The sequence below is a fragment of the Salvelinus sp. IW2-2015 genome, unplaced genomic scaffold (genome assembly GCF_002910315.2).
Source record: "Salvelinus sp. IW2-2015 unplaced genomic scaffold, ASM291031v2 Un_scaffold998, whole genome shotgun sequence".
NCBI classification, from domain to species: domain Eukaryota; kingdom Metazoa; phylum Chordata; class Actinopteri; order Salmoniformes; family Salmonidae; genus Salvelinus; species Salvelinus sp. IW2-2015.
In genome coordinates, this window is record NW_019942680.1 from 33,448 (window position 1) to 105,536 (window position 72,089).

At 42.5% G+C, this 72,089-nt stretch overlaps 1 protein-coding gene, 1 long non-coding RNA gene and 1 pseudogene across 5 annotated transcripts in view; 1 reads left to right on the forward strand and 2 right to left on the reverse strand.

Annotated features, from left to right (window-relative positions):
• Window positions 1–18,560: 18,560 nt before the first annotated feature.
• LOC139024096 (uncharacterized) lies at window positions 18,561–19,676 on the forward strand. The gene is made up of 2 exons (XR_011475323.1): window positions 18,561–18,862; window positions 19,156–19,676. It is a non-coding gene; the product is annotated as an uncharacterized lncRNA (long non-coding RNA).
• Window positions 19,677–21,146: 1,470 nt separating this feature from the next.
• Window positions 21,147–36,592, reverse strand: LOC112067836 (ral guanine nucleotide dissociation stimulator-like 1; annotated as a pseudogene).
• A 17,488-nt stretch (window positions 36,593–54,080) lies between these two features.
• LOC112069390 (choline transporter-like protein 2) overlaps window positions 54,081–72,089 on the reverse strand; it is a 20,843-nt gene continuing 2,834 nt past the window's right edge. Inside the window, exons 1-22 of one of the 4 annotated variants that reach the window (XM_024136715.2) lie at window positions 63,563–63,696; window positions 61,606–61,654; window positions 61,423–61,496; window positions 61,155–61,239; window positions 60,921–61,005; window positions 60,700–60,810; window positions 60,420–60,480; window positions 60,094–60,217; window positions 59,919–60,002; window positions 59,228–59,340; window positions 58,934–59,065; window positions 58,574–58,673; window positions 58,320–58,412; window positions 58,101–58,185; window positions 57,680–57,942; window positions 57,447–57,541; window positions 57,173–57,276; window positions 56,920–56,993; window positions 56,751–56,821; window positions 56,511–56,599; window positions 56,291–56,375; window positions 54,081–54,380 (exon numbers count right to left, since the gene is read on the reverse strand). In XM_024136715.2, the coding sequence (XP_023992483.1) occupies window positions 54,274–54,380; window positions 56,291–56,375; window positions 56,511–56,599; window positions 56,751–56,821; window positions 56,920–56,993; window positions 57,173–57,276; window positions 57,447–57,541; window positions 57,680–57,942; window positions 58,101–58,185; window positions 58,320–58,412; window positions 58,574–58,673; window positions 58,934–59,065; window positions 59,228–59,340; window positions 59,919–60,002; window positions 60,094–60,217; window positions 60,420–60,480; window positions 60,700–60,810; window positions 60,921–61,005; window positions 61,155–61,239; window positions 61,423–61,496; window positions 61,606–61,654; window positions 63,563–63,596 (2,118 nt within the window). In that variant the 5' untranslated portion in view covers window positions 63,597–63,696 and the 3' untranslated portion in view covers window positions 54,081–54,273. Of the gene's footprint in view, window positions 54,381–54,927; window positions 55,657–56,290; window positions 56,376–56,510; window positions 56,600–56,750; window positions 56,822–56,919; window positions 56,994–57,172; window positions 57,277–57,446; window positions 57,542–57,679; window positions 57,943–58,100; window positions 58,186–58,319; window positions 58,413–58,573; window positions 58,674–58,933; window positions 59,066–59,227; window positions 59,341–59,918; window positions 60,003–60,093; window positions 60,218–60,419; window positions 60,481–60,699; window positions 60,811–60,920; window positions 61,006–61,154; window positions 61,240–61,422; window positions 61,497–61,605; window positions 61,655–63,562; window positions 63,697–72,089 lie in introns of those variants that run through there. The other 3 variants (XM_070438532.1, XM_070438533.1, XM_024136714.2) reach the window with 3 other exon arrangements.

The following is a 72,089-nucleotide window of genomic DNA, read 5'->3' on the forward strand; positions in this document are numbered from 1 at the left end:
CTTTTGGAGTGGGTCTGTGGACTTTTCCATGTGAATATTAAAGTCACCAAAAATTTGAATATTATCTGCTATGACTACAAGGTCCGATAGGAATTCAGGGAACTCAGTGAGGAACGCTGTATATGGCCCAGGAGGCCTGTAAACAGTAGCTATAAAAAGTGATTGGGTAGGCTGCATAGATTTCATGACTAGAAGCTCAAAAGACAAAAACGCAACACCTCCGCCTTTGCGGGATGCACGGGGGATATGGTCACTAGTGTAACCAGGAGGTGAGGCCTCATTTAACACAGTAAATTCATCAGGCTTAAGCCATGTTTCAGTCAGGCCAATCACATCAAGAKTWTGATCAGTGATTAGTTCATTGACTATAACTGCCTTTGAAGTGAGAGATCTAACATTAAGTAGCCCTATTTTGAGATGTGAGGTATCACGATCTCTTTCAAAAATGGCAGGAATGGAGGAGGTCTTTATTCTAGTGAGATTGCTAAGGCGAACACCGCCATGTTTAGTTTGCCCAACCTAGTTCAAGGCACAGACACAGTCTCAATGGGGATAGCTGAGCTGACTACACTGACTGTGCTAGTGGCAGACTCCACTAAGCTGGCAGGCTGGCTAACAGCCTGCTGCCTGGCCTGCACCCTATTTCATTGTGGAGCTAGGGGAGTTAGAGCCCTGTCTATGTTCGTAGATAAGATGAGAGCACCCCTCCAGCTAGGATGGAGTCCGTCACTCCTCAGCAGGCCAGGCTTGGTCCTGTTTGTGGGTGAGTCCCAGAAAGAAGGCCAATTATCTACAAATTCTATCTTTTGGGAGGGGCAGAAAACAGTTTTCAACCAGCGATTGAGTTGTGAGACTCTGCTGTAGAGCTCATCACTCCCCCTAACTGGGAGGGGGCCAGAGACAATTACTCGATGCCGACACATCTTTCTAGCTGATTTACACGCTGAAGCTATGTTGCGCTTGGCGACCTCTGACTGTTACATCCTAACATCGTTGGTGCCGACGTGGATAACAATATCTCTATACTCTCTACACTCGCCAGTTTTAGCTTTAGCCAGCACCATCTTCAGATTAGCCTTAACGTCGGTAGCCCTGCCCCCTGGTAAACAGTGTATGATCGCTGGATGATTCGTTTTAAGTCTAATACTGTGAGTGCAGGTGCAACCACCTGTGAGTGCAGGTGCAACGAACATCATGCTGATTGACATCTTGCAGGATATCTTATCCCATCCAGAGGCTGGCTCTCTGACCAACACAAAGGCCTGGGCTGGGGGCCTGAATTCCAGGGGAGCCTCCGTGTGGATCTGTGCTATTGTGCCACTGGCAGGCAGTCTCCGGGCATCACACAAAACTGTCTCTCAGCAGACAGTGTCCCTAGTCTCTCTCCTTCTCGCTGACCTACATTCCCTCTCACCAGCCACACAGTCATGCTATCTGCATTAGCTCTCCTCACAGCYTGCAGCCTGTGGTTACATGAAGGGAAAAACATTGAAGAAACACGCTCTGGAAATTAAAGGAGTTAATTACATAAATAACTTTTCTTTCAGTCTTCTTTGTCTTTAATGTGGTTGCCGGGAGCCATGCGTGGTAGCAGTGGAGGAAATGTAACTTGTTAAAGTTAACTATTTTTATTTCTCAATCTAGCCTACAGTCACAGACTACACACAGCAGCTCTATCTAGACTGAATCTAACCTTTGGATGAGACCTTCGATTATAAAAAATAAAAAATCCACATTATTTCTTTATGCTTGTGTAATSGGCATTATTGTATCAATCAGTCTCTTCATCTTATACCATACATATTTATGATAACTTAAATACTGTGTACTACTGTGGCTAATGAGGCATACTACTCAGTCTGTAATTGTTTGCAAGCAGCATTAGTTCAGCCATGCCGGTCTGTCCCTGTGCGTGTCCCTGGGTGTAGTGTAAGTGGAGCGGCTGGATGTTCACATGCCCATGTGAGTCAGAGAGGGAGTCCCCACAGTCCTCCAGAGTGTCAGCAGCACTAGGCCCACCTGCCAGGGGCACCCAAGAGACAATCCACTGACCTTTACCACTGAGCTCCTGCTCTCACCACCAATACTGCACTGGCTCCTCTATTACATACCTGCTCACACAACAAGGTAGGTAGGCTTGTGGTAGCTGCCAACCTYTGATTCATTAATGAGTAGCCCAGAGCCTTATCTTTGTTTGACAACAAAGTGGCGGGGTGAAATCAGTGCTCTTCTCATAAAGCCATACRTAGAGTGGCTTCTGGCATTAGGGCACGGAAGGTTTCGCACTGAGTGTGTGTTTCAATATGGGCCATGCCACGTGAATTAAGTAGGACAGACATTCAGGAGTGCCACTACAAAGTCACTGACTCCATTACCTCATACAGTAGATTAGTGTCAAYAGGTCCATTCATCTGTTTACAGACACGGATCAAATGACTGAAACGAGAGCACTGTTCTCCTGGACATCCTCCACAGAGTAAGACACACACAGAGTTGGGGTGGATTACATGACATTACTGGTTGTAGACTGGGACTGAACAGCCCCAGGACAAAAGGAGCTCTTTCTGTTTGGTTAGCTTACACAGAATGTCAAAGGGTGCAATGACACTAAAACATACGTGAGGTGCCTGTTGATCTGTTGACAGATCGTCAGTAGGACTCGGCAGCTGTCTCACCTTGCATTAAGAGAGACAGCAGCCCCAAGTGCAAACAGCCACTCTCATCGCTGGACAGAGAAGAAAAAGTGAACATTAACAAAAACAGAGCAATAAAGTGTGAGGACCTTTGAGTAGTGAGGGAGGAGGGGCCTATTAATGGACAAACGGACAGGAGAAGAGCCAGTTTACAGGCCAGCCCTCCTCCCTCTCCTCTGTTCTTCTCTTGCCTTACTCCACTAATCCAAACACCTGGAGGGCAGGGAGGAGGGAGGAGGGGGAAGAGACTGCCCCATGTGACTGGGAGCTCACATGCAGCGTTACGCAACGTGTTACTGTAACACCTTGACTGGAGCCAGGGAGGTTAAGTAAAGCAGGGCCTGCTCGGCACACTCTGCCAAGGGCACGGGAGGGGGCGGCGGGCCAGCTGGTGGGGTGACATCAAGTCAAAGAAGTCATGTATCAGCTGGTGTGTGCCACCATATTCGGTTGTAAGAATCAAACAACTTGCTTTGTGTTCTCAAAAATAGTAGTACTGTACATTAGCTGAACTTTGTAATAATTTTGTTAGTGACATTGCTGACTGATTGTGGAACTAGGAGTAGAAATTAGTTATACAGATCACCATCATAAGCTGCATCAATCATTAACTTGTAATATTCACAAATCATATTTACACAAATAAAATGCAAGACTAGGAAAACGTTACATTACTTAGGGGGATTCCATGGTAACAGAGTGATGGTGAGTCTCAAACTTTCACTTTAAAATGCATGTCAACCAAAAACCAGTAATTGTATACTTTTTTTGTGGAAATTGTTAAAAGTAGTCCTTTTGCATAGAGTTGTATGTTTTTAAAAAACTTTGCAATCATTGTTTTTTTGTTTGGCATACATTTTAAAGGAAAATAATCGGCGTCTCATCATCACTCTGTTACTGTGGAATTGTCTGTCGGTAGGCAAGAGTCCAAGGTAACTATAAATGAATAACTTATGTAGCATTCCTAAACAATGTTGTTTGGTAAGAAAATACTATGGTTTAGGCTTAAGTAGGAAGTACTGCATAACTGCCAGTCTTTACTATAGGGTAATAATTACATAGGGATATTTCACTGGTTGTTACTGTGGTACAACATAAGGCCAAGATATTGTGCGACTTTACAAGCCAATAAATAACCATAACAGATAAGGCAAAATAAGACCTTTGAAACCATTCAACTTCACCGGTTTCCAGAGCGTGAACATTTCTATTTTTAGAAAAGACTCTGTCCTACAGCTCCAGAGGCATGGGTTCAGTGAGGACAGGGGGAGGATCTGCGCTGGGTAAAGTTCACAATGGTGCACAGAAGGGCAGACAGTCAACAGCACAGGGCGAACACACAACACATTTCTGGGGGGCTTTCACAAGTCAGGGAGAGGGGTTAAGCAGGAGTTAAGGCAGAGAGTATGAGGTCCACCAAACCTGTAAACCCAGGTTCTTCAGATGATAATCTCAGTTCTTGTCAAAACACACTGCTTTTACTTGACCTTGTGAAGGTTCAGCCATGGGCAAATAAACACCAAGTAAGCAAAACTAGAGATTATTTGTAAAAGCTTGGGAGCGTATCAGGCCCATCTCTGTGGTGAGAGGATGTGTCCTCACCATTAGAGTGAAAGAGAAAAGTGAGCATGGCTTCTGAGGTTCAGGTTGACAACTAGGCTTTAACATGCTCTGTAGTAAACAGATCTGTGTTATGTAGCTGTGCTGCCGAGYTGCTATTGGATTGAGTTGAGTACACTCACTGCACTGTAGATGTATTTTAGACTCCAAGCCCGTCCTCATACTCATTCATTTCCAACGATAACTTGATATTCATCTTTCCACTAATAGGCCTATCTCATCTGGCTTATTCCTCTGAGACGTAGTTAATGCATCCTAATCCACACCATCATACTATCTTTTTAGTTCCATTATATTATCTTTACTGTTTCATTGAAATTGATTTAATCTTTATGGTATCTAAGCATTCTTACTGAAAATCTTGATGCAAAAAAGTAAGGAATTCCAAGTTAAAGTATCTCAACCACAAATATTTCCTCTGTACTGTAAATACTTCCAAAGTGTGTTTGTGAGAAAGATAAACAATGTGACAGAAAGAAGACAGAAGGGAACTTTAAAGTAATCCTGCTCTTTGTTCACTGTTGCAGCAAATATAGGTTATGAACTAATAAGTTACAGGGGGAAAAAGACTGCTCTTGTCCTCAAACCAACAGAGAGAAAGAAAAAGGGGCATATGGGTGGGTTGCTAGGGAGAAAATAAAGAGAGAGAGAGAAAGAGCTAAAGAGAGAGAGTGAGTGAGTAGGAGAGAAGGCCAGCACATGAAGTCAGATTGTGTGTTGTCTGGGAGCCATGTGCTTAGGCCAAGCCTTTAAGTAAGTGGAGCTGTGAACATCAGAGCATGAGTCATACTGGAGGAGCCACTGCACCTCCATTCACACACACACACAGTTAGAGAAGTCAGAGAATGGAAAACATTAACACACCGGGCCAAATGACAGAAAAATGATAGGAAACATTTCCATGTAACTCTTCAATGACAAAAACCGAGGAAAGGGAACATGCTCTATACTGGATTAGAGAAGGGGAATAGCCTGATTTGAAGCATTGTCACAGGAACAGCGAGACCTCCTTTAGGCCACTGGGGTAAAATTCACAACGGTGCACAGAAGGGCAAAATGTAGCATCGGGGTTGTACAACCAGTGGCAGCAGCAGAGGCTTGAATGGCAAAAGCTGCATTGGCTGAGAAAGGAACAGTGGGTGAGTTAACAGTCTGCAGTTACACCATGGTAAAGGAGGCACAGTCCTAATGGCAGCAAAACTGCTTTGGAAATACGGATGAGAATTCCCAACACTTATGACAACTGAGTGCCTCCCTTTGTCTTACCTTCTTTGCACCACTGAGGTGTAAAAGTGAATGTAAAAGGTACAGGTAGCTGCCAAAATAAAAGGAAACACTTGAGTAAATGAAAGATAAAGTTTATTGAAAGCAGGTGGTTCCACACAGGTGTGGTTCCTGAGTTAATTAAGCAATTAACATCCCATCATGCTTAGGGTCATGTTTAAAAATGCCCTGTTGCCCATTATTTTGGATGCTGAGGCTAGAAGAGATCTGTGACTTTGAAAGGGGTGTGTCAAAGGAGCATAGGTGGTTTAAAGGGTGTGTGTGTGCCAATGAGGGGATTCTATTAATGCCCAGGGCGTGAACCGGGTTAGCGTTAATTGCATTCAATTTGTAACCGGGTGTGAGCCAGATGCCCCATTCTGGCTGACGGCGAAGTCAGCTCAAAACAAAAGGGACGTAGGTTAGTCAGTTGGAGTAATGAGTAGGATTATGTGTTTTGTGTGTGTGTGTGTCAGTCACCAGATCTCAAACTAATTGAACACTTATGGGAGATTCTGGAGCAGCGCCTGATAGAGCATTTTCCACCCCCATCAACAAAACATCAAATTATCTAATTTCTCATGGAAGAATGGTGTCGCTCCAATAGAGTTCCAGACACTTGTAGAATCTATGTCAAGGTGTATTGAAGCTGTTCTGGCTCGTGGTGGCCCAAAGCCCTATTAAGACACTTCATGTTGGTGGTGTTTCCTTTATTTTGGCAGTTACCTGTATGTACACAACAAAAGGGTGAGGTTTTATGGAATTTACATTTACTAATGTGTGTGCAGTGCCAATATTGACAGTTCCCCTGTGTCTTCTCAGATGTGGCTCCTCATCAAAGCCCCCATACCTGCATCACTACAGAACTATTTATATTCTCCTCACTACTGTCAGTCTGAGCTCCATCACTGCCTCCACACCAGAGAGGCAGAGATAGAAAAGGAGGAGCTCAGTTGAGAAACATCATCATCGCTCACCTGGTAGTGGAGAAACAAGGAATAACTTAGTTGAGTGTGGAAGGCTGAACATTTGGCTAGTGTGTAACTATGTACACTATATGAATAGTATGTATTAATGTACATATGGATTCTAAATGTATCCATATGCAAAGCTTTATATGAGAGTTGCCAGAAGATACCGACCCTACCGTTATGTTTGTTTACACTGAGCTGCACTGAAGTTGGAACACAATCATGGTTGCATTAAGACACCGTGGAGATATGGGTCAGAAAACATACCTCAATGCAGGGATAGAATATGCCAATGTACTCCAAATTTGACCTTTATTCACACTGCTCCATCGAGAAGATTAAAATACTGCTTTAGTTTTCCCAGAAAAGCAGTAGCCACCTCAGCCATTTTGGAATAACACTTCATGTTGAACAACAAAGGAGCTGATTGGCTGACACTGCCATTCCAAAATGTCTGCAGTGGCTACTGATAGCTAGCATGAGGACAAAAGGGCAGTTTTCCAGGAAAACTAGCAACATTTAAATCTTCAATGGAACAGTGTTTTAATGTAACCATGATTGCGTTCCGACCTCAGTGCAGCTCAGTGTAAACAAGCGTAACGGTAGGGTCGGTATCTTCTGGCAATATATGAGGGGTGCATCTCAAAGTGGGGTTGCATGCACAGTGTAGTGCATATTGTGTGTAGTGTATGTTACACTCTTAGAAAAAAGGAAAACCTTTTTGGTTCCATGTAGAACCCTCTGTGGAAAGGGTTCTACATGGAACCGAAAAGGTTCTCCCTGGAACCAAAATGGGTTCTTCCAAGGGTTCTCCTATGTAGATAGCTGAAGAACACTTTTAGGTTCTAGATAACGTATTTTTTTCTAAGAGTGTAGGCTCATGTGTGCATGGTTGGGTCAGTGCATGTCTGGCTATTCTCTAAAACACCAAGCTTCCTCTTCTCAGAATGGGGAACCAGCCTCTGTTTATCAGAAGCATACAGAGCAGACAACACAGCTCTGGACTGGCTTTACTACAGGTTGCAAGGGCACTTGTACATGTATTTATGATGTTGAAAACAGTGACCCCAACACACACAGACTGTCCAGTGCGGTAGGTAGCAGATAAGAGCGTTGGGCCAGTAACTAAAAGATTGCTGGTTCAAATCCCTGAGGGCAGTGGTGGAAAAATGGTGGAAAAATCTGCTCCCGGGAAACGTGGATGTCGATTGAGGCAGCACCCCCACCTCTCTGATTCAGTGGGGTTGGGTTAAATGCAGAAGACACATTTCAGTTGAATGTGTGCAGTTGTGCAACTGACTAGGTATCCCCTTTCCTTTCCCAGTCTCCACACATGCCAACATTCCTCTGGTTCTATGCAGTAAACATTCTCTTCCATATAGAGAACCAGCCACACTATTATGAGAAGAGAAAGCTTGGGGTTTTAGAGAACAGCCAGACATGCACTGATCCAAGCATGCATACATAAGCCTAACAGTTGGCTGTAAACAAGTCAATGCTATGTAAGTCACAGAGAAGGTTTCTTTTCAGGGGCCAAGAGAAAGGTATAGGCACACTGCCACCCTCTCTGACAACTTCATGTCATGCTTGATTCTTGAAACTTAATCGTCCATGATTGTTTTGGATTGATTTTGAATTGGGCGTGTCTAATTTGGACTACAGTTTGCTGCCTATCAAATAATCAGCCCTCTGTGGCTCCTCAAAAACCCAGGTAAGGCCCATGACTTAACCTCTTAAGTCTACAGAGCCTGATTTTGGGCACAAAAATGTATGACAATATGTTTACACTACTTATGTTATTAATTTCACACAGTTGTATAAGTCAGAACACAAAAGAATAGACAGTTCTAGGATACTCAGGATTCTCTGTCGAATGAATGTGTCTCTGGCTTCATCTAGTGGTCGGCTAAATCTTTACAATGCATTTTGTCAGCTATTTTTCACGTCAAGTCAAAGGGGCGGCCCTGAGAAAAGCTGCTCTCCTGGTCGACACGCTAGCAAACGCGTGGCAGATCATCACTGGCGTACATAGTACATGAATGTGTATGAGCCGTATCGTGTTTCTCCTCCAGATCTGCTGACCAGAGCAGTTCATTTACCCTGCTGCTTCCTTCCGCTACTTAACACCCCATAGTATAAAGTAGAGCCCTCAAGCCCACCCCAGCACTGCACTGCGACGATTTAACAAATTAATCTACCCAATATCACTCTGCTGAGTTTGCGAGAGGACTCGATAACCATGGATTTTCCTTTTTTGTTTCCCTCAAACTAAATCCTTCACTAGACAGTAATCCTTAACTAGACAGTCACCTGACAAAGTTCACCAACTACATACGTACAGTATCAATGGAGTGTGTGTGCCAATGGGGGGATTATATTAATGCCCCAGGCAAACCCCGGGTGAACAGGATTAGCATGGATTGCATTCGATTTGGAACCGGGCTGCCTCCCGGGCGTGAGCGGAATCAAATCAAATGTTATTTGTCACATGCTCCGAATACAACTGGTGTAGACTTTACCGTGAAATGCATGCGTACGAGCCCTTCCCAACGATACAGAAAAATAATAACAAGAGGAATAAAATAGACAAGAATATACAGGGAGTCCCAGTACCAGATCAATATACAGGGAGTCCCAGTACCAGATCAATGTGCAGGGGTACAAGGTATTTGATGTAGATATGTACGTGCAGGGTAAAGTGACTAGACATCAGCATAGATAATAATGTAAGAGTAAAATAAAGAACTGAGTAGCCTCGCTCTGTCGGCTCAAAACACAAGTGATGTAGGTTCAGCATGTGGAATAATGAGTAGGATTCTGTTTTCACATGCAAAAATGATTGTTTTTTATAAAAACGCTTTATCTGCATTCCCAATGAAAACTGGTTTTAAAAATTTAAATATATATTTTATAGAAATTGTTGCATTGTTTACAATATGACTGAGTGGCGCAGATTACCATTTGATTTGAGCAGGGCTCGCCTCCCTCACCGGTTTTGCCTGGTCACGGGATGGGCCATAGCCCGGTTCAACCCAGGGCACCTTAATCGAATCCCCTCATTGACATGGCGAGTACTCACACATCCTATACAACAGAGAATGAGTCTCAGCGGCATCCTACTGCTTCCATGTAGTATATGGTTGTAAATTCACTTTTCCATTTGAATCAACAAGCTCCGGAGCATGCAATGAAGCACAAAGGTGTCTATTGCCATCTACTGGCCCCATTTAGCAATGGTTTGCCTATGCATGAACAAATAGAAAGAATCAAGTCTAGATTCACAATGGCTCAAACGACATGTTCAAAGGACTAATAAACACTTTTCTATCTTGTCAGGTTGTATTGTTTTTTCTAAAATAATAGAGTATTTATTATACATTCATTAATGATAGGCCACCTTCTCTCATACTAAAACTAACTGAAGCGAAGAGACAGAATTCAGTAACTCTTGGAGGACAGTGGAAGTTGATAAAGTGATTAGTTATTGTTAACAGTAAAACCAATGTGCTTATACCCTTTGTCAGGGTATATACCCTTTGTCCTGCTCCTTTTTACAGAGAAGAGTTTGCTCTTTTGTCAGTAGGGTTCAGTCCAATTGCACATGTACTGTAGGCCTACATACCTCACCCACAGAGCTCAAATAAACGTCATGCTTTGATCTACTGAATTGAAGTAGGCCTGTGGAGGGGAGGGGTCTGTAAATAAAAGTATTCCTGCGTTGTGGCATACATTTTTGTGTTGTCGATATGGTTGTCCTTGTTCGATAGAGCCATTGGCCGTCTTTCAGCCATGTTCCTATCAGCGGATTAATTGCTAACTATACAAGCTGACACATTTTTTCCAGTCTCTGAAAGAAAACTCATTTGGGGCGGTGTTTCGTGCTCTGGCCCCGTCCCTCCCCCAAGGCAGACTTATTTGAAAGGGAGGCGGACACTAACAAACAAAACAATTCTTTGGGCAAATGGCTTCAAGTAATTCCTATCATCAACTTGAATTCGAAGATGTAGCAATTTGTTTGCTACATGGTGACATTCAACCACACGTTTCATACTAAAAGTAGAAGAGGTTTTACAATCAGAGATCTATTGTATCTCGATTGTAAAACCTCTTTTCTTTAAAGTCGTAGATATGGCTACTAAACAGCAAGCTTTAACGTTACAGCCAGCCACCTAAAGCTAGGTTTACCAGCCAACGTTAGCATGACTGGAGTTGGTTAGCTAGTTAGCCTGGCACCGGCTAACTTGTCACTATGCACCAGGCCTCCCGTTTGTAACTTTTTAGCAAATGTGTAACATCAGCAACTGTACATAGTTTTACTAGCTAGCTATGTAACATAATTGACAAGGGTTGACATTGGTTATGATTATGAGCATGGATACATTTCAAAATCATAGGCATTTATTTTTTATATTTTGCCTTCATTTAACCAGGTATGCCAGTTGATAAGTTCTCATTTACAACTGCGACCTGGCCAAGATAAAATAAAGCAGTGCGACAAAAACAACAACTCAGAGTTACACATAAACAAACGTATAGTCAATATGTAGTGAGGGCCAGCCAACGAGAGCATACAGGTCGCAGTGGTGGGTAGTATATGGGGCTTTGGTGACAAAACAAATGGCACTGTGATAGACTACATCCAGTTTGCTGAGTAGAGGGTTGGAGGCTATTTTGTAAATGACATCGCCAAAGTCAAGGATCGGTAGGATAGTCAGTTTTACGAGGGTATGTTTGGCAGCATGAGTGAAGGAGGCTTTGTTGAGAAATAGGAAGCCGATTCTAGATTTAATTTTGGATTGGAGATGCTTAATCTGAGTCTGGAAGGAGAGTTTACAGTCTAACCAGACACCTCGGTATTTGTAGTTGTCCACACATTCTAAGTCAGAACCATCCAGAGTAGTGATGCTAGTCGGACGGGAGGGTGCGGGCAGCAATCAGTTGAAGAGCATGCACTTAGTTTTACTAGCATTTAAAAGCAGTTGGAGGCCACGGAAGGAGTGTTGTATGGTGTTGAAGCTCGTTCGGAGGTTTGTTAGCACTATGTCATGTCATTGCCCTCTTTGGACACCGCGAGCACCATCCCCCTACCTCGGCACCATCTCTCTCTGTCTCCTACAACCAGGCTGCTGTGGTCAGAGAGGTCGTAAATTCCTAGGGAAGATCCTGCCTCATGGCCAGACAGTATAGAGAGAGTGAGTGTCATAGAGAGAACAAAGGAATTTCTTACACCTCACAGAACTGGAGAACCGAACGACATTTATGTTCTGGAGAAGGTATAAAAGATCGGTGAAGAATCCAGCTACGAACTGGTCCGTTTGGTACAATTTTGGGAAACTCATGGGAGACAATACGGCCACATCACCATAACTGTCACGCCCTGACCTTAGTTCCTTTTTATGTCTCTATTTTGGTTTGGTCAGGGCGTGAGTTGGGGTGGGCATTCTATGTTTTTTTCCTATGCTTTCTATTTCTATGTGTTTGGCCTGGTATGGTTCCCAATCAGAGGCAGTTGTCTATTGTTTTCTCTGATTGAGAACCATACTTAGGTATGCCTTTTCCAACCTGGTGTTTGTGGGTAGCTGTTTTCTGTTTTGTGTTGTAGCACCTTTCAGGACTGTTTCGATTTTCGTTGTTTCATTTTGTTATTTTGTATTTCGTGTTGTTATAATAAATTAACATGGACACTTACTACGCTGCGTTTTGGTCCGATCTTTCCTGTTCAGATGAAGAAGATCGTTACAATAACGCTGTTTATACAATAGCCTCAGATATGAAGCTTACATCTAATTGTTTTATAAGATGAATGAGTGAGGATGATACTGTTTGTGAAATTGTGTAATGTGATTTTGGACTGTTTAATGAAGGAAACTCCAATTCCCTTTGGAGTTTAACTAAATCAGAGGACCGCCCATGAGCACAGCTATGGTCTTTCGTCCTGGGACAGGCCTGCTCTTCCGAATAAAACCCCCACCCGGGTTTTCTATCATCAGACCAAGCTTACCTCAATTACGAGATGGCTAAAGGTTGCAGACCAGCTTACCTCGATAACGAGAGGGCCAAGGTTTGAGACCAGACTGCTGAACTTTTAACCATCCCACCTGGTTAAACTCTTAGACTATCGATACCGACAGAATAAGAACAAGTCTTTGATATTAATTACTAGTCTGCAGCTAGGAATTTGGTATCATTGAACGCGAAGACCGACAACCGCCGAAACATCTATYCTATAACGACATGAATGAATGTCACTCTGAACTATCCATTCTAATCACGACAGAGAGAGAGAGGGCGGACAGACTCTCCAATAGAAACAAACTTTTCTACAGAGATCCCGACGACACACTGAGCGTAAATATATATATATTGATTGCAATTGTTCCCGAATGAGTGAGCGTTCATGTGCAAAGGATTAGCATTTCAATTGTTATAATTATCACTCTGTCTAACAAGCCGCCATACCGGTTTAGCCCACTAGGGCACACCCCCCTATCATTTCTTTGTAAACATATCTATTTTGTTTGTTTGTGTGATGCATTTCTGTGAATTACTTAGTAAATMAATTATTTTAAGGCAATTGATGTATGGATGACTCATAGTGAAGACAGGGTTCATGCAGATAACCAACAATTTACGACGTTTGGAATGAGACTAACGTGAGGTAAATAATTAATTAATCAGAAGACTAAGTGACCAGATATTAAAATGTCTGAAAGTTATATTAGGAAAATTATAACTTTGTAATCTGAATATTTTCCTTGGTCCCCCGACTTCCTAGTTACAGTTACATGGTTATGTAGTTTAATCACGTAATAATAATTACAGATAATTTTTGATAAAGATACGTCTTCAGTTTTAATGATGCCAAAGACACGACAACAGTGTCCAAAGAAGGGCCAGATCTATACAGAATGGTGTCGTCTGCGTAGAGGTGGATCAGAGAATCAGCAGCAAGAGCGACATCATTGATATATACAGAGAAAAGAGTCGGCCCGAGAATTGAACCCTGTGGCACCCCCATAAAGACTGCCAGAGGTCCGATTTGACACACTGAACTTTATTTGAGAAGTAGTTGATGAACCAGGCGAGGCAGTCATTTGAGAAGCCAAGGCTATTGAGTCTGCCGATAAGAATGCGGTGATTAACAGAGTCGAAAGCCTTGGCCAGATTGATGAAGACGTCTGCACAGTACTGTCTTTTATCGATGGCGGTTATGATATCCTCTAGGACCTTGAGCGTGGCTGAGGTGCACCCATGACCAGCTCGGAAACCAGATTGCATAGTGGAGAAGGTACGGTGGGATTCAAAATGGTCGGTGATCTGTTTGTTAACTTGGCTTTCGAAGATTTTAGAAAGGCGTGACGCTAGATAGTATTCCAAACAGATGTAAATAACAATTATTGGCTATCCAGCAAGCTAGCTAGCTAAATTGACTAAGAGTGAGGAGAAACAATACAACAATTTAACTGTTGTAAATCTCTACAACTGATAAGCTGGTTTTACTATAAAAAGTATTTGCCTAAGCATGCTGTTAGACATGACTGTAGCTAGATACTGTCTGCCTACCTACCTATGTACATTTGTAGTCTGGTCACTGTGCAAATGTTGAGGGTTATGCCATATTTATTTCTATTAGGCTAGATATTGTTCTAAATGTAATCTCTGTGCCTATGCACATGTACACATGTTCAACTAGTCTGTCCTAGTGGTGTTATGCTGGCATAGTTCAACTGTCGTTCAAACTGTGGAGTATCATTTATTATATATTTTTTGTCTTACAGATAATACCGTGTGGTGCCTGGGCTTCTTTCTGGATTGGATTCTTGGAGAGAAACATAATTCCTTTGCCTGCGTATGTCATTGTAGCAGAACTGTATCCCATGAACTGTATCCCTCTCGATGGATTGAACAAGCAGAAGATTACTCAAGAGGAGATGAATAGCAGTTTGATCATGACAACACTCCCACAGCTTTACAAGTGTTCCCTGAACTTAGTGTGTTTCTTTGGAATGACAATTTCATCATGACCACCTCTCCCATCATCTGCTGATCACCAGTTCTCTTAGCTACAGATTGTTACACCAAATAATGTGATTTATCCAAAGATTTTTGGTATCCATTACTGGGAGTTACAGGAAAGGTACTGTTTGGTGTAGAACCAAATTTTCCACCAACCTTAGCTTGGTGATGCTGTCATCCTCAATTTGTGGAAAAAGGAGTCTCATAAAATGTCTGTGTCCAGTTGCAAGAGGGTCTGTTTGAATTTAGAAAACGCTCAGTTACTTTTTTTGCTCCATTAAGTAATCCAACAATTTGTACGCTGCTATCTTGTCTATTTCAAGTCTTCTCTCATTGATCAAGACAGGTGTCTGTCATCATGACATGTGGCATGGACACCTTTCAATGGTCTGACAAATACAGCTGTAGCTCGGCCACCTTCCACCACAGATGCGGAAGGCTGACATAGGCGGATGCGGTGGATTGAGACGCAGCCCGTGCAAAAAAACATCTCTAGCTTAAATGTTTTAATTCTGATGGGGATTTTTTAAATTACTTTGATGCACGAGTCAAGACTCTTAAAGTATTAAAAACAAAGTAGTCACACTTACAGGTTCATTTAGAATGTGCTCCAAAAAAGTTACTAACTTGTGGTAACACGATACAGCTCTGATCATGTACTGTAAGTCCAAACCTTCAAAAGTCAACATTACATGGAACCCAATTACATCGTGAATACATGGCATTCAATTACATCAGGTTCAGCAGCGGGACGATTTTTGTTGTTGAGTGGATGGTCAGGGGGCTGGAACAACGAGGACTACATCGTAACAGTGGACTACTACAGCAGATACTTCGAACTCGACAAGCTTCACAGCACCACATCTGCAGCTGTGATACACAAGCTGAAAGCAGCCTTTGCCAGGCATGGCATTGTAGAGACTTTAATATCTGACAATGGGCCCTGTTACAAATCAAATGACTTTGAATCCTTCACAAAAGCATGGGAGTTCACACATGTCACCACAAACCTGCATTACCCTCAAATCAATCAAATGTATTTTATAAAGCCCTTTTTACATCAACAGTTGTCACAAAGTGCTTTACAGATACCCACCCTAAAACCACCGCATTGCACAGTGGCTAATACAAACTCCCTAGACAGGCAGGAACATAGGAATAAATCGAGGGTTAGCCAGTCCTCTTCTGGCTGTGCCCAGTGTAGTCACAGAATCATTGTTCTTGGTGAAAAAGTATTTATATTTGCTTCACACCGCTCCCTGCAGTAGATAGTAATGCCAGTAGACACTGCCTCCCTGTGGTCAGAGGTGCACACTACAAATTAAACAGCCTTTTCAACCACCTCAACATTTTCTAACATGCTGACCACACCGCTCGCGTTGCAAAATAAATGTACTTACATTTACATTTAAGTCATTTAGCAGACGCTCTTATCCAGAGCGCGACTTACAAATTGTGCATTCACCTTATGATATCCAGTGGAACAACCACTTTACAATAGTGCATCTAACTCTTTTAAGGGGGGGTTAGAAGGATTACTTTATCCTACCTAGTATTCCTTAAAGAGGTGGGGTTTCAGGTGTCTCCGGAAGGTGGTGATTGACTCCGCTGACCTGGCGTCGTGAGGGAGTTAGTTCCACCATTGGGGTGCCAGAGCAGCGAACATGTTTGACTGGGCTGAGCGGGAACTGTACTTCCTCAGAGGTAGGAGGCGAGCAGGCCAGAGGTGGATGAACGCAGTGCCCTGTTTGGGTGTAGGGCCTGATCAGAGCCTGAAGGTACGGAGGTGCCGTTCCCCTCACAGCTCCGTAGGCAAGCACCATGGTCTTGTAGCGGATGCGAGCTTCAACTGGAAGCCAGTGGAGAGAGCGGAGGAGCGGGGTGACGTGAGAGAACTTGGAAAGTTGAACACCAGACGGGCTGCGGCGTTCTGGATGAGTTGTAGGGGTTTAATGGCACAGGCAGGGAGCCCAGCCAACAGCGAGTTGCAGTAATCCAGACGGGAGATGACAAGTGCCTGGATTAGGACCTGCGCCGCTTCCTGCGTGAGCAGGGTCGTACTCTGCGAATGTTGTAGAGCATGAACCTACAGGAACGGGTCACCGCCTTGATGTTAGTTGAGAACGACAGGTGTTGTCCAGGATCACGCCAAGGTTCTTAGCACTCTGGGAGGAGGACACAATGGAGTTGTCAACCGTGATGGCGAGATCATGGAACGGGCAGTCCTTCCCCGGGAGGAAGAGCAGCTCCGTCTTGCCGAGGTTCAGCTTGAGGTGGTGATCCGTCATCCACACTGATATGTCTGCCAGACATGCAGAGATGCGATTCACCACCTGGTTATCAGAGGGGGGAAAGGAGAAGATTAATTGTGTGTCGTCTGCATAGCAATGATAGGAGAGACCATGTGAGGATATGACAGAGCCAAGTGACTTGGTGTATAGCGAGAATAGGAGAGGGCCTAGAACAGAGCCCTGGGGGACACCAGTGGTGAGAGCACGTGGTGCGGAGACAGATTCTCGCCACGCCACCTTGTAGGAGCGACCTGTCAGGTAGGACGCAATCCAAGCGTGGGCCGCGCCGGAGATGCCCAGCTCGGAGAGGGTGGAGAGGAGATCTGATGGTTCACAGTATCAAAGGCAGCCGATAGTCTAGAAGGATGAGAGCAGAGGAGAGAGAGTTAGCTTTAGCAGTGCGGAGCGCCTCCGTACACATGTACACATACATGTTATTCAATCATTGCACCCACACTGCTCGCGCACGTCAATGAGTGTCTGCATAGCCAGGTGCTAAAATAGAACTTGGTTCTATTTGTGACGCTTGACTCACCGCAAGTCCTGCCTCTCCCATCTCCTCATTGGTTTTTAGGAGCATATACCCATGTGGGTGATTGAAAGATGAACTGAGGTCCACACTCCAGTCCAGTTGGTGGTGGTAATGCACCGTAAAGTTGGTTGACAACCGCCACATAAAGTCCAAGAAAAATAAAAAGTCTGAAGGAGGAGAGATTACTAGAAACTAACTCAGTTTACCCTTTTATCTGTGATTAATTGTTGGAGTAGAGGACCTTGTGCATTTCAGGTAAAATAACAACCCAATGTTTATATCCCAGGACAAATTAGCTAGCCACAGCAAGCTAGCTAGATAATTTGCCATAAATGTTTCATGCTTTTTGACCTGTCCCCAAATTAATATAGTTGGTTCAGAGTTCGTTTTGATATTTCAACCTTCGTGTCCTGATCGCGTCTGGTGTGGTGGATAAAATCAACATGCGATGGCACGGTGTGGCAGCATGTAAGCCTACGATCATCAATAGCTTAAAGTTAAGATATCAAGTCATCGTAGGAAGGCCTTCCAATGTATTACAATTCCCAAATGTCGGTATCCTTCCTCTTTACCCTTTCTTCCTCTGCTCTCTACCTCCTCCATCCTCTCTTCCCTCCCGCCTCTCAGTGTCCTCCTTCCTCAGCCTCCACTTCACCCGTCTCCTCCTGACCACAGCTGTCAGCGCACTACAGAACACCTGTACAGAAAATTACATGGCTGCCATCAGGAGGCAGCCCCCACGTGCTCACTCATCAGGGACACCCGTCGGAAAGGAAATCCTCAAGCACAGCTTCCTGTTGGGTCAGCGTGCAGAGGAGAGGAGGAAATGGAAGCGCTGGTGTCCGTGCCGATGACCCCTGGAAGGAACACTCAGAAATGGAGAGGAAAAGCAGAATGCTGCCAAGAGGAACAGCAACACCTGAATTGCGTGTGGGTCATAGCAGAGTCGTCCCCAGGTCCTGCTGGCCAGGGGACTGAAGTTTGCATGTACGCCAGACCGGTTTTCATAACCTGGAATAGCTTGCGGCGGAGCGGGTACGGTCGGCGGTAACAGAGTTTGGCAAAGCAGCAGCATGGACAGGGCCGCCAGGACCCCAAGGGGTGCACGTTTTGGACCCCAAGGGGTGCACGTTTTGTTTTTTGGCCTAGCACTACACAGCTGATTCAAAGTAATGGCCTTGCTGAAAAATCTGTGCAGATTGCTAAATCACTCATGGATAAAGCAAAAGCAGACAAGAGAGACCCCTACCTCAGTCTTCTTGAATACCGCAACACTCCAGTTAACAACTTCAAATCACCAGCCCAGCTGTTGATGAGCCGCAGACTTCGCCCAATCCTTCCCAGCACCAACCAGCAGCTACAACCTGAGGTCGTCAGCTACAAGGAAATGCATGGAAAACGTGCACAGAGACAACAACAACAAAAGCGATACTACGACAGGTCAGCTAGACCACTGCCACCACTGATCAACGGAGAGTCAGTTAGAATCCAAGAGCATGGCCTCTGGAAGCCAGCAGTCGTCATCCAGCCAGCTGACACTGAACGTTCACACCGAAGAAGGAGCGGTGTACCGCCGCAATCTTCGTCACCTACTGAACACAAAAGAACAACACACTGATGAGATGAACTGTTCCCCTGAAAGAGAACATGATGTACTAAACACACACACAGCACATACACCATACTTACCTGCAACACCACAAGAGCTGTTGACTGACACAGAAGCATGCTCAGCATCATATCGCACAGGGTCAGGAAGAGAGGTCAAGCCCAGAGCTGTCCTAGACCTGTGAAATGTCAAAGGGTGTAGGCGGATCGCTGCCCTAAAAGAGTTCCAGACTGTAAACTTGTTATTGAAAGTTCACTTGAAATGCTTTGGTATTGTGTTTGAAATGTTAAGATGTATTTCTACTGTGAAAGCTGAGTTGCTGAGAATCCCTTGTTCGAAAAGTAACAGTATGTTGGATCATTGTTTCAGAGTCTTTGTTTATTCAGTTGGTGCAGTATGCAATATAAATGGTTACTTACCTTGAGTTCAAACTGCAGAGCATGTTTTCAAAAGAAACGCTTAGAATATGTAAACATTTTTCTTTTGTTTTAAAAGGGGGATGTAATATTCATATGTGTAAACATACTGAATTATAATTGGATGCATTTTACCGCCATATCATACTGTGCTATGATTGGTTAAGACCACCCAAATGGTTAGGTCATGGTCAGTTTGATCCTGGTTGGCGATACGTGAACATGCCAGTTATAGCTAGCTAATAAAGAGCTACGTTAAGAAATATCCTGTAGTACTGCATTTTATTATTTTGTACAAAGTGTGCAAAACAAGACAGATAGAATTATGGTCAGATTTTCCAAATGGAGGGCGGGGGAGAGCTTTGCATGCATCTCTGTGTGTGGAGTAAAGGTGGTCTAGGATTTTTTCCCCTTTGTTGCACATGTGACATGCTGGTAAAAATGTTGTGAAACTGATTGAAGTTTGCCTGCGTTAAAGTTCCCGGCCACTAGGAGAGCCGCTTCTGGGTGAGCATTTTCTTCTTTGCTTATGGCCATATAGAGTTGGTTGAGAGCGGTCATCGTGCCAGCTTCGCTTTGTGGTGGTAAATAGAYGGCTACAAATAATACATATGAGAACTCTCTTGGTAGATGGTGTGGTCTACAGTTTATCATAAGGTACTCTACCTCAAGCGAGCAATACCTCGAGACTTCTTTAATATTAGACATCGCGCACCAGCTGTTATTGACAAAAAGACACACCCCCCCACCCCTCGTCTTACCAGAGGTAGGGTCTCTGTTCTGCCGGTGCACGGAAAATCCGGCTAGCTCCATGTTGTCCGCATCTTCATTTAGCCACATCTCGGTGAAACATAAGACGGGACATTAAAAACGGTGACGTTAGTAGGATATTTATCCAGAGGTCATTTATCAGTGATAAAAGTTGTAAACGTGTATTATTAGTATTAATTATTATTATCCATATTTTGTCTCATTCACTTATTTTTTACCTGCACTCTTGGATCCAGGAGCATAACATTCGTTGTACCCTGCAATTACATCTGCTTCCTTGTACGTGTGACTAAACACAATCTAATCTAATCAAGAAGCTTTGTTTCCCTATCACTATGAAAACCCCAGCAATGTTACAGTTCTTGACACACACAAACCGGTGCGCCTGGCACCTACCCTGTTCAAAGGCACTTAAATATTTTGTCTTGCCCACACATACAGGATCCATGTCTCAAGGCTTAAACATCTATTGTCTCAAGGATTAAAATCCTTCTTTAACCCATCTCCTCCCCTTCATCTACAATAACAGGTGACATCAATAAGGAATCATAGCTTTCACCTGGATTCACCTGGTCAGTCTATGTAATGGAAAGAGCAGGTGTTCCTAATGTTTTGAACAATCAGTGTATATCACTCTAATATGGGTGGGAATACTTTAGAACAGATTTCCAAAATTGAAATCAGTAGGACCTGATTTGCTGGTGTTTTTAGTCCTTTATGTCCAACAACTAAAACAATTTTTTTTTAAATGTATTTTTTTTTTCAGAAAACTTGGGGAGCCAAATAAAATCACCCGTGGGCCAAATTCATGCCACCAGTTGGGGAACACCGAATTACATCATGCATATAAGTGCCAGTCTTACAGAATGGCATACGTTAGCCTATATATTCAGAGATATGGAAACCCATAATCTTAGAATCATAAAGGSAAATACAGTATAAGAAATGTTGACAAACACAGAAAAGGTGTAGAGAAACTTTATTTGGAGCACAGAGACAATGAAACTGGACAGCTCAGTAAAAGTACAGGCATTTCTGAGATATCCTGTTGCTTGAATCATTCAGTTTTTTCATGTTTGCAGGATTTTCACATAGCATTGTACAAGCCATATATATATAACACTTCCTCTTTAGTTTACAATTACCTTTAACGCTATTCATCTCAGAGACAACTAAGCAACCTCTGAGAATTCAGTTTTGGCAGATTTGTAATATACATTAGATTTAAATCTGGGTTCAAATTACCCATCTACAAGCGCTGGATGAAATGCCCTGGCAGATGAAAGCGCCTCGAGTTATTTATAGCACCTAAGTGTTTGAATTTCTTTTCACCTTTTTTCAGAATGTTGCATAACCAACTTGGTTCAATCATAGTGGAAAGTTTTAATATATCAAACACTTATTTGCATGATAGTCCTTCTAAACATCTAAATTAAGCTACTGTGGTGTCATACACTGATATTTAAAAAACATATTTTGGAAATGCCTATCAATCGGTGATTCATCTGCAAGTTTTAAACAGTCAAGAAACCTGGCATGGTTTAGAATGTATACTAAACAAAAATATAAATGCAACATGTAAAGTCTTGGTCCCATGATTTCATGAGCTAAAATAAAAGATCACAGAAATTTTTCCATACGCACAAAAAGCTTATTTTGCTCAAATGTTGTGCACAAATTTGTTTACATCCCCGTTAGTGAGCATTTTTTCCTTTGCCAAGATAATCCATCCACCTGACAGGTGTGGTATATCAAGGAGCTGATTAAACAGCTTGATCATTACACAGGTACAGCTTGTGCTGCTGACAATAAAAGGCCAGTCTAAAATGTGCAGTTGTCACACAACACAATGCCACAGATGTTTTGAAGGAATGGGCAATTTGCATGCTGACTGCAGGAATGTCCACCGGAGCTGTTGCCAGAGAACTGCATGTTCATTTCTCTACCATAAGCCGTTGTTTTAGAGAATTTGACAGTACGTCCAACCGGCCTCAGAACCGCAGACCACGTGTAACTATGCCAGTCCAGGACCTACACATCCGGCTTCTTCACCTGTCTGATACCAGCCACCCGGACAGCTGATGAAACTGAGTATTTCGGTCTGTAATAAAACCCTTTTGTGGGGAAAAACTCATTCTGATTGGCTGGGCCTTGCTCCCCAGTGTGTGTGCCAGTCTCCCAAGTGGGTCCTCCCAGGCTATGCCCTCCCAGGCCCACMGATGTCTGCGCCCCTGCCCAGTCATGTGAAATCCATAGATTAGGGCCTAATGCATTTATTTCATTTGACTGATTTCCTTACATGAACTGTAACTCAGTAAAATTAGTTGAAATTGTTGCGCTTATATTTTTGTTCAGTATATTCAATTGACAAGTGCACACAGCCTTGCCTGACGACTGAAACTGAATTCTTCCGCTGCTCTATCGTTGGTAACATACTTCAGTCTGAGAGTGCGATCATTGAAGTCGTTTGTGGAAATGTCAAAATGAGGGGTGTTGTACAAAACAAGGCATCAGCGGTTGATCATCTCTAACCCATCAGCATATCAAAGCCAATGACGAATTTTCAAAACGCCGATTTACCCACGTGTTCTGGCTCAACCCATTGGTTTCTGGGACCAATCAGACGGTTTAGAATGGATTTTCATTCTAGAAATCATCGGGGAGGTACTCAGATCCAGACTCATTGCGGAGGAGAAATTAACGTCCGTTGGCGTGGCGTTTGGCCGGAACAAGGAGTTTGGGTAGCTAGGCAACACAGCCATTGAGGCCCACCTAATCATTAAGAGCATTATAGGAGACAAATAGAAAAAAAATWAAAAAATCTAAGTATTAACACTGAAATGCAACACAAGACCATTTACAACACACATTACTATCACCATCATTAAAACTTTGACAGTCTGAGTCCATAAATGTTTGTCATTGTCCCCTCTACAGCAGCTGACTGTAGCGTATGTGGAATGCTATCCAGCCAGTCAGGGCAGCCCCTCCTTTCGCACGCACAGCCCCAATCAGTATCGCCATGACGGCGGGCTGATACCCTGGGGAACATAGTGATCCAGGTGAGAACATTCCCATCCACTTCTCAGGTGGCAGGCCGTCTCCTGTGACCTCATTCCCTTTTAAGTCTCATCGGTTGTCTCTCCCTGTTGGGAAACGTCAGTCATCTCTCTCATTAAAACAAATAGGTGACTGGTTTTGCTCAGAGGAGAAGAGACAATAGGAAACAACTATTACGTGTCTGTATATTTTACATAGTTTACAATTGGCTCATTCATCCCCCTCCTTTCCCCTGTAACTATTCCCCAGGTCGTTGCTGCAAATGAGAACGTGTTCTCAGTCAACTTACCTGGTAAAATAACGGTAAAATAAAATAAATAAATAAATAAAAATATTGGTGTGTGACTGAGGGAGAGAGCATCACAGTCACTGCTGATGCTGTTCCAATGTGACTCCTTTCCACAAAGTAAAGCACCTCAAGGAAGTCTTTGAGGAATGTTGAGTGTTCAATGGTGGAAATCATGTAGAGTTCGCTCCACCAATAAATAAAGGACATTCTGTTCAATGGGTTTCAAAATGTAGCCCCAAATCTGTTGTCTTCAGACGTATATACACAACACGTGTATTTTACATGAAGTGCCATCATACTATCATCTTCCACCTTCCTCTCATGGCACCCACTTGACAACAAACCAAACAGGGGTCTGTCCATCATGGAACATTTAAACATGATTTTTGTCCTAAAAGAAAGTTATTAAAAACAAAAGTACAACCAGGCAAATGTCTGTACAAAATCCTTTGAACTCAGTCCTGGTTTGCAGTTACTCATCATTGCCATAGAACAGTATCTACTTTGAATAACGTCCAAGGCTGGAAGTAGCGCACAGAGGTTTCTTTTGACCCTTTGGACACTGGTGCAGAACAAAGTCAAAGTTCACCGACGTGCACATGGCGTAGAAGACGTTAGCTTTGTCCGGAATGAGTAACTCTGAAAAACAGAAGATGATGGGGTTGGTATGAGAAAGGAGAATATTACATACAGTATGCGTACACTATTAAAAAGTCCTCTTCACATCCAGCGACAACATATCTTCTCAAGTCTGATATTTTCTACTATAGGTAGGTGTAGTTAATGCAAACTATTACAACTCTTTGGCTGACCAACACTGATTGCACAGTGATTGTGATCTTTTGAGTGGGCATATTGTCTGTGAAGAGCATTGGATTCGTTTTGCTACCTCTTTCTGAGGAGATCAACTGGGAGGTGACTGAAGGGTTCAGTGTGCTCCAGGTGTGTTTTTCGGGCCCTGGATCACCAGGGCAGTTTTGTCCTGACCAGGTCAGCTGAGAGGACAAGTCAAACAGCAGTTATATGCTGTAATGAGGAAGCGAAGGGTTTGGCTGAAAAACCTCCCTTCAACCAACCAGAGTTTCTTAAATAAACAACACCCCCCCCCGACTTCGCTGATAACTTCTTTGAGGAAAATGTACATACTACGACTGTGATATGTGGTTGTCTCCCCTAGCTATCTTAAGATGAACGCAATAACTAAAGTCCTCTGGATAAGCGCGTTGCCAAATAACTAAAATGTCAATGTAACAAACACAGCAGTTCTTATCTTAGATTCATCATAACCAAATGTACAGCTAGAGTACTACACACATGATCCCTTTACATTTCCATAACAGGACCCCGAAGATTCCCTACCGCCAGATCACAAAACCCAAGCTCACCAGGATGCTCTTTTACATGTTGCCGTTGCCAGCCTCCACACTGACCCTCACTATACAGGAGTCAGCCACCTGTCTGTTGTAGAGAGGGAGGGAGTCATGGACACAGAGCGCTTGTGATGAGAGGCCGCATGGTGTTTAGGTGGGCAGCACTGAGCAGAGAGGTCAGGCTGAGAACTGGGGAACAATGGAGGGAGATGGAGCCATCCGGGGAGGGAGGTAAGGCCTCCCGCCACATTTGACAGGAGCTGGACAGAGACTGGACAAGGTAGAGAGACAGGACATGCATGAGTGCCTATGGAAATGATGATTAGTCTTTCAGCTTTCCTTGTCTGGATATTGACTCAGCACATTTTGTGGGGCAACTGAAGTATTGAGCCATGCTTCACCAGCAAGGCTGTGCTAAGCAAACACCACTCCTGCTTGGCTTCAAGGACCTTGGTCAATTGACATTCTCAGTTTCAGGCATCAGTTTTCGATGAGATGTCAATGGGATCACTTTATGAATGGGAGGTTATATAAAGCCACATAATGGCAATTTACTTTTGAATTGCTTCATGGTAACTACTGGTATTAGTAAAGTGTAACTAGAGGATGTTTTGTAGTACAGTGTGTTCTATTAAAAACATTTGAAAGCATTTAACCAGGGTCGCAATGACTGACAGAAGAGAGAGACAGTCAGAGGCATGTTTAAAGGGGATGGAGAGAGCTGTACCTGCAGTTAAGTGTGGGAGGGTGGAGATCTCCATCTCAGAGCCACTGGACCCTGAGACGACACACTGATCTGGTCTGCATGGGTCTGCTGGGATCCCTCACCATTCAGGAGTCTGGCAATATACACCACAGTTAAACTTTCCACTAAATTAACAAATGCGGTCAACGTACACTAGTAAAACCTTAAATACTGCATTTTGTCATTGTTCTTTTACAGTTCTTGTTTATTTACAACAATATTACAATAGTTTATATTTAGAGTGGGGTGAATACTACTGTTGAGTAGATTAACAATATGGCAACTGCTGTTAAGAGAAGTGTTCAGTACTTACAGAGGACAGTTTTTGCTGAGCAACGGTGGCTCCAGGTGCTTGGGGAGCAGAGGTCTAGTGAGTCTCCAGGTTTCTGGACAGTTCATACTGTGGCAGAACAATCAGTAGAAACACGTATGAGCCCCGAGGTCAGGGTGTGACTCGTCTAAATGTTATACATGTTACATTTACATTTAAGTCATTTAGCAGCGCTCTTATCCAGAGCGACTTACAAATTGGTGCATTCACCTTATGATATCCAGTGGAACAACCACTTTACAATAGTGCATCTAACTCATTTAAGGGGGAGGGGGGGTAGGAGGTACTTTATCCTATCCTAGGTATTCCTTAAAGAGGTGGGGTTTCAGGTGTCTCCGGAAGGTGGTGATTGACTCGCTGCGGTTGTAGGGATTTGTTCACCTTGGTGGTGCAGGCGCGAACCAGTCTTTTGATTGAGGTTATACGGGTCGGACTCATGGGGGTGGGGGGAGAGGCAGAGGTGGATGAACGCAGTGCCCTTGTTTGGGTGTAGGGCCTGATCAGAGCCTGAAGGTACGGAGGTGCCGTTTCCTCACAGCTCCGTAGGCAAGCACCATGGTCTTGTAGCGGATGCGAGCTTCAACTGGAAGCCAGTGGAGAGAGCGTTTTGTATACAGCCTTTTGTTCCAGCCCTGCACCAACACATCTGATTCTAAAAGCCTGAACAGACTGCAGCCCTGTGTCAACCCCAGCTCTAGATGGGTTTTCTATTCATTTTCCTTAACAGGCAAAACCAGGGTAGGGATTATGGGAATTGTGTTTTACATGTAATTTGAGTAGTACATTTGGGTATACAGTATATTAGAAAGAGACAATTCAGGTTGTATAACGGGTTTATTGGCTATAAGGGGCATCATTTTAAGACATTATTATGCCCATCAATCCTTACAAAGCTCACCAGCTCTTTATCTCCTCATTGATCTACAATAAAACCAGTGAGGGACAGGTTCTCACCTCTCCTGGTCAGTGAGCAGCTTCTGGCCCTGCAACCAGGCAGTGATCCTGGTGTGATGTGGCAGGTTGTACTGAGAGCAGGAGGCTTGGAGCTGCCGGATCTGAGAGAGAATCTCAAACTCCTGCAGAGAGAGGGAGATCATGAGCCCATGTCAGCTATGTGGTTGTTATGTAACTTGTCCCGAACTTGTAACACCTGACAACAATTTTAACAGTCATGGGGCTCCAATAAAGGCTAAGAGATAGTAATTTAGAGCAGTAAGCAAACATCCCTAAGCATAAAGGTGTGCACTTTTCCCTTCGCCATGTCAAAGTACCGCTAAAATGTGGTGAGTGTACCACCAATTCAATGCGTCATGTCCTATAACAAGGGTGAAATATTTATTAGACATGTTTGTACTGCATCTTTTGTTTTCTTTACGTAAAATCCTATTCCCTATAGGCTTAGAGATCGAAGACAAAAACAGCAACAACTTACCCTCCTCCTCTTTTCAAAGTATATGAGGTCCCCCTGTCAAAAATAGCACAACATGCTATTATACTTGACAATATGGAAGATTTATTGTCAATATTAAACATTAAGATAGCAATCTGCTAAGGTAAATATAGAATTAACTTAAAGTAGCTGCCATAACTCAGACGTCTGTTTCAATGGCTGTTTGCTTACCTCCACAGTATCTGGTAGAGCAGTGTCCAGCATTGTGAGGATAGTCAGGTATGTGCCCAGGTAAGGAACCACCCCACTGGAGGTGCTCTGAGGAGACATCAGTACAGAGACAGCATGTCAGCAGAGGATTCTAGTAACACAGCTTTAGAGAATGTGCATATGATGCTAGAAAAAGTCTTGGTCTATGATTACTGTCCTTTCATAGCCTAGTAATCTGTGGCCATTTGAAACATCAGTGGCTAAGGTTAGGATGGCTTCCTCTTGCCACACATGACACTCTCGGTCTTTGAATAGATTTTTCCTCTAGGGGAATCAATGTAACCTCTTGTGGGTTAAGAGCTGATGGGGTTAGGGGGCTACATGTGACTTCAAGAAGCAGAAACTGCCACCACAAAATACTGAGTAGACAGTACTAGGATCCTTCCTCCCCTTTCCACCCCCCCGTAACAGCTTATAATAAACGTATATATATGTTTATTTATTTTTTACTTTCAGATACACAGAATTCTGCTATCATTTCTATTTTATTTTATACCCCCCTTTTTCGTGATATCCAATTGCGATCTTGTCTTATCGCTACAACTCCCCAATGGGCTCGGGAGAGGCGAAGGTCGACTCACGCGTCCTACAAAAAACATGACCCCCCAAGCCGCGCTTCTTAACACCTGCTCAACCCGGAAGCCAGCTGCACCAATGTGTCAGAGGAAACACCGTTCAACTGACGATCAGAGTCAGCTTGCAGTTGCCCAGCCCACCACAAGGTGTCGCTAGAGTGCGATGAGCCAAGTAAAGCCCCCCCAGCCAAACCCTCCCCTAATCCGGACGATGCTGGGTCAATTGTGCACCGCCCTATGGGACTCCCGGTCACAGCCGGGTGTGACACAGCCTGGGATCAAACCCCAGGCTGTAGTGAAGTTGCAACACTGCGATGCAGTGCCTTAGACCACGACACCACTCGGGAGGCCTCTGCTATCATTTCTGTCCATTTAATGTTGCATGGAAAGAAGAGGAAGCTAAACTCAAACTTAATGACCCCCACTATATATAGATATATATCTATCTCATGTCTACATATCATGTCTGCAATGTCTCTTACTCAATCGCTCTCTGAAGTATTGCTTACCATCTGTCTGGCAATAGGACATCGCTTGGATATCTTGGGAGAAATGTTATCCATGGCTGTTTGGCTTCCATCCTGAAAAGGGGTCAGATAGAAGCTAAATTCAGTCTGCATTTATGGCCTTCCATTGTCAACCTGTCCACTCATCTGCAATGACCTACAGCATATGCAAAGAGTCAGTCAAATATGGTCTAGGTCAGAACTTCCTTTACCAGCTTATGGGGTCAACACCACATTGGTTGTTCTTAGAATAGACACACACACACACACACACACACATTATGTAAACAATATATTGAGCTTTTAAAATCCATGCAAACATGTGAACAAAAGCAGTTTTGTGCTAAGGAACATTTTGATAAGAACATGTGTCAAAAGCACAAATAGTGTGAGGCTGTTAATGCAGACACAGGGAGCAACTGAAACTATTTCTCTGGAACAGTTCAATTGAACAAGGGGTGGACCAATACAGGAAAATTAAATAAAGACGTGAGGCAAATGAAGGTGTTTCTCAAGGAAATGCTGGGGAAATTGTCATTAGTGTAGTGTTTGTTGACAATGCTAATATTAGCATGATATTTGGAAATTCTGAGCAATATGTAGAATTTTACTTTAGAGCCCTCTCACTGTAACCAGACCGAATGAAGATTTGACACAAACACCCAGAGCCGACAGAAAAATAGAACACCCTCTCTTTTGCTTTGGGACAATGGCTTACTATTAACACACTGTTACGCAATTTCACTAAACATTAACTTCACAGAAAGATGGGTTTTAATAAGTCGTAAAAGTAGAATATCAAAGTGCTTGAAGATGTAAGTAAAGGTCAACTGCTCTCAAAACAATAAAACACTGTTTAAAAAAAAGTTTTAAAAAATGAAGTCAAATCATTTTCCTTAAGGTACTTGATTCTTACCCCCACAATGATCTCTCTGTTGCTTAACACACAGTTCTCATCAGGGAAGGTTTCACAGAGGTTATCAAAGATGGCCACGCTGTCCCTGAAGAAGAACAAACCAATTAAATCAATCCAAAAATAACACTCAGACAAGACACCACTAGCAACTTCATTACAAAAGATATCCTTGAAGCTTCAAAGGGATTTAGAGTTGGTAAGGCATGGCATGTTGACCTAAAATTATTGTTCAACTATTCTTGACTGACTCAATAAAAATTGCTTATTGCATAGTTATGGCATGAAGTACAAACTAAGGTTAGTTGAATAATGTAGGTCAATTACTAGTAAATCATTTCCTTACTAAGCCTTACATTCTCAGAGGATAAGGACACCTTTGTTCATTTTTTTTGCCATATTCARTCAATGTTATTGGCCCTCTAGCTTCATGACTCARCTAACCCTTSCAGTGTGACYCRACAGTCCGTACCTACACACAGCAGCCCACGTCTTCCTCAGCCTGTAGACAGCATTGGACTGAAGGGCAGACAGGATGGCCCTCAAAGAGGAGAAATTCTTCAGCTGCCGACACTCCTGTTTCAGAAAACAGTCACAAGTTAGAGACTGACTTAGAACTTACTACATACAACTAAATGCACAGAGAACCAGGATGCAGGTTAAAGTTGTGTAAGAATGTGTAAGAAGGCTGCACTTGGATTTGAAAGTGTATCCCTCAAATGGTCCAAGTCCCTAGATGTGTCTGACCTGTCCTACTCTGATCCACTTCTCAATGACGCAGGCCCTCTGAGCTGGGCTGGAGGCCCTGCGGACAGAAGTGGGGCTGGAGGTGGGCCGGCAGAGCAGGGAGGTGATGACTCGGTTGGTGACTGCATTAAACTGGGCAATGGTGGCGCTAACGGTAGCAGACAGGTTCTCCTTCTTGTCTCTCTGGGACCACACACAGCCCAGACACTGGTAGGGAACCACCTTCCTAAACAGCCCCTGAGAGATGCACAGATAAGGAAGGTAAAATGGAAAAAGAGTGTTAGTGATCCACTCCTGAGGACGCATATTAAGAGTCAGAAATTATCTGCCATGATTGACACTTACAGCGTCCAGTCGGGTGAGCTGTTCTGCGATGCCTGTGACTGAGAAGTCCATGATGTCACCCTGATCCAGTGGGCTGTACCATTCTAGGCCTTCCTCCCCTGAGCTCTCGTTTTCCTGATTAACCTCAGCCTGGGCAGAATGGCCACCATTATCCATTTCTATTAAAGGAGAGAGGAATGACAGAAGAGGGTCAACAATGGTATAAAAAATCAAAGGCAATTCACAGAAAAGGTTAGGAAAAACAAGTAAATTGAGAATCCTGTACCTCCTCTCTGGAACATCTTAAGCAGAGTTTCAGAGCGCTGGGCCAGTGAACAGAAGGAGGATAGGCAGTGCAGGTGGTCCAACAGCAGCCTTAGGGAGGGATGCTGAGGAGGATCCCGGAAGTCCTCACTGTACTCCTCCAGCCAAGTCTGGATCAGGGGCAACAGACACCTGAAGAGACAACGTGATGAAACAATGTCTTCCCTGTTTCAGAGTCAAGGAAATAAATGTGATCAAGGGAAAAGCAGCCAGCTCACCTCCTGTGACATTCACTGTTGTACACGTCTGAAGCCCCATTGTCCCTGTGAGAACAATTAGGAAGAGTGTCAGACTCATCTAAATCGTGACTGGACCACTGTCCTGTTGGTCACATTCTTCTTCAGACTGTTTTTCTTTGGTCTGTCTCTATGCTCCGTTGTTATCCTGACACTGACCTCACTCCAAACTCAGTGAATAAATGTTGTTGTTGTAAAACCTGTAATGGCTAACTACCTGCTGGGTGCTTATTATCATTACATCAAAGATGCTGAGATAGTTTTTTCTTTCTTGCTTCCCTCACAAAATGACTATGACGAAWCTAAGTGACTTTGCATACACAGCGAGAGGTGTTGTTCAAAAACAGCCACTCTCGACATACCCTCTCATCTGTGTCCAACATAACATTCTGAATCCAATTTGGCTAATCTTATTTGTTACTAACTCGGAATTTGTCAAAAGAGTTGTGTTTGCAAAAAAGTGGGTGAAGACGAGGCGGCAAAAGAAGAGGGAGAGACATTTTTAGGTCATTTCACCAAACATTCATTTGATAGAAGATGGTAAAACTAGACCGTCAAGGTGTTTTCAAACTACAAAGGTCAAACAACTTGCTCACATCATTTTATACTGTCTAATTTTAACAGTGAAACAGCTTCTGCATTATGCTCTGAGACAATGGTCAGGTGAAACATGACAGCAGTTATGAGTACTGTAACTTAATGACATGGCCCACCTCTGGAAGAGCAGCTCAATGAGTGCACTGGTAGTGGTGAAGGTCTGGTAGGTGGACAGAAAGATCCGTCTGTAGTCGGGCTCCTGGCAGCAGGGGTCCAGGAGGTGGCTCACTAGCCGGTTCAGGGTGGCTGCCTTCAGCCTGCGCACCTTACAGGTCCGGTACTGGACGAAGGCAACGCATGGCCGGGCCTCGGTGGGGCTGGCTGGTATCTGGACGGGCTCCCGACGCAGGGTGATTCCATACAACGCCCCCTCCTCAAACTCCTCACCCCACTCCTGCACTGGGTTCTGGGTGGGAAGGAGGAACTCACACAATGAGATGGGGAGACATGTAGACCACTGACAGGACAGATCCTACAGACCATAATGACCAACTGTGAGACCAGATTGATGTTTATGGTCCATTACAGTAAGCCTATTCAGAGGCATGTGTAGACACTTCACCTGGAAGGTCTGTGATACAGGGGGTGCTTTGGGTTTATCAGTTATTCAGCTGAGAGGTGAAAAGACAAACTTATGTTTGCATCTGTACACACACCATCACAGATTCTTCTCAGGATATTCACACATTGGTTTAGCAAAGCTAGATTTAGATGAGATTTCTTCGCTTTAAAAGGTTTAATTCAAATCTCTTAGAAACACTGTACTGTTTACGTTAGAGAAAACACTGAGCAGAAATGGAGATATGAATTCAATCACTTTGACAGCATCCCTTTTCCACCCATACATGTTTGCTGATGGAAGAAGTGCTCAGCAAGTGACTTTTTGGACATGAATGACAAAACATTCAGGAGATAATGGTGCTCAAAGTTTCCCCATTTTGCATACCCCACCATACCATCAGACATCCATGTCTTAATCACTGGAAAAGATACATGGTTAAACAGGATTGTCAAACTCATTTATAATTTCTTGAGCATGTTGTATCTCAATTGATGGCGGGCACAACACAACCTCAGATTATGTCAAATAGGGTCAAAGCTACAACATGTGCCAATTTGAACAAATATATAATTTATGTTTAAGGTTAAATATTTTCCTGTGATGAAGACATGGTTGTCTCATGGTATGATATGCAAAATGTGCCAACTTTAAGCACCTTTCTCTGTTTTGGCATTCAGATCCAAAAAGTCACTTTCTGAGCCCTTCTACAATGGGCAAATATGTATGGAAAGTTTTGTTCAAATCAAAAGGGGTGCTGTCAAAAAGTGACTRAATTCAAATGGATTTACCCAATTACAACATTTCATACAATAGGCTGCATATTTAGCAGGACAAGGAACTTGACTCTAATGTATGCCAAAGAACAACATGAAAAGGTACACAGCTTGCCTATTGAGGACAAGAGCAATGTGGTACAAAGAGACGGCACATGGGTCTAATAATTGAAACGACATGATCAAAGAAATTGTAAATAAATCAGCATAATCCCCTTTAAAATATGCAACCTATTAAATCTACAGTGGCAAGAAAAAGTACGTAAACCCTTTGGAATTTCCTGGATTACCTAAATTGGTTAACCAGACTGTTTGTCTGTTGTTGTGACCTAGATGAAGATCAGATCAAAGTTTATGACCAATTTACGCAGAAATCCAGGTATTTCCAAATAGTTCACATACTTTTTCTTGCCACTGTATCCCTCCACCCACTCCCCCAACTCAGTCCTCCATACAAGTCCGTCACTAGCCCCCAATCAATCTCTCTGTTCTAATACACGCCACTCATATCTGTCCACTGCTTTCTGATATAATTTAGGCTTTCCCCCCTATGTCCCTGTCAGAACTAAACGGTCTGGTTTTAACATTGGCACTAATATTATCCATGTATGATCAAAGCAAATCAGAGCATTTTAAATCATATGCCATCTGACAGACGTACAGATGCGTATGGTGGGCAGAGCACTCAAGGCACATTATAATCATTACCCAGCTCCTAAATTACAGAGCGTTACTGAGGTACAAGGCAGGCAGATGTGTGTATAATTAGATTGTGACGCACTTGACAAAAGACCAGGTCAAGAAAGAGAGACACTATTATCGGTGTCGTGAGGGGACCAATATCACACCATTGTCCTTTATGGAATACTGCATTACATTATCTGTAGGCCTACATGAGGCCAAGGAACAGAGGTCCTAATTCTATGTGCAAGGATACTATACAGTAGCATCTTTATCTTAGTCTTTGGTGCACCAAACTAAATTCAAAACAGACAAGAATTGTCCAATATTGAGACTAAACATAATTCTATCAGGATAGCTCTCGAAAACCCTTCTTCCCCGTATGTGAACTACAATTTCGATGCTTTGTTTTAATGTTTAGAAACATAAATCATAGCTTTCAAACCGGTTTTCGAAACACATTCCGATATGCACCTTATCTTTCATATCAGCGAGAAAAAAATTCAAATAAGATAACTTACTGTAGTAGCTTTGCACAAACTGTGTGCCTCCAGTGACGAACTACACTTCCTCTCCAGTTTTTTTTGAGAGAGAGATCAAATCTTTTATTTAATTTTATTAACAACAAATCAATACGGGAAGTACATGTGGGAACACAAGTCTATATATAAATAATATACAAAGGACATTTAGGCTAGGGGGTACAATATCACATTACACAAGGACCTTAAGGGACATACAGACACTTATTATTCTAACAGCTTTTTTGTTAGTAGAGTATTTAATTGTCTTAAAATACAGTTCACTTTCTTTTTGTAAGGTAAGAAAATGTGGTGTTTTGTTTGTAAATGTACATTTGTGAATATGAAATTTGGCCAAAAGAATAATGAAATTAATTACATATAAATGTTTCAGCTTATTTCTATCGTAGGTAAAGAATCCAAGCAGTACATCTCTCCACAATAGTGTAAAATCTTCATAAATGAGTTCAATTATAAAATCTACTGATGTCTTGCCACAGTTTTCTTACATGAATACAATGCCCCAAAAAAATGCAACACTGTTTCTGGGTGGTCATCACAAAAGGAGCAATTTGAGTTGATGTTTTCCTTAAACTTCTTCATATAGTGGTTGGCAGGATAATATACACTTCCTCCCCATTTATGCTTACACACAGGTTAACGGAGAACGCTAGATAGCAAATTAGCACAGGTGGCAACCTATGTCTTCCGTTAACAAGCGATGTAACATGGAGATATGGCCGTGTAGGAACACTAACCCTAAAAGGTCGGTAGTAATTGAATTCTCGCTGATATGAAATATGATCCTTATGTTTCCAATACCACACCGCAAGCGATGCGTTTTAACGTTTAGAACGAGTGATCTTAACAAAACTGCCCCGACCAGAAAATACTATTGTCAATAGTTGCTAAAGCAGTTAGCGTTATGATATCACCATGTATTGTTGGAAACCAGCTATAGGTCTAATACTCGTTTTTCCATTCAGGCAGTTTTATCTAATTAATAAATAGACAATGAGACTAAAATATTGTAACGACCCTGGGTTTATAAGCGCAGATATCGACTCTGCAGCAGGAGCATGCTTTTGCGGAACAGTCAATAGCGCGCTGGACTTCGGGCTAGAAGGTCGAGGGTTCGAGACCTGCTCCCTGCCTATTTCATTACAATATGCACCATCATTGTCCTGTGACGACAATGATGCAAATAAAAGTCTCACTGACAGATATGCATACACTAAATGCAAGGATATACTGTACATCCATGCATCTTGCATGCATTGGCAATATGTTGCCGTGTTACTTCCATATGCATTAGCTGCACATTAGCCTATTCAAAGACGCCTTCTGGCCAGGGAAGTTTTGTTAAGAACCCAGACGTTTGCTCTAAATGTTAACACGAAGGAAACATACGGACAAGTGGAGGCTGGTGGGAAGAGCTATAAGAGGACAGGCTCATTGTAATGGCTGGAATGGAACAGATTCAATCGTGTGGTTTCCATATGTTTGATCCAATTCAATGAATTCCATTCCAGCCTTTACAATGAGCCAGTCCTCTTATTGCCCTATATATTGGGCTATAGCTAGACATGACTATAACCCTCTGACAAGCCAGCACTGTCTGATTTATGACCAACAGGTGTAAGAAGAGAAATTAGGCTATTAACCGCATTTGACTCTGTTCAAACAATGCATAACCTATCATTCAAATAGCCTACATTACATTATAGTTCTGAAAATACAATAAAACTAATAAGATAAAGTTATCATTTCTAAATGAAACGCATGACGTACAACCACAAAATTCTTATGCATATCATTGGAAATTACCATTGATATCTCCCATTTTCCCATCTCCTCAGTCACCGCAGAACGTTTATGGTGTGATAACTTCCATCTTGTTCAAACTAAGTGTTGAAGCTGAAAATACACATCCACTTCGAAGGAGTTGAAGTTTACGGCAGCATGGTGATATGAATACATCTTTTACAGAAACGTCTTTCTTTAAACTACATATTTAAAAAAATATATATCATGTATTTTTTTTAATCTGCGTACTATTCGTCACATTTTGCGGCCGCATACAAGTAAYACGCTATCACTTGTCAAGCGCTTCCCATAGATGATCAATGAACTACACTAGCTCCGCACCTAATGCCACTATCGCTAAATTCTTCAAAGCTTAGCTTGGCGTTCTTGCTTGAAACTCCCAGCTTTTATGCAGTGGGTGGCGGATATRGGAGGAATAGGCTACTCATTTGAGGGCGGTCTTGATGAAAGGGGTGTGCTCTCTGGTTTACTCTTCTGTAAGTATTTGCATATTTCCTACAAAAACTATATAAGGGATAATCATCTGATCGAAACTCGAGCTCATTGCTTCTGCAAGTTCATCTTCTGATGAGTTTTTTGTGATGATAAAGAAAAAAGCTGGATGCTGAAAGTAAAATCTGTTGTGAGTGTGTTGGCAGCTCCACAACCTATATATTCTATGGAAAACAAGCGTGGCAGAATGAGCACAAGGATAATTAGGGGTGAGTGGGGTAAGTTGAGCCTCCCTTGTTTCTAGGAAACCATAGACAAAATTCATAATTTGACCAAATATTTAGGAAGAGGTCATTTCATGGAGTCTGTGAAGGAAGAAACCACATGGGAAAATGGTAAGCAAGTTAGGTCCTAAAGATTTTCAGCAAGTCAAATGCATTTGTGTTAGAGGTTTCATGACGCTTGTATCGTAACCAAAGTAGATCATTTAACGAGTGTTCTATACATCAGTTGGGGTCTCTATAAGCTTCAATATGAGGTCCTAAACCTAGCATGAAAGTGCATCGTTGTAGCTGTGTGGGCTAATATAGTTAAAATGCTTGCCTTGGGGTAAGTTGAGCCAGTGGTCATGGGGTAAGTTGAACCAATGGCAAGTTGAGCAAATGTAAGTGTTTTCTTCCCAGGCGTTATGCAAGGCATTATTGTTGGGATATGAGGTAAGAACAGGCCTACGATAAAGGTGTTCTAAAAAAGAACAACGTCTTTGTTAGATGTTAAGCCTATGTTAAAGGATGCTTAAAATTATTATAATACAAAAGTGATTGTGTTGAATTGTGTTTGGGAAATAGATAGACATGGTTTTAAAAAGGTAGTGTATTTCATTCAGTAGATACATTTGTAGGTGGCTTAACTTACCCATTCCCGGGGTAAGTTGTGCCAAGATTTTTTTTAAATTGGACAAGCTGTGTTTTCAAAACTAATGTTTACATGAATTCTGATTATTTCCAGGGATACTCATCATCCTGAAATATATGTAGATATAATTATTAGAAAGAATACCATATTTCCCTTGACAGAATGACGCTGAATGTAAAAATGGCTAAACTTACCCCACTATCCCCTATTGCAAATAAGGACAGAACACAAAAATGTTGTATTTCTCTCCCTGAACACACCCACACGGGCCCAGAGTCTGCTTCCTCCATTGGCTAGTGCCCCTTTTTCATTCTTCACAGTGAGTTGACAGTCTGGAAGAGAGATGGACAGACGGAGCGCATTGATTTGGTTGACTTGATAAAGCATGTGTGGGAAACAAATCCTGATTTCAAATTTCCTGAAAGAAAGGTCTATCTTTGGTAAATCTCAAATTAGTGAATTCAACTATCTATGGTGCATCTTCTTAAACTCGTTTTTGATTTATACAGAACAAAAATGTAAACGCAACATGTAAAGTCTTGGTCCCATGTTTCATGAGCTGAAATAAAAGATCTTTAACATTTTCCAAACGTACAAAAAGTTTATTTCTCTCAAATGTTGTGCACAAACTTGTTTACATCCCTGTTAGTGAGCATTTCTCTTTTGCCAAGATAATCCATCCACCTGACAGGTGTGGCATATCAAGAAGTTGATTAAACAGCAGGATCCTTACACAGGTGCACCTTGTGCTGGGGACAATAAAAGGTCACTCTAAAATGTGCAGTTTTGTTACACAACACAATGCCATAGATGTCTCAAGTTTTGAGAGATGGTGCAATTGGCATGCTGACTACAGAAATGTCCACCAGAGCTGTTACCAGAGAATTTATTAATTTCTCCACCATAAGCCTCCAGAACCACAGACCACGTGTATGGCGTTGTGTGGGGGTGAGCGGTTTGCTGACATCAACGTTGTGAACAGAGTGCCCCATAGTGGCGGTGCGGTTATGGTATGGGCAGGCGTAAGCTACGGATAATGAACACAATTACATTTTATCAATGGCAATTTGACTGCACTGAGATACCGTGACGTGATCCTGAAGCCCATTGTCGTGCCATTCATCCGCCGCCATCACCTAATGTTTCAGCATGATAATGCAAGGATCTGTACACAATTCCAGGAAGCTGAAAATGTCCCAGTTCTTCCATGGCCTGCAAACTCAAAAGACATGTCATCCATTGAGCATGTTTGGGATGCTCTGGTTCAACATGTACGACAGCATATTCCAGTTCCCGCCAATATCCAGCAACTTCGCACAGCCATTAAGAGGAGTAGGACAACATTCCACAGGCCACAATCAACTCACTGAACAACTTTATGCGAAGAAGATGTGTCACGCTGCATGAGTTAAATGGTGCTCACACCAGATACTGACTGGTTTTCTGATCCACACCATTACTTTTTTTTTTAAAGGTATCTGTGATCAAGTCATGTCATTTAAGTCATTTTAAAGATATCTGTATTCCAAGTCATGTGAAATCCATAGATTAGGGCCTAATGAATGTATTTCAGTTGACTGATTTCCTTATATGAACTGTAACTCAGAAAAATCTTTCAAATTGTTGCATGTTGAGTTCATATTTTTGTTCAGTATAGTTACTGTATGTGTAGCCAATCTGGGTCATTTGGAAAAATTATGACCTAAATTTAGCAACATTTTTATAAAAGGTCCTGTGCAGTCAAAAATGTGTTTTCCTGTGTTTTATATATATTTCCACACTATGAGGTTGGAATAGTACTGTGATATTGTGAAAATTATGATACTGCCCTTTTAGTGTAAGAGCTGTTTGAAATGACCGCCTGAAATTTCAACCCGTTTTGGTATAATGGGGTTTTGACCTGTCTGGTGATGTCACTATGTGGTAAATTAGTTAGACCAAAAAGAAAGCGTGCTCCAAACCTCTCTGCCAATAACAGCTAGTTTTCTGTTTTCCCCTCCCTACTCAGACCACTCCCAGACAATCCTAGCAAAATTCTTGCTTGAATTTTTTTTTAAGAAGCTATTTTTATTTTTTATTTATTTATTTATTTTTTATTTTATTTATTTAACCTTTATTTAACCAGGTAGGCAAATTGAGAACACGTTCTCATTTACAATTGCGACCTGGCCAAGATAAAGCAAAGCAGTTCGACACATACAACAACACATAGTTACACATGGAGTAAAACAAACATATAGTCAATGATACAGTGAAAAAAATAAAATAAATAAGTCTATATACAATGTGAGCAAGTGAGGTGAGATAAGGGAGGTGAAGGCAAACAAATATATGTATAAATAAATAAAAAAATATAAAAAGGCCATGGTGGCGAAGTAAATACAACACAGCAAGTAAAATAAAAATAAAAACACTGGAATGGTTGGTTTGCAGTGGAAGAAAGCGCAAAGTAGAGACAGAAATAATGGGGTGCAAAGGAGCAAAATAAATAAATAAATACAGTAGGTAAAGAGGTAGTTGTTTGGGTAAATTATGATGAGGCTATGTACAGGGCAGTAATCTATGAGCTGCTCTGACAGCTGGTGCTTAAAGCTAGTGAGGGAGATAAGTGTTTCCAGTTTCAGAGTTTTTGTAGTTCGTTCCAAGTCATTGGCAGCAGAGAACTGGAAGGAGAGGCGGCCAAAGGAAGAATTGGTTTGGGGGTGACCAGAGAGATAAACCTGCTGGACGCGTGCTACAGGTAAGTGTTGCTATGGTGACCAGCGAGCTGAGATAAGGGGGGACTTTACCTAGCAGGGTCTTGTAGATGACCTGGAACCAGTGGGTTTGGCGACGAGTATGAAGCGAGGGCCAGCCAACGAGAGTGTACAGGTCGCAGTGGTGGGTGGGTAGTATATGGGCTTTGTGACAAAACGGATGGCACTGTGATAGACTGCATCCAATTTATTGAGTAGGGTTTTGGAGGCTATTTTGTAAATGACATCACCGAAGTCGAGGATGGGAGGATGGTCAGTTTTACAAGGTATGTTTGGCAGCATGAGTGAAGGATGCTTTGTTGCGGAATAGGAAGCCAATTCTAGATAACTTTGGATTGAGATGTTTGATGTGAGTCTGGAAGGAGAGTTTACAGTCTAACCAGACACCTAGGATTTGTAGTTGTCACATATTCTAAGTCAGAGCCGTCCAGAGTAGTGATGTTGGACAGGCGGGCAGGTGCAGGCAGCGATCGGTTGAAGAGCATGCATTTAGTTTTACTTGTATTTAAGAGCAATTGGAGGCCACGGAAGGAGAGTTGTATGGCATTGAAGCTCGCCTGGAGGGTTGTTAACACAGTGTCAAAAGAAGGGCCAGAAGTATACAGATATGTGTCGTCTGCGTAGAGGTGGATCAGAGAATCACCAGCAGCAGAGCGACATCATTGATGTATACAGAGAAGAGATCGTCCAAGAATTGAACCCTGTGCACCCCCATGGAGACTGCCAGAGGCCCGGACAACAGACCTCCGATTTGACACACTGAACTCGATCAGAGAAGTAGTTGGTGAACCAGCGAGGCAATCATTAGAGAAAACAGGCTGTCGAGTCTTCCGATGAGGATGTGGTGATTGACAGAGTCAAAAGCCTTGGCCAGGTCAATGAATACGGCTGCACAGTATTGTTTCCTATCGATGGCGGTTAAGATATCGTTTATGACCTTGAGCGTGGCTGAGGTGCACCCATGACCAGCTCTGAAACCAGATTGCATAGCGGAGAAGGTATGGTGGGATTCGAAATGGTCGGTAATCTGTTTGTTGACTTGGCTTTCGAAGACCTTAGAAAGGCAGGGTAGGATAGATATAGGTCTGTAGCTGTTAGGGTCAAGAGTCCCCCCTTTGAAGAGGGGATAACCGCAGCTGCTTTCCAATCCTTGGGAATCTCAGACGACACGAAAGAGAGGTTGAAAAGGCTAGTAATAGGGGTGGCAACAATTTCAGCAGATAGTTTTAGAAAGAAAGGTCCAGATTATCTAGCCCGGCTGATTTGTAAGGGTCCAAATTTTGCAGCTCTTTTAGAACATCAGCTGACTGTATTTGGGAGAAAGAGAAATGGGGAAGGCTTGGGCGAGTAGCAGAGGGGAGGGCAGTGCTGTTGTCCGGGGTAGGGGTAGCCAGGTGGAAAGCATGGCCAGCCGTAGAAAAATGCTTATTGAAATTCTCAATTATAGTGGATTTGTCGGTGGTGACAGTGTTTCCTATCTTCGGAGCAGTTGGAAGCTGGGAGGAGGTGTTCTTATTCTCCATGGACTTTACAGTGTCCCAGAACTTTTTTGAATTTGTGTTGGAGGAAGCAAATTTCTGCTTGAAAAAGCTAGCCTTGGCTTTTCTAACTGCCTGTGTATACTGGTTTCTAGCTTCCCTGAAAAGTTGCATATCACGGCTGTTCGATGCTAATGCAGAACGCATAGGATGTTTTTCTGTTGGTTAAGGGCAGTCAGGTCAGGAGAGAACCAAGGGCTATATCTGTCCTGTTCTAAATTTCTTGAATGGGGCATGCTTATTCAAGATGGTGAGGAAGGCATTTTAAAAAAATGTCCAGGCATCCTCTACTGACGGGATGAGATCAATATCCTTCCAGGATACCTCGCCAGGTCGATTAGAAAGCCTGCTCGCTAAGTGTTTCAGGAGCGTTTGACAGTATGAGTGGAGGTCGTTTGACCGCTGACCCATTACGGATGCAGGCAATGAGGCAGTGATCGCTGAGATCTTGGTTGAAAACAGCAGAGGTGTATTTGGAGGGCAAGTTTGTTAGGATGATATCTATGAGGGTACCCGTGTTTACGGAATTGGGTGGTACCTGGTAGGTTCATTGATAATTTGTGTGAGATTGAGGGCATCAAGCTTAGATTGTAGGGTGGCGGGGTGTTAAGCATGTTAAAATTTAGGTCGCCTAGCAGCACGAGCTCTGAAGATAGATGGGGGGCAACAGTTCACATATAGTGTCCAGAGCCAGCTGGGGGCAGAGGGTGGTCTATAGCAGGCGCAACGGTGAGAGACTTGTTTTTAGAGAGGTGGATTTTTAAAAGTATAAGTTCAAATTGTTTGGGAACAGACCTGGATAGTACAACAGAACTCTGCAGGCAATCTTTGCAATAGATTGCAACACCGCCCCCTTTGGCCGTTCTATCTTGTCTGAAAATCTTGTAGTTGGGATGAAAATGTCAGAATTTTTGGTGGTCTTTCTAAGCCAGGATTCAGACACGCTAAAACATCCGGTTGCAGAGTGTGCTAAAGCAGTGAACAAAACAAACTTAGGGAGAGGCTTCTAATGTTAACATGCATGAAGCCAAGGCTATTACGGTTACAGAAGTCATCAAAAGAGAGCGCCTGGGGAATAGGAGTGGAGCTAGGTACTGCAGGCCTGGATTCACCTCTACATCACCAGAGGAACAGAGGAGGAGTAGGATAAGGGTACGGCTAAAAGCTATGAGAATTGGTCGTCTAGAACTTCTAGAGCAGAGAGTAAAAGGAAGTTTCTGGGGCGATAAAATAGTTTAAAGGAATAATGTACAGACAAAGGTATGGTAGGATGTGAATACAGTGGAGGTAAACCTAGGTATTGAGTGATGATGAGAGAGATATTGTCTCTAGAAAATCATTGAAACCAGGTATGTCATCGCATATTGGTGGTGGAACTGTGAGGTTGGATATGGTATAGTGAGCAGGGCTAGAGGCTCTACAGTGAAATAAGCCAATAAACACTAACCAGAACAGCAATGGACAAGGCATATTTACATTAAGGAGAGGCATGCTTAATCGAGTGATCAATAAGGGTCCAGTGAGTAGAGGTTGGTTGGGTCACGGCGATCCAGACAGCTGGCCGGGTAGATGGCTATCGGTAGCAAAATAGCATAGTATGGAAGTCTGTTTGTAGATACCTCGTCGGTTTCCGTCGGTAGGTTAGTGGGTTCTCGTGTGTAGAGGGGATCAATCCAAATTGCAAAATAGATATAGTGACCAAGAAAAAATAAATAATATAATAATAATAATAATTGTCCGATATACTTATTCAGATAGCAGCCGAAGACAGCTAACGGTTAGCGGGCCCCAGATGAGCGTTCAGGTAACGTCGGGACGGAGGTGCCAGTTGGATAACTCCCTCTGGCAGATAACGTCGGCAGTCAGTCGTGAAGGCCCGGTGGTGCTCCGTATCTGCATCAACAACAAAACAAAAAAACAAAAAAAACGGGTCCGGATAGGTGACTGTAGCCAGGAATGGCTGATGGAACTCCTCAGCTGGCTAGCTCCGGAATGATTTGAGTTTGCTCCGGGATCGACGTAACCAATAGTCACACGGGTTGCAGCTAGCTAGCCTCGGACGATTATGTCGGCAGACCAGTTGTGATGGATTGGCAGGGCTCTGTGTCGGCAAAAAAAGGTCCAGGCCAATTGGCAAAATATGTATTGTAGCACAAGAATTAGCCGGAGGACCTCTTCGGCTAGCCGGGAGATTGGCTAGCTCGAGGCTAGCTCAAGGCTAACTGTTGCTTGCTTCGGGACAAGAACGTTAGCCAGGAGTAGCCACTCAGATGCAGCTAGCTATCTGATCCGGTGTAAAGGTCCAGAGCTTGCGGTAGTAATCTGGAGATTTGGTAGAGAAAAAGCAGATCCGACTATTCTCTGGGTTGATATCGCGCTGTGCAGACTGGCATGTATTGACCAAGCTGAGGCTGGCTGGTGTCCGAGTTAACGGTAAAGACCACTAGCAGTGACTAACTGATAACTAGCTAGTAGTTAGTTAGCTGGCTAGCTTCTGATGGGGGTTCCGGTTCTAAAGTATAAAAATAGCAGATCCGTACCACATTGGGTGTTGGGGGTTGCAGGAGAGTATATTCAGTMCGTAGATGGAAAGTGAGATTAAAATATAAACGGAAAAAAACGAGGAAAACGAGGAAAACGATTATTTACACGGGACAAGACAAAACACACGTCCGACTGCTACGCCATCTTGGAACCATTTTAATTGCAAACAATCACAGTAAGGTAGTTGTTATCCACTCATTGTGGATTTATTCCTCATATTATTTTTCTATTATATAAAAAAATTCTCTGCATTGTTGGGAATGGCCCTTAAGTAGGCATTTCACTGTTAGTCTACATCTTTTGTTTACGAAGCATGTGACAAGTACCATTTTATTTGAAGTAGTTTTTTTACGATTTCTTCCTCGGTCTGGGTGATATCAGTTCAGTACTTTATCAGAATGTTTTCTTTACACTGTGCTTTTGTTATTTTGAGAATGTTACAGAGACTACCTTGTATTGTTGTTTATCTCCCTAATACAACTTTATTTGACCTCATCTGTGTAATTTGAACTGTATTTACACCAGGGTAGTCCATCGTCTTTCTGGATATGTACCCTCCTGTAGGTCTGCTAATTTGTTGTGAAATCCATCAGGAGCATAGATATCCAGGAAAAGAGAACAGTTTAGTAAATCATTCTAAAACCATTTCAAAATTACAATAATGATGCCTATATGCTAGACAAAGATTGCACAAATATTGTTTCCCACACAAGTTTTGCCCACACAGACTTCCCTTATTTACATATGATTTATGTTTGGTTGTACTCCACCCTCTTTCAACAACATTTGAGTACTCTGTAGGTTCACACTTTCCCGGGAACCACCAAGTCTGACAAAAGGGAAAGCTCCTTCTCCGCTCAAAGGTGTGCTAACTGCATCCTGTGGTGACATCTCCTCAAAGTTGTAGCAGCTCAGCCATTGTTGGCACTTCAGGGATTCTTGGTTCATCTGATCTCAGGATCGTTCTCCCTAGCAGCACCAATTGAGAGTCCAGTCTTCTCAACACTGCTCTCTGAAGTTCTGGGATGTAGGTGCAGTTTTCTAAGCGTAGAGACTCCACTTTTGAGACTTGTTATTAGAGTCTCCTGTAGCTGAAAGATAGAATAATATTTGGTGATGTCACATTCATTGAAATGATGGTCGGACCAAGGCGCAGCGTACTTTGAGTTCCACATAATTTTAATGAATAAAGAGAAACTTAAGCAAAGACAAAACAAATAAAGAATAAACGAACCGTGACAACAATGCAGTGCTAACAGGCAACTAAACATAAACAATATCCCATAACCCACAGGTGGAAAAAATGCTACTTAAGTATGATCCCCAATTAGAGACAACGATAGCCAGCTGCCTCTAATTGGGAATCATACCAAAACCCGAACATAGAAAAAATAACCTAGAACCCCACATAGAAAATATAAACTAGACTAACCTCCCTAGTCACGCCCTGACCTACTCTACCATAGAAAATAAAGTCTTTCTATGGTCAGGACGTGACAGGTAAGTATTTTGTCTACATAGTAATTAAATTATCAGTGCAGAACTGTAGTGTTGACATCTGCTGAAAATATAACAGTAAATGTATTATATTTGTAGTTCTAATAATGATTTTTTTTTGGTTTTACATCATACAAATATTTTTCACAATTGGGAGGATGACTAACACTTAGATCTTGTTGCCTTACACATTCTCCAAGGCTGGAAGATGTTTATAATGGTTACAAGTGCTGCCAGTGGGGTTCCCGCCTCATAGACTTGAGTAGGGAAAGCAAACCACGTACACATGTAGACCTAGATCAGGGATGACCAACTCCCGTCCTCTGGGTTCTGATTGGTGTCACACTTTCCCCCAGCACTTTAGCTATCACACTTGATTAAACTAATTGCAAGACCATGATTAGTTGATAATTGAAGTCAGGTGTGTCAGCTGGGGATGGGGCAAAAGTGTGTCCCTAATCAAGTCCGAGGACTGGAGTTTCCCATCCCTGATTTAGATAGACAACAAATCAAACATGCTCAATCAATCCCAATCCTAATCTGGAATTCGATTTTACAATTTGACAGCGATGACAGAATGGCCTTTGATGACCATCAGTCTTATATTTCCAGGGTAGATACTTTCTTTTTTTATTTAACTAGGCAAGCCAGTTAAGAACAAATTCTTATTTACAATGACGGTCTACCCCGGCCAAACACTAACCCAGACGACAATTGAGACATGGATTGTGTATGTGTGCCATTCAGAGAGCGAATGAGAGAGGCAAAAGAGAGGCATTTAAGGGCTTTGAACGGGGTATGGTTGTAGGTGCTGGGTTTTCACGCTCAACAGTTTCCTGTGTGTATCAAGAATGGAACACCACCCAAAGGACATCCAGCCAACTTGACCCAACTGTGGGAAGCATTGGAGTCAACATGGGCCAACGTCCCTGTGGAACATTTTCGACACCTTGTAGAGTCCATGACTCAGCTAATTGAGGCAAAAGGAGGTGAAACTCAATATTAGAAAGGTGTTCCTAATGTTTTGTGCACTCAGTGATTAACAGCAAAAACAGGTTCAGTGGACAACATTTCTTCTCCACTAAATGTTCAAGTAAATCTGTTGGGTCTCTTTTACCAAGGCTGTCGTGTATGTGAAGACCAGAAGAGGCTGGTGGGAAGAGCAATGGGAGGACGGGCTCATTGTAATGGCTGGAATGAGACCAATGGAATGATACCAAACACATGGAAACAATGTGTTTGACTCTGTTCCAGCGATTCTTTTCACACATAAGATCAGACACTCATCTCAGGAGTGAAAGATGAATTAGATTGACCCAACTAGTTCCTTCAACAGGCCTTTTGAAGTCTGACTTTCAGTCTGAGTCTCCCTCCATGGATAGAATTGCGATTACACTGCATAGACATGGCACATCAAATTGACACATTTTCTTTCAATGCCCATAAGCTAAAGAGCTGGTCACCCCAGAAAGACTATGCCAACAAAGCCTACAATGTAGGGCTACTTGTGTAACATGTGTGTCATGGAATGGAAAGAGAGTGTTTCTCAGTGAGTTGCAATAACAGATATTTGCACAGATGCTCACCTTTCCAGAGAACTTTCATGAAAAAACTTGTCACCCACTCAATCCATGTCTGCCAAATAGTGCTTTAAAATCAGTGACGTTTGTTGGAGGGGCATTACATCCATACTGTATCTGATTAACTATTTAATATGTCACCATATATCAGCCTAGGGCTCTAAACCTGTACCTGTTGGCGTCAGGACCTTCCATTTATCTGTTATTAATGTGTCATCTACAAATTAGGTTATGGGAAGTTAAAGAAATTACAACATTGTTCTTGGTAGGTATGGTTCTGTAACCTATCAAATAACTGTTCTTTCCAGAACAGACATCTAATAGTTTGTTTTGAAGGAAAATTAAGACATTATTCCGACTGATTGTATGGTCATTACACAGTAATAATTATTACTGATTGTATAGTTATTACACAGCAATTATTACTGATTGTATGTTATTACACAGTAAGTATTATTACTGATTGTATGTTATTACACAGTAATTGTTATTACTGATTGTATAGGTCATTACACAGTATGATACTTTAGATGTTGTAGGTTGTACTATTGCTGCTGCTAATGTTGATCATTAGTATTGTTTATATTTATATTGATGGCTGTCAGCCCATGACTGATGCACTAGCATTGTTTGTACTACCTCTGGGACAAATAAAGCGGAAACTTGAACTTGATTCTTCTCCTATTAATATACAAGTGCCTCACGAAGCTGGTTGTGTAAGGGTTGGGTAGTACTTTCTAAATGTAATCCGTTACAGTTACTAGTTACCTGTCCTAAATTGTAATCAGTAACGTAACTTTTGGATTACCCAAACTCAGTAACGTAATCTGATTACTCTGATTACTTACTTTTGGATGACTTTCCCTTTAAAGGTCAACTGCCCCTTAGAACCAACTTCTCTGGTTTTGAACGGCCTATGTGGCATCGATATGAGTCAGAAACAGTAATTCTAGTGTCAAAATTTACTATAAAGTGTAAATAGGATAATTTGGTCATAAAGTACATCTTGTTCAAAACTGAGTTTGGTAATTGATTGTGTCATGACTTACTTGAGTTTTTTTTTTTTGGATTACAATTATGTCAACAATTCATGCTCCCTATGCTTGCCTATTAACACGTGGTGGCACCATGTTCTCTGGGAAAATACTGGAGGAGTTCACTTGCATGACCCGGTGCCCCGGGCTGCAGGAGACCTCTCCTAAGGAGGACCAATGGAATGGTCAAAAATGATCCAATTTTATTTGCCATATGCACCAAATACAACAGGTGTAGACCTTACTGTGAAATGCTTACTTACAAGCCTTTTACCAACAATGCTGTTCAAGAATTAGAGCTAAGAAAATATTTACTAAATAAAATAACATTTAAATAAAAAGTAACACAATAAAATAACAAGGCTATATACAGGGGGTACCAATAAACAGCGAGTAGCAGCAGTGTAAAAACAAAGGGGGGGGGGATTTGATTAATTGTTCAGCAGTCTTATGGCTTGGGGGTAGAAACTGTTAAGGAGCATTTTTGGGCCTTTCTCTGACACCGCCTAGTATATCGGTCCTGGATTGCAGGAAGCTTGGCCCCAGTGATGTAGTGGACCGTACACACTACCCTCTGTAGCGCCTTATGGTCAGATGCTGAGCAGTTGCCCTACAAGGCGGTTATGCAACCCGTCAGGATGTTCTTGTTGGTGCAGCTGTTGAACTTTTTGAGGATCTGGGGACCCATGCTATATCTTTTCTGTCTCCTGAGGGGGAAGGGTGTTGTCGTGCCCTCTTCACGACTGTCTTGGCTCCATTACAATGTCTTCCTCTAAACCTTATTTGCAGTTTTAGCAGTCAGATGTTCGATGGGCATCTGACATCAGATGACGTCAATGCATTTTCTTAGAATATAGGATGGTGTTTGTAGAGGGCTAGACATCATTTTGACATTTGAAGTTAAGTGGAATGTGGTTGAGCGTTAGGTGGAGTTTACAGTCAACACATTCCTACCTGTGGAGAGAAAGTGCTGCCACAGCTGAGGCTCATGAGTCGTGACTGAGGGTTGACCATTGTGGTTGACCTGTGTGGCTGAGAACACATGGCCCCTACATACAGGGCGGCAGGTAGCCTAGTGGTTAGAGCGTTGGACTTGTAACCGAAAGGTTGCAAAATCGAATCCCCAAGCTGACAACGTAAAAATCTGTCGTTCTGCCCCTGAACAAGGCAGTTGTTGTTCCTAGGCCGTCATTGAAAATAAGAATTTGTTCTTAACTGACTTGCCTAGTTAAATAAAGGTTTAAAAAAAAAATTGCAGTGTTTTCCCATGATTCTTGTGTATGGCCTAATTGCGTTTAAGTCACTAAGTTCTGCAATTGGCAGCAGTTTAAGCAGTGCCCTAACCCCCAATGGGGGGAGTGAACTGTATGGTTGGATGGGGAACCTATTACTTACATCATGTAACAATCCAAAACAGTACAATTAGTAAAAAGAGACATTTTAGGATAGTTCACTCTCACTAAAATCAAGAGGTTTCAGATCTCTAAAGTGATCTAATGTAGAGATGAGTCCTTAACCCATAGTGCAGATGAAGCTCTACACGTGACAATGACAGCAAGTTGAGCGTGTCTTAGATAAATTCCTCCTGAATGAGGTCAACTTTTTTTTGTTTTTTTGCATATAAACAGTGGTATGCCTGCTGCAGTCACACTGCGTGCTGAATACCGGTCTGAACATTCCTCATGATTACACAGAAGGTGAATCCTTTCTCTTCTCCCTGTTGGCATAAATCTCTTAGCATTTTGTATAAGGAAGTGCTGGTCAACAGTGGCATGTTTGCATGTAATAATCCTTCATTTATAATCCTAAATAGCATCATCAGGTACTTGACATTTCTGAAGCAGATGCCACCACATTCAGTGCATGCCAGACTGTCTCAAGGCCTGTACCTCTAATGATGACTTTGTAGCCCTCTAGGTCCACTCGGACAAGAATGAGAGGAATCCATAATACCGTGATTGACTCAGMCCTCTGCAATGCTGACGCACACAGCCACCGAGCCACCAGCATCCCTTCGACATTGTTGCCCTGTTTGATTCCAAACAAGATACACACTTAGTTGTTACATAAAAGCCACTGTGATATGATCATGTGGTCCAGCCAGCCAATATAAACTGGACAACTTGATTACGTTTTCGCTAAAGGGTTTGAGAAAAAGAATAGCACCACTTATATTACAATGGAGTTTTGTCACTATTAAGCTGAGTTGCCTCTGGGGGAAGTGTCCTCCTCTTACTCACTAAACACCCCATTATAGTGCTGTAGGACTGGCGTGACGTACCAGAGCACCAGAGGGAAACAAAGTCTTGTGATTATCACTTGAGACATACTCTATTGAAAAGGCTTTGTTCCATGGTAATAGAGCACAATGCATTTTGTTGAACTGATATGCTTTTATTGGCCTTTGTTTATGTAAAGACTAAATATGGGACTAAAGGGACGACCTTTCATAGTAGGTTACAAAATATTGTTACACAAAGACCTTTCATGAAAAGACTTCAATAGATGGCACAATAAATGGCCGACCTATTAAATTCAATTTTGCATTATTCAGGCATTTATGAATGCATATTTTAGGCTACACGCTTAGGGGGAAAAAAGGTGCTATCCAGAACCTAAAAGGTTCTAGGTATAACCATTTTGGGTTCCATGTAGAACCCGTACTACAGATGGTTCTACATGGAACCAGAAAGGGTTCTCCTATGAAGACAGCAGAAGAACCCTTTTGGAACCCTTTTTTCTAGAGTGGATAGGATCAAGTTATTTCCTGAATTGAGTGAGCTGAGAAGGTGCATTGGCTCTGTCAGCACCTCACAGAAACGTATTTGACCCAGGATACATCCACAGTTCAATCATAGAGTCCCATGGAGGAACCACAGACGTCCATAGGTTATGACCTAAATAATCACAAGCCTATGTGAGGTCACTGAACATATGCCCGAAAGCCTGATCGAGTCATCTCTAATATGTTATACAATGACTCAATTGTAGTCTATGGTGCTGCCAGTATACGTTTTATGTAAAGTCCTGTTGGGACAATGCCAAGACAAAGTCAGTCATGCTGGTGCCAAGGACGATGGATGCTTCTTGGATCATAATGGTTCCTAGCCAGATGAGTAAGCACCTGACGCAGAGCCAGCATTGGGACTGGGAGAGGTATGGAGATGCCTTAGAACTCCGTCACCTTCTGCAGAATGAGCTATGCTGAGCTGTTCTTTCAATGATATACAGTTGAAGTCAGAAGTTTACATACACAGGTTGGAGTCATTAAAACTCATTTTTCAACCACTCCACAAATTTCTTGTTAACAAACTATAGTTTTGGCAAGTCGGTTAGGACATCTACTTTGTGCATGACACAAGTAATATTTCCAACAATTGTTTACAGACAGATTATTTCACTGTATCACAATTCCAGTGGGTCAGAAGTTTCATGCACTAAGTTGACTCTGCCTTTAAACAGCTTGGAAAATTCCAGAAAATGTCATGGCTTTATCAGCTTCTGATAGGCTAATTGACATCATTTGAGTCAATTGGAGGTGTACCTGTGGATGTATTTCAAGGCCAACCTTCAAACTCAGTACCTCTTTGCTTGACATCATGGGAAAATCAAAAGAAATAAGCCAAGACCTCAGAAAAAAATTGTAGACCACAAGTCTGGTTCATCCTTGGGAGCAATTTCCAAACGCCTAAAGGTACCACGTTCATCTGTACAAACAATAGTACGCAAGTATAAACACCATGGGACCACACAGCCGCCATACCGCTCAGGAAGGAGACGCATTCTGTCTCCTAGAGATGAACGTACTTTGGTGCGAAAAGTGCAAATCAATCCCAGAACAACAGCAAAGAACCTTGTGAAGATGCTGGAGGAAACAGGTACAAAAGTATCTATATACACAGTAAAACGAGTCCTATATCGACATAACCTGAAAGGCCGCTCAGCAAGAAAGAAGCCACTGCTCCAAAATTGCCATAAAAAAGCCAGACTACAGTTTGCAACTGCACATGGGGACAAAGATCATACTTTTTGGATTAATGTCCTCTGGTCTGATGAAACAAAAATAGAACTGTTTGGCCATCGTTATGTTTGGAGGAAAAAGGGAGGCTTGCAAGCTGTCACCCCCAACAGCATCATGTTGTGGGGGTGCTTTGCTGCAGCAGGGACTGGTGCACTTCACAAAATAGATGGCATCATGAGGGAGGAAAATTGTGGATATATTGAAGCAACATCTCAAGACATCAGCCAGGAAGTTAAAGCTTGGTCGTAAATGGGTCTTCCAAATGGACAATGACCCCAAGCATACTTCCAAAGTTGTGGCAAAATGGCTTAAGGACAACAAAATCAAGGTATTGGAGTGGCCATCAAAGCCCTGGCCTCAATCCTATAGAAAATGTGTGGGCAGAACTGAAAAAGCGTGTGCGAGCAAGGAGGCCTACAAACCTGACTCAGTTACACCAGCTCTGTCAGGAGGAATGGGACAAAATTCACCCAACTTATTGTGGGAAGCTTGTGGAAGGCTACCCTAAACATTTGACCCAAGTTTAACAATTTCAAGGCAATGCTACCAAATACTAATTGAGTGTATGTAAACTTCTGACCCACTGGGAATGTGATGAAAGAAAAAAGTTGAAATAAATAATTCTCTATTATTCTGACATTTCACATTCTTAAAATAAAGTGGTGAATCTAACTAACCTAAGACAGGGAATTTTTTACTATGATGAAATGTCAGGAATTGTGAAAAACTGAGTTTAAATGTATTTGGCTAAGGTGTATGTAAACTTCCAACTTCAACTGTATAATTGATTGTCTGTAGAACAGTTCATTCTGTTTATAGATGCTTTACTTGCGCCATTCAGAGAGCCGTGAGGATCCACAGTTGACCATTAAAACAGTTTAACTGACTATCTGCCCTGGCAGGCAGTCACACACACAGGACTAAATGTACAAAACTTTTATTTTAGTTTCAGAACTCCACAGGCACTTAACAGATCCACAACCCATATTTTCCCCTGCTTTCAGCTTCACACCATCTTAATACATTTCTTTCCCGCTCATTCCCTGGCAATTATAACAGAGAGCAAGCATTGACGTTTAACAGCGGGTTAAAAAAGAGGCTTTGGTAATGACAAAGCGGAGAAAATATTGTAACAAATATAAAGTAGTTATACAATTTCAAACAAGTATAAAATGTATGTCTTAGTACTGCATGTATTAAAATAATTGCATAGGTTACATACAAACATGCTGCTTTATGTAAATGTCTAAAATACTTTACTAAATAGATCAGTTCTGTGCTCACCTTCATGTAACACACCAAGTAACATTCATAACAAAGCATGCTCATAACATACTGGTGTACAGCTGGTCTGATTACAGTAACATTCAGCTATATTCAATAAGAACCACATTTGGTTGCTGGTTTTTGAAAATGAGGTCATCAAAATATACTTAGACAAAAACTATGAATTCATCAAAACCAAATAACTGAATGAAATTGGGAAAAAAACATCCTTGTAAGAAGCACTCTGCATGCAGTATTAAAATTTAATTTTGGATTTATACGCCTCACTCGACCACAGCAGACAGCAGCGATTGTTTGGACTTCTGACAACAGATTGCCACATAGGTACTGGATGAGTGACAGCATGAGGTCCTTGGACAACCCAGTCTTTAAAGCATACTCCGCTATATACAATTACACACCTGTACACAGAGCTTTTGCCCTCCTCCACACCACATGGGAGAGCTCTACTCTGCTGGTTCAGGCTTGTTCTTCTTATTCAGGACTTTGAGGAGGCGGTCAGACATCAGGTAGGGTCTCTCCGCACTGCCATCGTTCCTCTCCAGGTCCTCCACTGAAGAATCAAGAAAAACATCATGAGACAAAAATATGAAATGATTTCAAAAGGAAAAACTTGAACATTGTTACATTTCCAAGCAGGGGCCAGATCAGAACCAACTTGATGGATTAGCAAAGCTTCAAAGATTACGCCAAGTTAAACAGAAGTGCTTTAAGTCATTTAACATGTCATCCTACAAAACATATAATTTGCCTGCTTTTGACAGAATTGGTGAAGCTTGCCTAGTCAAACCCAAAAGGAAGTTTGTTACCTTAGCTTGTTCCCCATCAACACAATGCAGAAAGAGAATGAGGAGGAAAGACAAATAACAGAAAGACTGGCAGCTTTAATCACTAGCAGACATACTACCAACATGCACAAGAAAGAGAGAGGAAAGAGAAACTGCATTCAGTTAATGCTCATAGATCCTAGGAGTTCGTCAAACAGACCTTGCTGACAGGCAAATATTTCAAGGCAATGAGGGATCTGATTGCATTGCTTTACAGAACAAAAATGGAGTCGCTTCCCTCACAAGCAGAACTAAGAAATACATTTCAGTATATACAAAACTACATATGGCTTTTATAGATCATTGAAAATATCAACATTTTAACAATGCACTGATAGCAGTAATACTAAAGATGGTAGCATTGCAGAGATCTTTTGAATGCTTTAACTGTAAACAATGTGATATCTGTAGGCGGTTCAATACATCAGACCAAAATGGATAGTTATTCAATTAGGCACATTGTTTCCTATGGCTGACAGTGTTTCCCTTCTAGCAACAATGTCAGAACTGCAACATGTTCACTAAAACATCAGTGGAATCCCTAGCATTGTTTATGGGTCGGTCTCTTTTTTCCAAATCAATGAAACAACTATCATTTGCCAACTCCAACCATTAAGAGCACAATATATACACACACACACACGTTTCTATAGGGAGAAGGAAAGACACTGGTCAAGCAGTTGACTTGTCCAAATTCAGGCCTTGATGTCGATCTACCAATCATGAACAGTAGCATGCCCATTTCTACAAGACAGATCTGCAGGTGGCGATCTCATTCACAGTGTCTTTGCTATGACTACTCCTAAACGTCCTCGTCTTTCCCCTGCATCGGAGGCTGCTATTGTTTCAGCTGGACGTCTTGGTCGTCTGGCTGATGTGGAGAGGACTGGGTTGGCTCCTCGGTCTCCTCCACAGCCTTGTTCTCCAACAGAATGTCATGGAGCGAAGCTGACATGTAATACGGTCTTGCCAGAGAGCCATCATTTCTCTCCAGGTCTTCGCCTATGTGGGTGTGTGTGTGTGTGTGTGTGTGTGTGTGTGTGTGTGTGTGTGTGTGTGTGTGTTAAATGGGGTCATGGGATGGTTGATTGGAAAACAGGATGATGAAGGTGAAGGGTGGCATTAGTAAGGGAGATGGAGGAAAACAATATGAATCGAGAAGGGAGAGAAAGAGAAAGTCAGTCAAAATTCCCAGCAAAAGCACCCATTCGCATTTTAAATKAATAGATCAACACCYAAACTTCCCCATTGTCTGCAACCAGCAAGTTAACAATAGTCCTAGATAGCTGGGTTAGGATCAATAACTTAGCAATAAAGCATTATGAAGAATACCAGAATATCGTCATGCAATTCATAATTAGTGGCAGCCCAACACCATTAGCAGTGAAAGAGGTAATGAAGAAAGGGAGAGGAGGTCACCGTTTCAGGACAACATGAACTTTAGACACATTGGAACATCTTGACTTAAAACTTTTAGTAAAGCTTTGAGATGTAAAAGAGTTGCCAACACGAGGCAGCCATTTCCTAAGTATACTGTGTGCACCATAATCCTTTACCTTCTCACCACTGGTACCTTGTGTTCGTGGGGGAATGACAATGCGTAAAACAAGAGGGGGATGGTTCTACTGTTACTCACAGAAGCAGAGGAAGAGTGTGTCCACACACATGGCGTACACGCTGAAGAAGCCGTGGGCAATAAGGTAGGAACCAACCACCACCGTCTGAGGAGAGAAACACACTCCAACCATTACTATACACAACACCGTAGGTTACACTCAGCTACATTTAAATCATAGATTAAACTACATGTCTTTGTACATAACCCACCAGACCCGGAGCATGGCTATGCTACTCACCAGGATGGGAACCCAGTAGTAGTGGAGGTTGGGCGCTGTGTTCTCAAAGGCCTTCACCCTCCCAGAGAAGAAGAAGAACGCAAAGATTCCTGGGAAACAGGACGGAAGAGTTCTCATCCAATAGCACCACTGGTTGTCAACAGTGAAACGTAATAAAACTAAATACAATCATTAGAAGACTGGCCCTACTGAGAGTGTGTTATTGTTCATCATGTTTCCWGTAGAAACAGCCTCACTTACCCACAAGYCCCACRATGAGGAGYTTGCCCAGGAACAACAGGAAGTCTGTCACCTTGTCCAGGACGGCTACCCTGCAAGGTCAAACAGTGATACGTTGTGATGGATCATAGTCCATTTTGTAAAGTTCATTAAGTCAACACAAACATTAAGAGACAGCACACTCACTCACCTGATCATGTTCCTCATAAGGAGGAAGAAGGCATCTTTGGCAGACGTGCAGAAGTTCTTGCCATATATCGCCACCTAGAGGCAGCAGACTCAAATTCATAATCAAACATAAACCAAACATTTTCCCCACAGTTAACAGCGACAGATGATCCAGGTGACAAAGCTCCTCTGAAATTAATTATATCCAATATGACATGCATTTAACTGGGTGACATTGGTCATAGCAGGTGCACACAAACAGGTAGTACACGCACCATAATGTAGGCATTTCTGTTGATGAACTTGATGAATTTCTCCAGGCACCAGAAGCAGCACTTGAGACAGCACAGTAGGAACTTTGTGCACTTATTTTGGGTTCCTTTAGGGGAGAATAACAGACAGTAGGGCAGAACCAAATCAGAGACAACACGAGTACTAAAAAACCCAACATTCATACACAGCTAGTGTAAAGTCTGATGAGGATATACAATGACAGCTGTGTTAATATCAGCATACCGTAGTACTGCTAATACAGGATCTATGGCTCACCTTGGAGCTTGTGGTCGATGTACTCCAGCAGAACCCTGATGATCTGGATGATGGAGAGGATGAGAGAGCCAAACGCCAGGGAACCTGTGTGATACCTGAGCAGGGGAGTGAGGAGATGTCACTAACCAACCTTATTAAATAGCGTTAAGATACCCACATATGCAACAGAGCATTATGTACATATCTGAACACCCAACTTGGTTAGGAACAGGAAYGTAAACAGTCACACACACCTGAGTGATCTGCCAAGGGATGAGAAGATGGGGAAGGCAGGCATGTCGTCAGGCTTGACCAAGGCCCAGTAGTAGGAGGCAAAGGCCCCAGCCAGGGTCATCTGACCCAGCGCTGTCACAAAGTTGGCACACCAGAAGAACAGGAAGACGTTGTAGAACTGCAGGCCAATCAGGTACTTGTGGTAGACCGTCTCTCCACCGTAGTAGGCAAACAGACACGTCGACTTTAGGCACTCCGCCTTCATACTGGAGGTGCTGAAGTTCTGGAGGAGACAGGTAGAGAAGAATCAACCGTTGACATTCTATCCATTGTATACACTTTTATCATGGGATGTGAGCCGATGGTTCAATGTCTCTCCAATTAAGATCAGGCTGTTAGATGGTGACATATTGCATGGGCTAACGGAAAAGCAGGACTCACAGCTGGATCGCAGATTTTCCTGGAGTGATTGCAGGCCGTATCATTGAACACCTTATAGATGGGCTGATTGGAGGTGGACAGGAACCTGGCCAGAGGCTGTCAAGGACTAGAATGTGACCCAGGGAACTACAAATCCCAGCAAATACACATCAATCATTCAGAAGAGCATGTTGAGTTACTCAAGCCTATGAGTCATTTTTCTCCAAACATGAAGGATACACAGCGGTGACGGCCCAGTAGGCGATGACAATGGATAGGAGGGCAAAGGTGAACAAGGGGTAAAACAGGGCTGACATCACATACCCAATGGCCCTGTAAACAAAACATCACAGTTTAGCACTAGAAAGGTCTTATCCACCATCTATGTATTATGTCCCCATTTAAACCACAATGATCTAGCATTCAATGATCCATTTCCCATCCAATCCCATTAGAAAAGGCTGTAAGTGCAGAGAGCACTCCCGTTTCCTGACCTGCTGGCTTCTTTGATGAGAGCGATAGCGATGAGGATTCTATTCCTGAGGAAGATGAGCAGCAAAATGATGATGACCTCCACAATGGCCAGAATAATAACTAAGAGAACGGGAGAGAGAAAAGGCATAAAAACAAATGGAGRATTCAGTCACGGCCATTTATACAGGAATCCTAGTTGTCCTTAGTATCAGTTTATGCTTGCAATAACACTGCAATGCATTATATCTAAGGGTTTATAAATGTTACCTGGCTAACATTGATCCTGCTTCGTGATATACAGTATAACTCTAATGTATTGGCCCAGGTATATACCTCCTGAGCCACACTAAGGTTGAGAGGAAGTTAGTGGAGAAACTTACTGAAGGCCAGCCAGGTCTGTCTGATATGCAGGTACACAGAGAAGTCTGTCTGGAAGCCCAGGTCCTTTAGAGTGACATTAGAGCCTGCCTCTGACTTCAGGCTAACATACTCCATGGAGCAGTGGAAGATGCCTGTGGTGCAATACAGAGCATGGCCACAAGAGGGAAATACAGCATTTAGATAGAGAGATGGGAAAGGGACACAGGAGATGGCTTTGTTGATTATAGAGTTCTTAGAGACATGAACATTAAGAAACAACAAAAAAATGGGACTTCTGTTGAACTGGTCTTTACCGTATCCAATGACCAGAATCACCATGACGATCATGACCCACACCATGATCCCGGCCAGGAAGCGCAGGAGGACGATGAAGATGAGACTGATGAGCATGGCAATCACCAACCCTCTGAACCCCGACACAAAAACAAGACTTTAGTGGCTCCATAACTGACTCTTTTTTTTTTCTTTATCCCCTTTTCTCCCCAATTTTCGTGGTATCCAATCGCTAGTAATTACTATCTTGTCTCATCGCTACAACTCCCGTACGGGCTCGGGAGAGACGAAGGTCGAAAGCCATGCGTCCTCCGAAGCACAACCCAACCAAGCCGCACTGCTTCTTAACACAGCGCGCCTCCAACCCGGAAGCCAGCCGCACCAATGTGTCGGAGGAAACACCGTGCACCTGGCCCCCTCGGTTAGCGCGCACTGCGCCCGGCCCGCCACAGGAGTCGCTGGAGCGCGATGAGACAAGGATATCCCTACCGGCCAAACCCTCCCTAACCCGGACGACGCTAGGCCAATTGTGCGTCGCCCCACGGACCTCCCGGTCGCGGCCGGCTGCGAAAGAGCCTGGGCGCGAACCCAGAGACTCTGGTGGCGCAGCTAGCACTGCGATCATAACTGACTCTTTGCTGATCAAGCGCTTTGGAATTCAGTGTGAATGCATTACTGCACAATAGTGTCAAAGGGAAGATGCTGACTTACATTAGGATCCAGTACCAGGACTGGGTGTAATCCTCAAAGATCTTCATGGCCACTTGTCGAGCTTCAATGACCACTGTGGCATTCCTATAGAAGAAAATACAGTGACCAATGCTGATTGTAGATGTAGCACTACCACCCATCACAAGAAAACATCATGCAAATTATATGGACTCACTTGACCACCGCCACCAGATCTTTGGCATCTCTCTTCTTCCCCTCCTCGTCTTCAAACGTGGATTTATTTCCCACGGTGATCTCCCCTCCCTTCTGGCTCAGGGCAGGGAAGCACCTACGGGTGACTGGAGGAAGAGGAAGGGGGGTGAAGGAGAAGACACAGGACAATGAGGGAGAGCAGTAAAACAATGTCTTTCACTTTTTTCAAATTCTGGAAATGGGGAGGATGGGTTGGCCAGATGGAGGGTTGGGGAGTTCGACTCATAGGAACGGAAGATGGGCAGGTAGACAGGATAGGGGAGCAAAATAGACTAGAGGCGTACTTACAGGGTTTACTTGGCATCAGCATGGCAGGACACAGGCTAGAACTCAGGATCTGTGTTACAGTCTAAAACACACATGAACAATCAGCACTTAGTATCTCAACCATTGGTGCGGCAATGTATATTCAAAGTTTGAATTGTTCACACTAAATTGCCACTCGGCACACTATTTTTGTAGAACAAAACACTGTCACATTGTTGACATTTTATTGACATTGTCATCCATGTTGATTTGAAAAACTACTACGCCACCTATCTCAGATTCCTCTTCACATGCTACTCACCAGCCCCTCTAGACCCTCCTTGCAGAAGTTCTTATAATACTTAAAGTCCTCTTTATTGGTGTAGGCCTTATTGAGCGTCATGAACTTATCAGGGCATTTCTCCACACACATCTGATGGCAAAAGAAATGTTAACATGAGACAAGATAATACAAGTGCATAGGCATACATAAATAACATGGCGTTCAAGAATGTATCAAGTGAAAACAAAGGTTCAGGTCACCTGTGTGGTTGGGCACTGGAACTCCAGCAGCACCATGGGACTGGCACACTTCATGATGTTGAAGTAGAACAGCAGGGGCTTCGTCCTACAATACACACACAACCAGTTGTTCAGAGAACAAGAGCAGGTTTAAAGAGAGAGTATGCCCAGGGGGAATGATGGAGACAATCAACACATGTGAGTGATTGTCTGTTATTTATTCCACTGTGCATGAATGGTGAGGGCAGAACTTACTCCAGAGGAGTGCCTGCCTGCCCACAGAACTGTCCTCTGCTGTCTGTGGGGTAGATCACCTTCCTGGGGTCTCCCTGGGACCAGGCTAGGGGAGAAGGGAACCATCAACAACAAAGAAACAATCAAATACCAGACATCTTTAACACACAGACATGCTTTAGGTGAGCAGCACTCAGAGATATACCTCAGGGCATGACTCAGGGTATACCCAAGTCCTTAATATGGGGTCAGTTAAGCTTGTTTGTGCCTACAAGAGACATTTACTTACCCAGAATTCCCACTGCAACATAGCCCAGTATGCAAATAATGAAGAGGATGCAGCATACAATGTCAGTGCAACCCCTAGAGTAAAGAGAGAGGGAGACATGGAAACGTTATGGGAACAATAGTTTTTAGATGTGAATTATGTGCCATCCTGACTACAGTGTGGATGAACTGGCAATCCTCTCACCTGTTATAGATGGGGCCTTTGAAGGTGGGGTCATACTTTTTTGGTTCACCTAGATGGAAGGAACGCAAATATTGAAACATACAGTAGGAATACCATTTCAGATGGTAAATAGCTTGCAGCGTAGAATTTGAATGAAAGTGTACACACTGCAGGGCTGTCAGAAGACATTTAATAACCAAGATGCACTTTGACACTGTTCCATGTGGTGGCGTCTGCCTCCTAGTTATACATTTCATGGGGTAAACAGAGTGGATTGCCCACGCGTCGACATTCTGCTCCCTTTACTGTTGGTCAGATTACTTTTCCCTCAGGGCAGACACACCTGGCAACCCAACAAATTCCTCTGTAGTGACTAAGCAGCCCTTCTGCAACATGAGAACCTGCAGTACCACAAAACAGTCACCAGAGGTCAGCGACTCTACCATGTGGGCACAACCTATTCATCAAATCACATTTTATTGTCACATGCTTCATAAACTAACAGTCAAATGCTTACTTGGGGGTCCTTTTCCAACAATGCAGAGTTAAGATAAAATATAAAAATGGTGGCACAAGGAATAATACACAGTGAATACCGAATAACAATAACGAGTAAAAAGTAACATTGTTATATACAGGGAGTTCCACTACCTAGTTGATGTGCAGGGGTACGAGGTAATTGAGGTAGTCATCTACATCACAGGTGGTTGGTGGCACCTTAAGTTGGGAGGATGGGCTGGAGCGGAATGGTATCAAATACATCAAACATGGTTTCCATGTGTTTGATGTCATTCCATTTGTTCTTGTTAATGTTTCTTGATTTTCTTAACTTGATAACATTCCCCAAATTAAACTAGGCTATAAACCAGTGCACAATATCCTCTCCCTTTCATACCCAATATAATGTGTAACCTGGATTTGACCCCTGGGGTTCCAATAGGGTGAGGAGGAGCACAGAGACTACAGACTCTCCACATCTGCCATCAGCCCACATCAATCAAAGTTAACTACAGTTACTGTACAAGGAGGGAATGGATATGTCATGAGCAAACTACATTCACTCATTGCCAGTTCTAAATCCTCAGAGGACYAAAAGGAGGCATTAATGTCAACTACATTTAGGCCTAGATGAGAAAAGGTACGGTTATAACAATCAGTCAGAAGTGCTCAAGTTGAGCCATAGTGAATCTCAACTGCACAGAACATCAATAATCACAGTCTTAAGGTGGTTGAACCACTGGGTCTAGACTAGATACTATAGTATGATGTTCAGCATGGCGGCCATTAATAATGCAGAGCAGTGGTCAGGGTGCTATTGCAGCATGCATTTTAGTGGGCCTGCTCCCAGAGAACACCAATCCACTGGACACAGCAGGTCCACAAGCACAGAGATACAGAGTCTGGATGTTAAAGTGTTAAATGGGCATAATCAGCCTGAGATGCCCTTCAAAGACATGGTGGAAACAGCCTGCAGAGGGAGTGTAGGCTGGAGCAACATTTGCCCAAAACAACAGTGGCTGATGCATTTATATTTTATCAGGGCTGAAAACAAACAATGTTTCCTGCCAATTTTTCAGTCCAGTCCTTATATACACACACAATGCAGCACCATTTGATAAAGGAGAGAAAACATTGATACAATGTTCACTTGCATTTCTCCACACACCTGGGTAAATCAGCAGGTTTAACCCACACCCATTGTCAGCCATGTTGTCATAATGCCGATACTAGAGGTCTAGTTTCACCCAGTGTTGCTCTTCTCTAGAGACAAATTACACCACCCATTAACAAGCTCCAACTGACAGATTCGTTAAAACATTCAAGCAGTGAGAAAAACTCTCTCACTTCAAGAACAAACTTAAGCTACAACGAAACCAGCCATCATAAAAGACACAAACAGCTTTTCATAAGGTTGAAAAAGGTAAAACCACATAAGCTCTAATGAAACTAAAATCGGGTAGGAGCAGTTAGTAGTTACCATTCTTTCCGTAATAGGATTGCTGCTCAGGCATCTTTAAATTCCTTTCTGGTAGTCAACTTAAAAATGACCGGAAAACTCTCCCTCTTTTTCTTCAGCCCTTTTCTGCTTCACTTCCTTTTCCTGCCAACTGGTGTGTTTAAGTGAGAGCGACAGGTATTGTGGGGAGAAACTTGTCCGACCTGTCTGCAACAGCTCTGAGCACACCCCTGTTCCTCAGAGTCCACCCACTGTCCCCCCCCCCAACAGCTGCCTAGCTCAAATCTCTGGTCCACCTGTTCCTTTCTCTTCCCCTTTTCCCTCCACACAGAGCTCTTTTTGTCTGTGTTTCTCTCACTCTCTGCCTTTGTTCCTGGCTTTCTCTACCTCTTTCACACACTCTCTCTCTCTCCCCAGAGTTTGGTCAGGTAGCTCACCTACAGGGAAGGGTGGGAGCACAACCGAGGCAAAATGGGTGGAGACAATTCCTTGTTTTTCACAACACTGACTCTTCCCCTCTGTGAAAGAGCTACTGGATATCTTTGTGGATCCCAAGCAAACTACACAGGAGTGATTAAAAGCATTTGTTTGGGGGAAAAACAAAAAAGCTGTTGTGTGCACTAGASACTGATGAGACTCAGGTGTGCTGGTTATAATACTGGATAGATGAACGCATTAATCAAGATCTCCAGCCCTGAAGCTATTTTGACTGTCAAATGAACACAAAGCTATATTTTGATACCTTATTTAACTTTTAGAGCTATCTTAAATGGCAATTCTGATATTTTTCCACTAATTGACCTTTTGACAAATCAGATCAGCTCTGAAAAAGATCTGGGCCCATTGTTGGTTCTAACAACTAGCCTTAAGATGCTTTTGGGAAACCGGGCCCTGATGTGAAAGATCTGATGTGGTTGTTCAAAATAGCAATTTGTGGAAAAAATATCAGAATTGGACTGCCTGTGTAAACGCAGCCTTTTTTACTTATTTCTAACAGTCACTTCTACGTTTGAAAAATTCTTGTCACACCAGGGCTGCGTTCAGTATGTTTTTATGTTCTGGAACGTTCAACTGAACGGCCAGGTTGGGGAATGCTGTATCATGGCCTCTGTCGTTTAAATACGTCACTCATTGCATCAAGGCACCAAATGGGAGCAAATGTACCTCAAAGTCTTTTGAACGTACAAACCGTTTCTGCAACGTAGCAAACGTTCAAAGCAAACTGAGCGTCCCTCTGCCCAATGGAGTATTCACAAGGTGCATTCAATTCAAAGTTGCKCATTAGGAAGTTCATTATAGCCAAAGAGTGTCTATTATATTGACAAGATAGACATGTGTCCGCTCTAACAATGGAAATACATATCCTCAAAGATGGAAGGCAGGCAGGAGGGTGGACCATTCCAGCCAATGAGAGGGCAGATAAGCGTGTGAACAACTGGCCATAGAGATAGATAGAGGACTCATCTTTGTATCTGTGCCATTATAGTGTCTGTGACAGCATGGCATCTCCATTTTAAGGTAGTACATTTTCTTATTCTTCATTGGCTGATTGCTTCCAACTCATAGGAATCCCCACCCAGTTGACTACTTTAAAATGGTGGAAGTCCTCAATGGCTAAATCAATCAGGGCTTGACATTCACTTTTTTAGCCAAGTAGGACAGATGTTTTAAATTGTCTGAAAGCTCAAGTCACTTGTACCCCCCCCCCCAAAAAAGCCAAAAATATGACTGAAAATGTTTTGTATTATGCAAGTAACTACTTCACAAAATAATTCATTATTATCACTGGTATTGACAATGGAAGGCTGCTGGTCTGATCCCATGTATTATACAGTATCTCCTGCYGTTGTGGCCTTGAGCAAGTCACTTAACCCCCACAAAGTAAAATACACACCAGAGTCAGCTTATCCAAGTCCTGTTGAGCAGTTGATTTTTGCAATGTGCTGTGTTCAAGCAAGGCTGGAGCAAAAGCCTGCACACCCAATAGCACTCCTGAAATCTCCTGGAGCATGATTGGCCTCCTACAATTACAACCAAATACTTTTTATGTCTTTATAAAATAATTCCCTCATTCAGTGAACCAGGGATCAAATGGCTAAGGTATCTAACTAAGATGTTTATCTATTTATAAGGTTAAAATATTCAGTGTTCAGGGGAGATCTTGACAGTATAAGAGTTACTTGTCAATAAGCCTAATCTAGGAATATTCTTGTAATTTTGTCAGAATTACATGGGCAGTATTGGAATTTTGAGCGCTTGAGAAACGGTTTTACAACTGGAGTTTGCAGCATTGGTTTCATCAACTGTGCACCCGTATCAACTGCATGTCAGCCATTTGCGATTATATACGAGTGCTGGTGGAAAGTTATTTTAGGACATGGACATGACAATGACACTAATACATGCTAAAAGCTAGATAGTTCATGATTGATATGATTTATTTAAGTGTTATACACCTACCGGTGCCCAGCCCACCTAGCGAGTTAGCCAATTCAAAACATATTGTGTAGTTTGGCTGGTATTCTAGTTAGTCTGTTGTATATCATTATTTTACCTGCTGCGCAAATGTCTCTCTCTCCCTCCTCTGGTAATGGCCCACTGGAACGCAGGTGATACACACACCATGACTTTTACAGGATTTTCATTGCTGACCAGAATTTACTGTAACTGGGCAAATAACTCACTAACTAGCAATGAATATCAACAAATGTGCACATGCGGCTGCTTTGATTTCAAAAACGCATCTCGCGACTGCAAGATGTAAAGGCCTGTCAATGCAAGCCTACAATATTATACTCAGATGCGCTCTGCTGAGATTGGGAGGACAGTGTGCAACACATTGCATCCGGAGGACACTGATCCAATACTGATCGGAGTAACCTAATGTTTGATATTGTGATTTTTGCGTGATTGTTTTTTACTTGTCCATTTGGACAACTTAAATCTATATTCTTCTTGTCCGACAATTGTTTTACTTGTCCCGGACAAGCGGACAAGTATTAATGTCGAGCCTTGTCCATGATGAGTCCTCTATCTCTATAAGAACAGGCACAACGCCGATATAAAGTCGTTTTTTCCCCAAAAGTTGCCGAAAAGCCATGTAACAACCCAATCATTATGAAACTTCTATTCGATCAAATAAGCTCACGTAGCAAATTAGCAATTACATTTGGCCACACTTTATTTGGATAGAGCATCGACAGACGGACTATTAAAATAAAGTCTAACCTTACATTTTTTTGTTGACCAAATTCGACACTTTCATTGACCTCCATACGAAAATACTTCACTTCGTGGGCTTATTTTCATGGACATATTTTGGGCTGAGTAAAACCTCTCGCTTCGCCTATTCCTCTCTGTTATATCCAGGTGTGTCCTCTCAGAGCCATTGCATGTCATATTCATAGGTGTTTTCTACCCTCTTGTGGAAACATGACTGTATTACATTGGGTGGTTTCACCCAGCCTGGCTGGATATTCACATATCCATAACCACATCCTGTTGTGCCATTTCCTTTGCTTTCACTGGGTTTGCACGCTAGCGGGATAGTTAGACTACTTTTTATTAAAAAAACATTAGCAGTGGCAATGAAAAAGCAATCCTATAACATTCAATTTAGATTACCTTTGTCTGAACCAACGGGATGCTGTGTATGCTGATGATAAAGACAGATTATGGGGAAATTGAGTATGTTTCATGATGAGCTGTGTTTGGAAAATGGGTATTGATGAGAAGCTTCTTGTTGGAATCTCTCATACTCTTTCCAGGCAGTGTAGTCACTTGTTTTGGCCAATGGGATAGTCTATGTCATTCTGGAATGGCCAATTTTCCATTCATTACAAGTTAGTGAGAGAAAGCAAAGGCTACCTCTGTCCTCATTTTCTGTAAAACCCCTACTGGCCCCATTATTACACGCACAGTAACAGACTTGTTTTACAAGCTACAGCACAAAAAATAGCCAATCAACAACAGTCTCAACATCTCGAATGGGTATGCACAGGGAGGATATTTCACCCTGCAAGAGTTGGATCTCCACTGAATACATAATACAGGTATGACATGAATTCCACATTTCAGTGTCACATTTTCTCTACAACTTCTCTATGGCTTAAGAAAGACTTATAAAAAGCTACAGCACATTGGGAACACGAGCACAACGTCATATCCTGTTTGGGGAAGCATGGTGAGTGGGAGTGTGCTGTCAGCCCTGCCAGCTTTAATCCATTAATGCATCCTTTCTTAAAGGGTGTGCCTATGGCCTCAGCTTCACTACATTCACTATCAGGACAAATGTTATTTGCTACATTCGGTTGTTGTAATAACTTTATTAGGGTACACTACCATACCTAGATGTTTCCCAAGAATCTGCACAAAGAAATATATATACCACGGTTTCTCTTATGGACAGAGAGCTCATTGTATAGTGTACTACACAAGGTCCAAGGCAGTTTTACTTCTGGTTTTCTTGAGCTTCAGATATTTGCTTTGGAACTTTTCTAATGTTTCCTGAGTCGAGTTTCCTCAATATTATCCTTCTCTCCCTAGCCTCTCCTCCTCTCAAGTGAAAAGCGACCATAAAATAAGGTCAACCTTCCATTAAATTTTTATCTTCCACCATGCTTGTATTATTACCATACGATTCCTACAGTGCTCTATGTACAGAATATAGAGTACTGTTGCTCATTTATGCACTAGATTGTGACTGTCATGCTGAATGTGTGTATGCACATATCTGGAGAGAACAGAAATAATGTATTTTGTTTGGGACTGGTGAACAGCACTGCACTTAAATACATACACTCATCCAATGTGCACTTCTCCTGAGTCAACTATTATACAGAGCATTCGGAAAGTATTCAGACCCCTTCACTTTTTCAACATTATGTTATGCTACAGCCTTATTCTAAAATGTATTAAAATGTTTTATCCCCTCATCAATCTACACACAATACCCCATAATGACAAAGCGAAAACAGGTTTTTCTAAATTTTAGCAAAAAAACTGAAAGATTACATTTACATAAGTATTCAGACAGCTCTAGGAAGAGTGTTGGTGGTTCCAAACTTCTTCCATTTAAGAATGATGGAGGAAACTGTGTTCTTGGGGACCTTCAATGCTGCAGAAATGTTTTGGTACCCTTCCCCAGATCTGTGCCTCGACACAATCCTGTCTCGGAGCTTTACAGACAATTCCTTCGACCTCATGGCTTGGTTTTTGCTCTGACATGCACTGTCAACTGTGGGACCTTATGTAGACAGGTGTGTGCCTTTCCAAATCATGTCCAATCAATTCAATTTACCACAGGTGGACTTCAATCAAGTTGTAGAAGCATCTCAAGGATGATCAATGGAAACAGGATGCACCTGAGCTCAATTTCAAGTCTCATAGCAAAGGGTATGAATACTTATGTAAATAAGGTATTTCTGTTTTAAGTTTTAATAMATTTGCCAAAGACTCTACAAACCTGTTTTCACTTTRTTATCATGGGGTATTGTGTGTATTGATGTAGAACTTTTTTTAATTTAATCAATTTTAAAATAAGGCTGTAACGTAACAAAATGTGGAAAAGGGGAAGGGGTCTGAATACTTTCCCGAAGGCACTGTATACCCCTGAGAAAAGAGAAGCATGATGTCATATCAACACAACAGTAGGCTATARTAGCAGCTTCCCCTCCTCAGACTGTCTCTCATTACAGTAAGTGCAGCAGTAGAGTGTTGACTGAGTGCAGTATGTATGACCGTTTCCCTCATAGGGAGTTTTCAACATCAAAATAAGATTGACTTGACCAAGAGTGCTGACTACAGCAGATAACATAACTACTTCAGAGATATCGAAACTAGATATGGAGTCTTGTTGGTGGTTAGGGTAGGGAAGTGTGCCCTCTCTCCAAATATCTCTGCTGTTAAAAACAGCATCCTCTTTATGGTCTGGACTAGATGTCTGTACACTTTGGATCAGGGTTCGAATTACAGAGCTACCAGGACACCCCCATAAACGTTACAAATATCAATGTTGGTCCAGTCCACTATTTTTAGAGTATCCCAAGAGACAATATGTAATTCCATCCCTGCTCTGGACTATAATCCTAAACAAAACTCTGCTGTAACAATGAATATATCTGAATATAAGATGCTCCTGAGTCCTAACCATGTCCTCTTCTTCAGTTTCCACTTTCTGAAGCCTGCTGGATAAAACAGGCCCATCTTCCTGAGGAGAGAGTGTCACCTCTAMTGTCTGTCTCCCTAATTTACTCCAGTGAGAGACTCTCTCAGAGACAACAGACAGCACTGCACTTCACTGAAACAGACGCCCATTCATGTCTTGTCTTTGTTGTTTTCTCCATTGTGCTCATAGCAGAGATAGATAGGCTAGAGCCTCAGCACCAACCCATTAGACAACATCAATTAGGTTACTTGGCTATGTTTTGATAACATTGACAAAGAAACGCAATTACATTCTCTAAAAGTCTGCTAAATGAACCTAATTTCCAAAATAGTGCTCTATTTTCGTACCCCTTACTCATGGCTCTGATTCAGCTACGAAAATCTACAAAACAATGCAGAATTYCAAAGAGTATAGGGGTTTTTCACCTTCCAAACATCCAGGTGTGACAGACCAGACAGGCTGTGGGAGAGCAGCCAAGTCCAACAGTGATGACTACCAGTCAGGAAGAGGGGCATGGCATACCACACAAATAGACGGTGGTTCCTAATAACTCAACATCACTATTAAAGGAATTGATCTCTGCCACTTCTCTTCTCCTCAGGCCCCATGACCCTAATAACTTTCCCTAATAACTTAATCTAACACAGGCTGTCTGCTGTCTGAATGGAAACAAAATGTAACTGCTGTKGGGTTAATAAGTCACATGAGTCTGTTTGGACCAGACTGTGATCAAGCAGATTAAACAATAATATTTGGGGCTGGCAGGGAACACTATTCTCCTTCCCTAGGGGCATGCCACTGGACACAGACGTCAATTCAACGTCCATTCCACGTTGATTCAACGTAATTTCATTTAAATGTTGTGGAAACAACATTGATTCAACCAGRGGGTGCCCAGTGGGATGCCTGTTTATTCAATACAGTTGCTGAGTAAAGCGACAATGTGGGAAGTGAGAACACGATGACAGCTGATGTAATAGAAAACAGCTGGACCACACTTCAATTGTAAATGTTCATGAATAGCAAAAACTACACTATTGCTACAGTCTTAGAAAGAAAGGTGCTATCTAGAACCTAAAAGGGTTATTTGGCCGTCCCCATACAGGAACCCTTTGAATAATAATTTTTGGTCCTAGGTAGAACCCTTTTGGTTCCAGCCAGAACCTTTTTGAGTTCCATGTGGAACCCTTTACACAGAGGGTTCTACATGGAACCAAAAAGGGTTCTACCTGGAAACAGAAAGGGTTCTCCTACGGGGACAGCCAAAGAACCCTTTTGGAACCCTTTTTTCTAAGAGTGTAGTTAGACCTTGCCAGAGCTTGAAATAAAGATCAGAGAGACTCTGGATCAAGTTTCAAACCACTCTCCTAAATATGTCTTATAATTACACACAATCTAAGACTGCACATGGCTGTAGGCTGTCTGATCCTGTCAGTTCCCCTGTTATTGAGGTTTCCTGATATGTGTTGGCCTGAAATTACTCCATGATGTGAAATGGGGATGACTATGTTAGATCACAGCCTAAACCCCACTGTATTTCTGAGTCAGTCCTGTGTCAAACTCCCCACAGTTATGTTTTTTGTACTTCGCCTTATGTGAAACCCTGACAGATTTCCATGAAATGCAGAAAGACTTCATACGACTGCAAAACAAACGCACAAGGAACAAACAATGAAGAAGAAAAAAGAAGGGCCTCTGTCTACCAATCATCACACTATTTATAACCACACAAACACATAATACCTGATTATCACTAAATATGCTTCCTACTGGTCAGATTCCAATACATCTGCACCTGCATCTTTGTTTTCATTTAAGAGTACTACACCGAATTTGACAGTCATTTGGGAGAGTCATTTTTGTCACAATATAGTGCTAGAGGCCTTTAACCCCACAACTTTTCACAGAATGTCTTCAACTTTATTTCCTGCCAAGTCACAGCTTACTATTCCCACAATGCAGTTTGTTGCTCAACTGTCTTTTCTTCCCATCAAAATCTTGCTCTGGTGTTGACCTGACTGCTTATTTGTATGAGGGTTATAACACATTCCTAAATCCTGTTTAGAGGGAAGAGGCAAACAGTGCTGTACACAAAATAGTAGCCTATACTGAGGTTGTAAAATGTATTGTGCCAGGAAGAGAGGAAAAAGTATTGGATAATGAAAGAGAGGGTTTTAAATAATAAATGACTCATCATAAGACAGGCAGAGGGAGGAAAGGGCTGTGTGCGGAGGAAAGAAGAAAAACAGCTTTCATATGGCTGGAGAGGGGAGACAGCTAACAAGTCAACCATAAACCTCGCCTTATCCCTCCTCCATGTTGTTCACAGGGCCCTGCAAACCCCACATAAAACCAAAACACAAACAGTGAAAATGAGAAAAT